The sequence below is a fragment of the Tenrec ecaudatus genome, chromosome X (genome assembly GCF_050624435.1).
Source record: "Tenrec ecaudatus isolate mTenEca1 chromosome X, mTenEca1.hap1, whole genome shotgun sequence".
Classification (NCBI taxonomy): domain Eukaryota; kingdom Metazoa; phylum Chordata; class Mammalia; order Afrosoricida; family Tenrecidae; genus Tenrec; species Tenrec ecaudatus.
In genome coordinates, this window is record NC_134548.1 from 54463115 (window position 1) to 54535203 (window position 72089).

The following is a 72089-nucleotide window of genomic DNA, read 5'->3' on the forward strand; positions in this document are numbered from 1 at the left end:
CAATATTTTCTAAATGCATTCATTTAAAGTCATAACCAATATGATGTAAAGGCCAGTTTAAATGAAAACTTAAAGATCACCGTATTCACAGGCAGTTTAATAAAGGAATATTTAGATCAGGATATCGATTAGGTAGACACCTAATTAATGGTCTTCAGCATCATAAACTGTAACCTTTGGGGTTATCTTTCCACTAAGATAAAATTATTTACATATCTCAAAAAGAACCTCACTGCCATCTGGTCTAGTCTAACTCACAGTGATCCAAGTGGACATTAACCGGCCTGTCAGCTGGTGGCTTCAAGCTGCTGACTTTGCAGGTCTCAGCATGACTGATAATCACTATGTCACAAGGGCCCCTCTAAAAATCAACATCTCCTCTGCCCCTACAGTGTTGAAAATAGCATGATCAATAGAAAAGCAATAAGAGATGCCAGTCTAGCAAAAGAATTCCCAGTAACAGCCTGCCTATTTCCAAGGGTTTTTTAAATCATTTTATTGGGGGACTTGTACAATTCCCATCACAATCTACACATCCATCCATTGTGTCAAGCACATATGTAAATTTGTTGCCATCATCATTCTCAAAACACTTGCCTTCCACCTGAGTCCTTAATACTGACTGTTCATTTTCCCCCTCCCTCCCCACTCCCCCCTTCCCTCATGAACCCTTTATGATTCACAAATTATTATTATTTTGTCATATGTTACACTGTCTGATGACTCCCCCACCCTTTCTCTGCTGTTCATTCCCCCCTTTCTACCCCATATTCCCTCCACCCTCCAGTCATCGCCACTCTTACCACTAGTCTTGAAGGAGTCGTCTGTCCTGGATTCCCTGTGTTTCCAGTTGCTCTCTGTACCAGTGTACACCCTCTGGTCTAGCCAGATTTGTAAGGTAGAATTGGGATCATGATAGTGGGGGGAAGGAAGCCTTTAAGAACTAGAGGAAAGTTATATGTTTCATCGTTGCTACCCTGTACCCTGACTGGCTCATCTCCTCCCTATTTCCAAGTTTTAAATACTTTTCCTAATACTAGGAACAGGCCAACTGTTTAACCTAACAGATAATAAAGGCTAGAAATATTTTCTTGAATACATGTATATTCATTATGATAAAATGACATTTTGAAACTGTAGGAAGATGCGATATTTAATAAGTAGACACTTGGCTATTTGTTTCAGGAAAGCAAAGTATATCTCACTCTCCAAGCCACTTATATTTAAGAGGTAAATGTAAGCCAAAAAAAATCTCTGGTGGAGGTGCTTTTGACTCATAGTACACCTGAAGAATAGCATAGAACTGCCCCTATAAGGCCTCCAAAGTGGTAAATTATGGAATTCCACTGCCATAGACTGGTGGGTTTAAACTGGTTGCTTAGAGGTTTAACTATTGCAGTTCCAGGGCTCCTTCTGAGTCTGTTTATATACAAACAAACACCTCATGGTATTGGATTCCTTGCTTGAGGGATTTAGGGCCATGGTTTCCTTGGACATGCCTCGGAATTGGCCTGGTAAGATGTTCAGAATTCTGTTCTACCTCCTAGTTTATTGTGTGGCATTTAAAAGCTTGCAAGCAGCAGTTAAGGGACTAGTAAATAAGTTCTGCTTTGAGCATTGTGCTGTTTTAAGAATTATCTATGTGGGGTAAAGAGAGAAAGAAGGGGCTCTCTACTTCCGCTAAGTGTTCTCATCTCAGAAATTCACAGGGTCAGTTCTACCCTGTCCTATAGGGTCGCTCTGAATTGGCATCTCTCTGTGGCAATGAGTTTGGTTTTTTGGTTTATGTGAATTTAAAGAAGCCAGTTGGAATAGTAGGTTACATGTTGGGCTACTAACTACAAGGTCACCAGTTCAAAGCCAGCAGCCCCTCCGTGAGGGAAAGCATGAGACTGTCATTTGGATAGAGATTTAACTTGACAACACCTGCTCAAACTAATACATTTAGGAACCTTTAGAGAGGCAGTGGCAGGGAGGACTGGCTCCCAGTTATGGGGCAGAATGACTGAAAATGCTTTCAGGGACACTAGGGGGGGCAGTGTCCCTGGTGGTATGTACCAAATGGGCCACATTGACCCAGGCTTCTGGGTGCATCCTGGGGACGCAAGCCGGATGTTGTGGAACTCTGGGACCCTGTATCCTGGATCTTCAAGGCACATGGCTTGCTCCAGAGGCTGCATCAGTGAGATCCCAGGTGGGAACTCCCCTGGGGAAACTGGACTCTCCCTCAGACACGCTTGCAACCTGAGGTCTGACGCTGGAAAATCCATGGTGTCTGAGGAAGCAGAAGACAGCTGTCCCAAGATGGTTGAACTGTTGGTCGGCAGACACGCATGCTCTTGCTACATCAATGCCCTGAATGCTGTATAAGATATGTAGTATTCCAGCAAACCTATGACGGACATTCTGTTATATTTTGCTTATTGTTTGTTTGTACTAGGGTATATCTCAGAAGTGTTATGCCATTGGGGGTCAACCTCTTAAAGTTGTGTTATCTGTTTTTCGGTTTTTTGATAAATGAAACCCAGGATTGATGAACAAATAGGGACAGCAAGTAGAATAAGAGTTGGGGGGGGCGGTGTACACTGGCAGTAGGGGGGTGGGCAGTAAAAGGGATCGATATCAAGGAGATATCAGATCAAATAACATCTGGGGTCTTAAAGGCTTGTCTCAAAAAAAAAGCAACCATTTAAGCGAGATGTCAACTAATCCACATGGAAGAAGCACACCACCATCAGTCACTGAAGGATTGTGAATCATATCATCCGAAGTTGAAGGAGGGAGTCGTATCAGAGCCTAAATTGTGAGAATCTGGTGTGCAGGGGACTATGAATGACAGTGGGAGCCCAAGAGACATTTGTGGGATCTACATAGCCAATAAGCCTCCCGAGAACTCCCTCTGTCCACAATGAGGGACAGGAAGAAAGTGGTTACTAAACAGAGTGCACTGGAGATCAAAGGTATACATCGGACTTGAGCAGTTAAAACTTTGGCCGTTGATGCCCCTCCGATGCATGCTGGACCTGATCTGGTTTCCAAATTCTGTTTTGTTTTCTTTTTGTTTGTTCATATTAGAGCTATTATGTCATTGGAAGTCACCCTCTTGAAGTTATGTTACATGTTTTTCTGTGTTTTTGTATAATAAACCCAAGATTGATGAACCTATAGGGACAGCAAGATTTCTGGAGGGGCGGGGGTCGAGTGGGGCGTGGGGTGAAAAAGGGAGACCATGTCAAGGAGTTCAGGAAGAAAAAGAATTTTTGAAAACTGATTTCAGTAGCAATTGTATAATTCTGCTGGATGTGATTGAACCATGGAATGATATGCTATATGTATTAACTCCCATTTAATAATAAAAACTTTAATTAATCATTTTATTGGGAGACTCTTAGTGGGTTTGTGTCAATGGGCAGGAACGACTCTAAAAAGGAGGGTGAGAATGGTTGCGTAATTCAAAAACTGTCATCACAATGTCAGTGAATTAGTGTGTGTTTTGTTGTGCATATTCTCAAAAACAAAAATTACATTTAAAAAAATGTTAGCCTCTTTGTAGCAGTTCCAGGAAGAATATAAAGTTTTACAGTCTCTGAAACCCACAGGGGTTGTTCGACCCTGTCCTGTGGGGTTGCTGTGATTGGAAAGGACAGGACAACAGGGAGTTATGGAGCAGTTCTATTTTGTAACACATGGGGGTGCCATCTACAGGAACTTGAATTGATTCCCTGCCATTTTCTGTTTATGTCTTCGTTCAAAATTAGGAAATATGCACCCAAGATTTATGCATTTCATTTTATATGAATTTTACAACAAACAACTGTAAAAAATATTGATCTTTAGTTAATGTGTTCGTGATGATGTATTTAAAAAGAAAGTGCCTACGCCTGCAATTGACTTTTTTATTCACTGAATGTACCTGTTTAATGGTGATTTTTATAGTTGAATCATAGCATTAGGTCTCATTAAAGAGAGAGAGATAATGTACAATGATGGCAAAAAGCAGAGGCACCTAAAGCCACACTGCCTGGGTTCAGTGAGCAGTCTTGTGTCTTAAGAGCCTATGTTAGGCTAGGCAAGTTGGTCAATCTCATCGTTTTTAAATCATTTTATTAGGGGCTCGTACAAACCTGATCACAATCCATCCATCCATGCATTGTGTCAAGCACATTTGTACATTTGTTGTCATCATTATTCTCAAAACATTTGCTTTCTACTTGAGCCCTTGGTATCAGCTCCTCATTTTTCCCCTTCCTCCCTGCCCCCCTCCCTCACAAACCCTTAATTTATAAATTATTGCTATTTCGTCATGTCTTACACTGTCCATCATCTTGCTTCACCCACTTTTCTGTTGTTGGTCACCCAGGAAGGAGGTTATATGTAGTCCCTGTAATCGGTTCCCCCTTTCTACCCCACCCTCCCTCTACCCTCTCGGTATCACCACTCTCACCATTGGTCCTGAAAGGATTCCCTATGTTTCTAGTTCCTATCTGTACCACTGTGCATCCTCTGGTCCAGCTGGATGTGTAAGGTAGAATTGGGATCATGATAGTAGGGGGAGCAAGCATTAGAGAACTGGGGGACAGTTGTATACTTCATCGGTGTGATAATTCACCCTGACTGACTCGTCTCCTTCCCGCAACCCTTCTGCAAGGGGATGTCCAGTTGCCTACAGAAGCCTTTGGGTCCCCACTCCACACTCTCCTTCATTCACAATTATATGATGTGTTGTTCTTTGATGCCTGAGAACTGATCCCATCGACACAAGCTGATGTGCTTCTTCTATGTGGGCTTTGCTGCTTCTGAGCTAGATGGTCGCTTGTTTATCTTCAAGCCTTTAAGACCCCATATGCTATATGTTTTGATAGCCGGGCACCATCAGCTTTCTTCACCACATTTGCTTATGCACCCGCTTTGTCTTCAGCAATTGTGTTGGGAAGGTGAGCATCATGGAATGCCAGTTTAATAAAACAAAGTGTTCTTGCATTGAGGCAGTACTTGAGTGGAGGCCCAATGTCCATCTGCTACCTTAATACTAAACCTATAAATATATGCACATAGACATATTTCCCCATCATCATATATAAATATATTTACATATTTACATACCTTTATTTAGATCTCTATAAATGCCCTTTGCCTCCTAGTTCTCAATTTACTTTTAAACATATAAAATAAAATTAACTAATGAGTCTCTCACTGCCATGGAGTCCTAGCCACCCTTTAGGGTGGGGTAGAATGGCCCCGTGGATTTCTGAGACTGCAATTGTTTACCAGAATAGAAAGCGCAGTCTTTCTCCCACGAAACAGCGGTGGTTTCTAACTGCTGACATTGCAGATCGCAGCCCAACAAGCAACCACTAAGCCACCAGGGTTCCAATTAATGAATAGAGGGATGGGTAAATGGACAGATATGAAATAAAACAAGTAAAATTAAAGGCTAATAGTAAAATGTGGCAGTTAATATACAGGGATACACTCAGTGGTAGACTTCAGCCAGTTTGCACCGGTTTGGCAGAACCAATACCTAATGTCTTTAAGTTTGGCGAATGAGTTGCTAAAATGGCATTTATAATCAGGGTTCTCTCTAAATCAGGCGGCTAGGTAGTCGCCCAATGTGGAAATGGCAAATTTATATTCCTTAATTTTTTGTAACATTCATCTTCGCCACAGTATACGCTAAGCTCCCGTGATAATGTTCATTCTGACCATAGGTATAAAAAATTAGAAGTATGCTTGTAATATCTGTTTATTCATTTCATGAAACTCATTATAGGTTTGATTAATTACTACCTTTTTATTCCCTTGAGTTTGTTACCCCAGTAAACAAACATATAATGTAAAGAAAAACTTTCAAGCAACCAGAGGGCGACACACTGTCGTTCATTTCTGCTTTGTGTTATGCCCCAAATTCCCACGAGATATGATGATTGAATTATCCAATTTCTGAAAAGTTTCAAAGAGCTAAAAATATAGTCACTCCAATTGCTGTCAGTTCAGCAGAAGCAGAAAGAGGAACATAAAAGTCACTGTACTGCTTCTAATAAATTAAACACAATGACTATTGTCTTACTGACCTGCCTCTAAAGCAGTGGTTCTCAACCTGTGGGTCTCAACCCCTTTGGGGCGGTCAAACGACCCTTTCACAGGGGTCACCCAATTCATAACAAAATTACAGTGATGAAGTAGCAACAAAAATAATTTTAAGGTTTGGGATCACCACAACATGAGGAACTGTATGAAAGGGTCTCGGCATTAGGAAGGTTGAGAACCACTGCTCTAAAGAAATGCGATCCTACTCCTACAGTGAAAAGATGGTCAAGGAGAAATCACAGTCAGTGATGGCTCAGAGAAAATGGAAGAATATTGTAAGTGAGGATGCCAATCGAGAAACAATATGGAAATATCTTAGATAACAGTTTTCTTGTTATCAAGTATTATTTAATTTTTTTCATTAATATTTAAAAATTCTTTTTCTTATACTAATCTAGTATTTTGTACCTCTATTTTGTTTTGGTTTTTTTTTTTCACTTGATAAATAAGTGTATTTTCTTTCTGCAGTAAATCCTCCTGGTAAATTATGGTTTGGTTTAGCTCTTTGCCCGTAGCCTGTTCCTGAGATCTGAGGAAGCTTGCCTTTCTTCTAGGCAAGAGACATTTTGGATGATTCCACCGCTTCTTTTTTTTTTTTTAAGGCACAACATTTATTCCTTTTACAAAGGTGACAGTGAGCCCAGGAGGAATTAGAATAGCAATTAGAATAGAAAAACAAAAGAAGATACAAATCTGGAGGTTGGCCATTAAAAGTTATTTACAACGAGAGGGAGGGGGCAGGGAACAACGAGGAAAGGAGTTGTTTTCACATTACAGCTCTCCCACCCCAAAGCCTCATACTTGCTCACCAAGTCAAAAAGAGACACAAGTGGATTCACAGCTGAGAGGTTTGAACTTGAGTAAGATGTTTATAAAAACCTAGACGGGACAGTGTCGTCCCCAGCCCTGGGGCCACTAGGCACAGTACCAGAGACTAAAAACTCAACTGGGGGGAAGGCTGGTTTTGGAGTGTTGGCACCCCACTTCTGGCTCAGGGACTCGGGGAGCAGGATAAACAAAACCTATTGGATAAGAATTAGGGAAGAAACCCAGCAATTGCTTGTGCAGGGGTAGGGCCAGGGAAGGAGGGAGGACAGTTCACATCACTAACCTAACTTGGGGAACAGTGAGGGACCATCTTTAACTGGCCCGGTGAGGAAGGCCAGATGGATGATGGGAGAATCCACAGGAGGGAGAGGGGACGTGGCTGGGAGGGGGCGACAGCCCCTCCCTTTCTGGGCACAGGAAAGCAGCCGGGGCGCCAGGTCCAGGCAGTGACCTCGCAAGGACAGCACAGTTCTTGGAGCTTCGGGATCACCCACCTGCCCCCACCCCGCTACTCATTCTGCTCGCTGTCGGGCCACTCTCTGGCTCTGAGGGCGTGGAGAGCTCAGCAGCCTGGGGCCCTGGCTCTTCTTTCTTGTGTCTCTTCCCTGAGAGGCAGCACCAGCCTCTGCCCCCTAGGCCTGGGGCTCCTGGCTCTCAGGGGTGGCAGCCTTCCCTTCCAGGGCACTGCCCTCGTCACTGCAGGCACCAGTCTTCCCCTGCTCTTGCTCTTCCTCTGTGGGGGAGGAGGCCGAGGAGGCCCCACCCTCCTTGCGATTTCTCTTGAAGGACAGGCCGCTCAATTTGAAAGGCTTCTTGAAAGAGAATTTCTTCTTCTTCTTGGGGTCTCCTTGTTGGGGGCCTCCCCCTTGGCCTCAGTCCCTGGGTGGGGGATGCTGGCTCGATGGCATCACCGGTCGCCCCCGCAGCCTCCTCTGTTCTGTTCACGGTGGGGGGGGGAGCGACTCCCCTTCACCCCGGGGAACAAGTCTCCATTGCTTTTCCCGTGGCCGTTCTCCTGTCCATTGACCTTGGCTGGTGGAACCGCCCGCGGCCTCCTCGGCGGAGCCTTATTGCTCTGGCTGCCCATGCTGGGTGGGGGTCTGCTGGGGGCGCCTAGAGCCGCCGCAGGGATAGTTCGGCGGGGCACGCCTGGCTGGCGGAGGGGGGGGGGGTTCGTTCCGGAGGGGGGGGTGTCTGGGAGGAAACAGAGCTGTGCGCGCGTGACTCGCTAGCCGCCCCCACCACCTCTCCGCTCCGTGCCGGAATGCCCCCACCTCTTCTTTTTAACATCTTTCTTAGGCTTCTTCTCATAAACTGGGTTCTCTTGTATAGTAACATGCACTTACTTATCCATCTCCTCCATCATGTCAGGAGTTGCGTTGTTCTTGATGTATGGAGCAAGTTGCTTCTTGTAAGCACCATCATCCTCTTCCATTAGGGAACGCATGTAGTGTGCAATGTTCTGGCCCCTGATGTGTTTCCGATGTACTTCGGCATTGGAGTCCTTGCTTTCTGAATCGTAACCAGGGAATCGCTTGGTACCATGAGGCATAGACAAGCCTCCATCCACAGCCCCTTCAGAGCCCCAAACACTTTATTCCCAGTGGTTGTCCTGGCAAGGCTGGCATCCAGATAGCAGCTGAAAGCACCAGGATGGCTTTCCACATTGTATTCCTCTCCAGTTACCGCCACCTGGCCTTCCTAGGTCTTGTCCAGGCCAAGCCTAGTAAGAAGCCTGCGGGCCGGCCGCATGCCAGTGCAATGTGCTGCTGCAGCATCGTTCAGGCAGCTGTCACGTCGAACTTGGGAAGTTGGTGAGCTAAGCCGCACACACCATCACATCCCTTCTGTGAGGCCATCGGCCGCCTGGCCGATGATAGCCTGCTGGTTTCGCGGGCTGTCGTCCTGTATTTGGGTGTGCTGTGCTTACGTTCATCTGGGTGACCAAGCGTTTTCCAGCAGAATAATCAGCTTTGCCCTCTTGCCGTCTTCTAAGTTGCACTTGATATCTAAGGAAGTGGCCTTGGTCTTGACAACTTTAACAAACAGCACGGTGTGCGGGGCTCACCTCAGATCTGCAGGGCTGGCAGATCTATGGGAGGTGGTGCGTAAGGTGGGGAGCTGTGTTCTTATTTAAGTATTAACTGTATGAAATATTTAATTACTTTGGGGGATACCTTTTTTAATACTTAAAATGGTCACTAGGGCAGTGAACCAGTTGATAAATTAGTTGAATCCCATCACTGGATACACTGTCAAAGTTGTTCACTTTTAAAGTTCTAAAAATAATTCTTTCACTTTTTCATATGTTTGAAATATTTCACAATAAAGTGTAGAAAACTTACTATAGTCTAGAAAACCCTGTGAAGCAGTCCTACTCTGTAACATGTAGGGTCACCATGAATCAGAATGGGTTGGACAGTAACTGACAACTCAACAACTCATTCATAGAAGGAGTCTCTCCATCTCTCCCCTCCCCCCAAAAAAGCCAAATGCATTGTCTTCAAGTCAATTCGGACTCACAGTGACCCTGTATACCAGGTTAGAACTGCTCCCGTGGCTTTCCCAGACTATAACTCTTTATGGGAGTAAGAACGCCTTGCCTTTCTCCCACAGAGAAGCTGATGGTTTCAAACTGATGACCTTGAGGTTAAGAGCCCAGTGCATAACCACTACAGCACCAAGATTCCCAAAGGAGTCTCTCGATCAGTGGTTCTCGACCTTCCTAATGCTGCAACCCTATAATACAGTTCCTCATGTTGTGCTGACCCCACAGCCTTAAATTATTTTCTTTGCTACTTCATTAATATAATGTTGCGACTGTTATGAATCAGGAAACCCCTGGGAAAGGGTTGTTTAACCCCCAAAGGGGTCGCGACCCACCGGTTGAGAATTGCTGCTCTAGATGGTGCAAAAAGTTAATCAATGGGCTATTAACAGAACGATTGGCTGTTTGCACCCACTCAGAGTTTCCTCAAAAGAAAGGCCTGACAATCGACTTCCAAAAAGCATCCACTGAAAGCTTTCGCAGACCAGCTCTGACACGCATGAATGAGGTGCCATGAGTTGGAATTCACTGGATGGCGTCTGGTTTGGTTTCCTTTGTTTGTTTATTGCCATAAAACGGGAGCTAAGAAGTGAGACGGGAATGGACTGATTAGGACGAAAGAAAGTGGAGGCTACAGATTGTTAGAAAACTACTTCTAGGCATCAGAGGAAAGTAAATCCTTTCATACATATGCTTAATTTTGTTGTTGCATTTATCTGATCATATTGTTGTTCACTACTTGTTACCTCCCCAGCAGACTTTCAGTCCTTTCAGAGCTACGAGCTTGCTCGGCAGAGGTTTGGCACACTATAGGTATGTTCATTTTTTCTGACTCCTAATCCAAAATCCCTTAATATCCTCCAGAGGTTTCCACCTGGATGCTCAAACTCTCACAAGTGACATCTGGTCTAGAGAGCGCAAGATGGCGGGAACAACCTGGCCGCAGGCAACAACTCGGCTGCAGTTGCCTTCCTGGCCCACAGAGCTAGTGACTGCAGTGCCGTTGCCAACCCAAGGTGCAAGAAAGCTAACACCTTCAGGCAGGTGTCCTGCAGACAGAAAGAGATGTCTCTGTGCACTTTCCCATGAAGCAAATGATTTGTAACTCTTGCCTAAGGGGGCAGAAGCCAAGAGAAGGCCTTCTGACCGGCGCAAGTTGTGAAAAATCTGAGAATTGCTTTTATTGGAGGCTGTCCTGGTTGAAGAATTCTATCTAGCCTCCCGAGTCATACCCTGTTATTTCCAAGTTGGTCTTTATCCTGCTTCATCCTGTGTCTTGGCCTGTTCCTTCTATAATAAACCACATAAACAGAAAAACGACCTGCGTCCTTTTTTCCCACTGTTGTTCCTGTCACAAAAATTGCCATCGCTTGAAAAGCGGTGACAACTTAAAAGCCTTGGTCTGTGTTCTGCTGAAAGACCCTAATGGGCTATATATTTCGAACTGCTGGAGCTTGAGGCTTGCTAGCCTCACCCATTCCCAATCTGCCACCTCGCTGATTCAGTAGAGAAACAAAGACGGGTGCCATCAAGTCAATTGGACTCACAGCAATATGTTGGGAGCCAGCTCTCCATGGATTTCTCACGTTCCTGCGTGAGATTGTTTACATTCAAAGATAATGAATAACCTCCCTTTATGGAAGAGAGGGCAGGCAGGTGTGTCAGCAGCTTTATGACAGCTTCAAAAACAAAAGCCAGTTGGTGACAAGGGACCCTGAATTATGGTGAGCTCATGTGTGTCACCTTAGAATTGTGTTCCCTAGGGTTTTCAATGGATGGTTTCCACCCCGCCCCCACCCCCAGAAATAGATCACCCCGTCTTTCATCTGAGGAACCTCTTGGTTCACTTGAAACGCTGACTTTTCAGTTAGCAGCCAAGATCTTAACCATTTCTACCACCCAACGACCTGATAAATAAAAAACAAAACTTCCAAACTCACTGCCATCTAATCGATGCCCTCTCATAGGGACCCTGTGGAACAGAGTAGGTCTGCTCCTGCCAGTTTCTGAGACTGGAGCTCTGCCCGGGGACAGAAAGCCTCGTCTTTTGCCAGTGGAGTGACTGGTGGCTGTGAACTGTTGACTTTGCAATTCGCAGCCCAACTTGTAACCACTACACCACCAGGGCTCTTTGATAAACAGCACCATCTCCTAAACATTCAACTCCTGGTAATTCCTACAGTCTGTTCCCATGACTCCGATGTGGATTTTTATTTCCTAGTTGACAGTCATGAGGTATGGCATTTCTTTTTGCTAATTCCCAAAGTTCTGTGGTACAGTTAAGCTATTTTATTAGCTCCTCCGTTTCATATTTTGTTGTTGTTTTTCTTTGCAATAAAATACACAGAACATTTTTCCCATTTTAACCACTTTTAAATGTACAATTTGATGGTTTTTAATACGTTCACAATCTGGTACAACATTCACACACACACACCTTCTCCCCCCCTCCCCCCCACCCAGTCTATTTATAAAATTTTACACTCTCTCAAACAGAAACTCTGGGTCTATTGAGCAATAACTTCCCATTTCCCTTCATCTCAGCCCTGGTAAACTCAAATCGACTTTCTGTCTTGACTCATTTGCCTATTCTGGATATTTCATAGAAGTAGAATCATACAATATTTGTCCTTTTTTGTCTGGCTTCTTTCATTTAGCATAATGTTTTCAAGGTTCATCCTGAGACAGAGTAGGGCAGAAACCGGATTTCCCTATCTCTACATCCTGGGTTAAAGTGACCCTGGTAGAAACTGTCTGAAGCCAGCATACATATCTCTCCCACACCTCCACATCTTGTTATTGACTATGCTTGCAATATTGAAAAGCTGTTACTTCTTTATATGATAACTACTATCCCAGCTCATTTGCTCAACCAGCTGCACTGGTGACGAACCAGCCCCAAAGCGCATGCAGTTGACTAGCCCCAGCCGGAGATCACAGAACCTCTCAGGAGGGTCTCAACAGGAAGGTGCTGCACCAGCACTTGTCCCTTCCTCAGAATTCCCTGACCTCCTTTTATGACATGAAACCCCGTTAAAAGCCTCCCCTGTACCTTGGTTCAGAGAAACAAGCTCTACGTAGCCTTACTGCCCCCCCCCCCCACACACACACATACAGCTTCCCTTTGCAAGGCACTTTCTCCCTTAATACATTTGATTTCTTGTGTGGCAACCCTGACCCTTTGCTTTGTTATTCTGACTGGACAGGGAAAAGAACCTTCAATTAAGAGACAGTCAGTGACCTTTTCCTGGCACCACAGATGAGTCTTGTTTGAAAGATCTTAGGAGACTCCCTGCTGGTGACAGCCCCAGACCACTTTGGGTGGTTGAGCAGCTGCCAAAACACATCTTCTCACATCCCTCCAAGACCAAATTGCTGGCTCTTGACATATTGGCTCTCTGGAAAAAATTACTTTCTCTTTAGACATTTGAGATGTGACTTGGTGAATATAAAATTCTTTCTTTATGTGTATATCACTGATTTTGCTTCTCGGGAGAGCCCAGTCTAACACACTAACTTTATTCTGTTTATTTTATTGTTTTTATTGGTTTTTCCCTTTTCTTTCTGGGATTACTCTTAGCCTTGCTTATAATTGCCCCCCTCTCAGACAATAGGAAATGCCTATGTTTCTGGCTCTTGATATATTGTCACCCAGGAAAACGTGACTTTCTTTTTAGACAATATCTTTTACTCTAGATTTTGTTACTCTTTCCTGAACCTTCGCTGTCTTTTCCTTGTAGGATCGCCACATCACGGTGCAGAAATTCCTGGTGCTGCTTTTGGCCTTCCCTCATTTTCTGTGAATCCCTAGGTCAATTATTAGACCGTTACTTAAACCTGGGAGATTTATTTTGAACCTAAACTTGTTTAGATTGGCATTTAACCAGCTGTCCCCCACACCCATAATCATCACCCAAGGAAAATTGATCCAAATCCACTCCAGAGACAAACCCTTGGACATTGGTCCTACTTTGGAATGGAGAACCCTTGGGAAAACCCCTTAGTGTTATGTAGTCCAGTTTGGCAGCAGAAGAACTAACTGACAGGACAAGGTAGGACCAATAAGTAGGCAGAAAACAATATATATAGAAGCTTTCATGGCTTTACATGCATTCATATATTTCATGACTCTAGATACATTCATTTCTACGAAACTGAGTTCCCTCGATGTTTATATCATTTAACGTTGTATTAGCTTTGGTTTTAAAGCTCCCCTTTGTTTTGAGAGACCTCTGTGGGCAAGCTCATGCTTTGCATCTAACTGAAGGCGACAGCTGATGGTTTTCATAGAGCAACTAAAAATTCCAGTGCTTTTCTCTTCCAAGAAGAGCTACTTCTTCTTTTTTATTTGAAAAGCTACTTCTTCCTTGTGGTTTAGAATAAAGATTTTAATAATTATAATAAGAAATGTTAATATAAAGAATTGTACGAGTTCCCAATAAAATGATTTTTAAAAAAGAAAGAAATGTTAATATAAAATTATATTGAGAAAAGATGAATTGTTTATTTTTTAATCATTTTTATTGGGGGCTCGTACAACTATTTTTTCATTAGCTAAGGTTCAGAACTTTATTTTTTTAATCATTTTATTAGGGGCTCATACAACTCTTTTCACAATCCATACATGCATCATTTGTGTCCAGCACATTTGTACATATGTTGCCATCATCATTCTCAAAACACCTGCTTTCTACTTGAGCCCTTGGTATCAGCTCCTCATTTTTCCCTTCCCTCCCCGCTCCCCCTCCCCCTGAACCCTTGATAATTTATAAATAGTTATTATTTTATCATATCATTGGACATCTCCCTCACCCAGTTCTCTGCTGGAGGAGGTTATATGTAGACATTGTCACCTATTCCCCCTTTCTCCCTCACCCTCTCTCCACCCTCCCTCAGACTTGCCACCCTCACCACTGATCCTGAGGGGTTCATCTGTCCTGGATTCCCTGTATTTATAGTTCCTATCTGTGCCAGTGTACATCTTCCAGTCCAGCCAGTTTTGTAATGTAAAATTGGGATCATGATAGTGGGGGGGGAGAATCATTCAAGAACTAGAGGAAAATTGTATGTTTCATGATTGCTATACTGCACTCTGACTGGCTCGTCACCTCCCCACAGCCCTTCTGCAAGGGGATGTCCAATTTCAACCAGAGTGGCCCTGGGTCCCCACTCTGCACTCCCCTTCATTCACAATACTATGATTTTTGGGGGGGGTGGGTCTTTGATGCCTGATACCTGATCCCTTCGATGCCTTGTCATCTCACAGGCTGGTGTTCATTTTCCATGTGGGCTTTGTTGTTTCTCAGTTAGATGGCCCCTTGTTTATCTTCAAGCCTATGGGACTCCAGATTCTAAACTGGGCACCATCAGCTTTCTTCACCGCACTTGCCTGTGCACCCGCTTTGTCTTCAGCATTAGTGTTGGGGTAGGCTGGTGTGCTTCTTCCATGTGAGCTTTGTTGTTTCTTAGCTAGATGGTTCCCTGATTGTCTTCAAGCCTTTAAGACCCCTGGTGCTATATCATTTGATAGCCGGGTACCATCAGCTTTGTTCACAACTTTTACTTATGCACCCACTTTGTCCTCAGTGCTCGAGTTGGGACAGGCCACTGTGCTTCTTCCATGTGGGTTTTGTTGTCTCTCAGCTAGATGGCTGCTTATTTATCTTCAGGTCTTTAAGACTTCAGATGCTATATCTTTTGATAGATGGGCACCATCAGCTTTCTTCACCACATTTGCTTGTGCACCCATTGTCATCAGTGATTGCGCCAGGCAGGTGAGCTTCTCAGACTGCCAAATTGTTAGAACAAAGTGTTCTTGTGTTGAGGGAGTACTTGAGCAGGGGTCCACTGTCCATCTGTTTCCTTAATACTAACCTTATAAATATATGTACATAGATCTATTCCCCCTCGTCGTATATAAATATATTTACATCTTTATATGCCTGTATTTAAATCACTGTGACAACCCTTTGCCTCCTAGTTCTTTCCTCTGTTTCTTTGTACTTTCCTCTTGTCCCACTATCATGTTCTGCCTTCATTTGGGTTTTAGGAATTCCTCTCAGTTACATTGCCCATGATCCAGCCCCGCCAGGTCTCCCACACCCTCCTTGATACAGATTTTGGATCACTTGTTATTCCCTTGTCCCTGGGCTTGTTAACACCCTCTTCCTTTCCCCTGCCTACCCTACCCCCATGTCCCTCCGGAACTGTCATCCCATTGTTCTCTCTTCTGACTTGTTTATTCCACCTATCGCTTCCAGGTAGACATGTTATGTACTATCACAAGACTGAGTACCATGAAGCAACAACAGAAAGTAAAAAAATAGCTACAACAACAATACACACATAAACGTATGAATAGTTCTGGGTCTGTTTGTTTTCCTTCATGGGTGCTTTCCAGTCAAGTCTGATGGGATGCCATGCCCTGGCACAGCCTCTATCCCTGGGGACTTGATTGTTCTGCTTCCCCCCGCTACTCTGCTGCATGCCCCCAGAGGCTGGCTTCGGTGTGGTGAGCTCATGCTGGGTACAATTCCCGCTGTGTGTCTCTAGTGTTGTCCCCAATGGTGCTATGGGTCAATAAGGAATGCTGTGTCCCATGGTGGGGCCGGCCCTGTGGTCATCTCTGTGCATTGCTGTTCTGAGCAGGAACATTGTCCTCAGGGCTTGGTGAGCCAGGATGTGCGTCACTCTTTTCTTTTTTCCCCCCTATGCCCCCTCGTTGGCTCCTGTGTGCTCTGACCAGACCAGTCCTCTTCCCCTCTTCTTGAGCTGTAGCGTACTCTCCTTGATGGGAGAGTGATGCTGTCCACTTAGTTGGTAATGGGGCCAGCCTCTCATGCCTCTCTGTCGGTTCCCTGCTTCATTTCAGTGTGTTGCGTTCTTGTCTTGGAGCTCCGGGTTGGAGTCTTGTCTCTCTTTCCCTGTGGAAACACAGTCAATACCCTCCCCCTGTGTGGATTAGTGTCCTGTTCCCCCAGCTACCCATACCTTTTTCCATCCTCCCTTTTAATGGGTTACCATATGTATCCCATATGTATCCCTGAGTTTAGTCTGGCCCCTGCCATATTACCTGGGCCTCACCCCAGGGACGTATATACAGCATCTTCTTCCCTTTGCCCCTTTTGAATTTTTTTTGAGCTTACCTCAGCAAACTCATGTAATACTTGTCCTTTTGTGCTTACTTCACTTAGCATAATTTCCTCCAATTCTTCCCATACGGCGATGTGCTTCATACATTTGTCATTGCTTTTTAGGGATGCGTAATACTCCATTGTATAAAATTCTTATCACAATCCATCCATACATCTATTGTGTCAAGCACATTTGTACATTTATTGCCATCATGATTCTCAAAATGTTTTCTTTCTACTCGACGCCTTGATATCGGCTCCTCATTTTCCCCCTCCCTCTCGGCTCCCCCTTCCTTCATAAACCCTTGATAAGTTATAAATTATTATTTTGTCATATCTTAACTATCCAAAGTCTTCCTTCACCCACTTTTCTGTTGTCCATCCCCCAGTGAGGAGGTTATATGTAGATCCTTGCAATTAGTTCTACCTTTCTACCCCACCTTCCCTCCACCCTCCTGGTATCGCCACTCACACCACTGGTCCTGAAGGGATCATCTGTCCTGGAGTCCCTGTGTTTCCAGTTCCTATCTGTACCAATGCACATCCTCTGGTCTAGCCAGATTTGTAAGTTAGAATTGGGATCATGATAGTGGTGGGGAGGGGTGGGGGGAAGCATTTAGGAACTAGAAGAAAGTTGTGTGGGGAGGGTGGGAGAGGGGGAAACAGAGCTGATTCCTGGAACCCAAATGGAAGGTGAATTTTGAGAATAACGAGTGCAACGAATGTATAAGGGTGCTTTGCTCAACTGATGTATGTAGTTACCAAAAAAAAAAAAAAGAAAGCTGCATGTTTCATCATTGCTACACTGCACCCTGACTGGCTTGTCTCCTCCCCGCGACGCTTCTGTATGGACGTTCTGTTGCCTACAGATGGGTCTTGGGTCCCCACTCTGCACTCCCCCTCATTCACAATGATTTGATTTTTTTGTTCTTTGATGCCTGATACCTGATCCCTTCGACACCTCATGGTCACACAGGGTGGTGTGCTTCTTCCATGTGAGCTTTGTTTCTTCTGAGCTAGATGGCTGCTTGTTTATCTTCAAGCCTTTAATACCCCAGACGCTATATCTTTGGATCTTTTGATAGCCAGGCACTATCAGCTTTCTTCACCACATGTCAGGAAGGTGTGCATCATGGAATGCCAATGTAATGGAACAAAGTGGTCTTGCTTTGAGGAAGTACTTCAGTGGAGGTCCAATATCCATCTGCCACCTTAATACCACACCTATAGCTATATGCACATAGATCTATTTCTCCCCATCCTATATAAATATATTTACATATATACATGCCTGTATTTAGACCTCTATAAATACCCTTGCCTCCTAGTTCTTTCCTCTATTTCTTTTTACTTTCCTCTTGTCCCACTATCATGCTCAGCCTTCATTTGGGTTTCAATAATTTATCTTGGTTACATTGCCCTTGCTGAATCCCTATCAGGCCTCTCACCCTGTCCTTGCCACTAATTTTGGATCACTTGTTGCTCCCTTGTCCCTGGATTGGTCAACACCACCTACTTACCCCTGCCTACCCCTCTACCATGTCCCCCCGGGATCATCGGTACTGTTGTTTTTTCCTCCAGACTGTTCATCCAGCCTATCTTATCTAGATAGATCTGTATAGATAATAATATGCACCCCAAAACAAGGCTTAGCAAGACAAAGTGACAAAAGAGAGCACAACAATGACAACAAAAAAGAAAACCAATGACCCAGAGAAGAATAAATTAATTTGTGTGTGTGTTAGTGTTTGAAGTGACCTTGTTTGTCACAAGACTCCAAGTCCACTTCAGTTTCACTTTCCTCCTTTTTTCTTTAAGCCCCTCGCACCACTGTTTAGGTTTGAGGGCTAAGGTAAATTAATTTTTTTAAGAAAATTTTTTTAATTTATAAAGAAAGAAAAACCTGTAAATAGATCAAGGTCTGATTTTTTACCTCTAGGCGTGTCCTCCAGTCAAGTCCGATGGGGTACCATGCTCTGACCCCAGATTCTATCCTTTGCACTCCCTTGGGAGCTCCCTGCTCTGCTCCTCCTGTTGCTCTGCTGCACACCTTCAGTGTTTTGCCTCAGTGTCGCAGGGTCAATTCGGGCCAGTCCCCGACACTGAGTCTCCAGTGTTGTCCCCTGTAGGGCCCTGGGCCATCAAGGGACATTGTGTCTCATAGTGGGATCAACCATATGGTCCACTCTGTGCACTGGATGTTCTAAGCGTCCTCCAGGCCTGGTGGGCCATAATGTGCTCCACTCTCTCTTACTCCCCATTCATTTGTTCATTTGTCTGCTCTGATCAGACATGTCCCTCTCCCCGAATTGCAGCTTCAGTGCCGTCCTCTAAAGTAAATTCTTTGGGTGGGGTGGGGGGGGGGTAGTTGTCCACGTAGCTGATAATGAGGCCAAGCCCTCAGACCCCTCCACTGGCTCCCCTTTCCATGCCGGCAGGGTGCATTCTCATCCCAGAACACTGGATTTATGTCTGGTTCCTCTTTCCTTATGGAGACACAAACAATACCCTCCCCTTGGGTGGGTCAGTGCCCTATTCCCCCGCCACACATCTCTTTTTCCCCCCCTTTACTTCCCCCACCCCCTCCATTTTAGTTGGCTACCATATGTACCACTGGATTTGGTCTGGCCCCGGCCATACTACCTAAAATAAAGCCTTCCAAAAAAGCTCACTCTGGTTTGGTTTAAAGACAAGAGAATGCTTGCGGGTTTAAATAGTCTTGATTAATTCAGTCTAGCAGAGGTTTTTATGTTTATGAAAACCTTAAAAAGCAAAGTCCTTCCAAGTAATTTAAGTTAGCTATTATAGTTCATCTAAGGACAAGGGTAATTTTTAAAGGGAAATAAGTAGCTTTGAAATAAAAGAGTTATAATTTCTTAAAAAGTCAAAGAAATGTCATAAAACTAAGATGAGAAAATGAAAAAATAGATGGATATAGAAAGTTATAGAAGACCAAAACAAGTTATAAAAGTTAAGTAGAAAGATTTTTTAAGTTACTCTTTTTAGATAAAAAAAGAAAGAAGTCTTGTCTTAAAGCCAAGTGTCTGGTCATACAAGAAAGTTGAATAGAAGGTTAAAATGATGCCCCAATGAATAGTAGAATGCGTATGTGTATTCAGGTCAAAGAATGAAGGTATTCATGAAAATAGGATTGAGGTTTGAGAAACATATAACAAAGGCAAGAAATGTCAAACACATTTGTTAAGGATTATTGCTTGATATAAACAAGGTTCTTGTTTATTTGCAGCTGGAGGTTTTAATAAGTGAATTCATAAAAATGTCTTTAAAATAATTGATGTCAAATGACATAAAACAAGAATTTGGTTTTTCCCTGTTAAGATAAAATTTTCTGTGGTTACTAAGTTTAAGGATCCATGTTTATTCTTTTGTAGTTTTCCTTGAAGACAAAGGTTTTTGTTTTGTTTTGAAGATCAGATTGTTTTTAATTTTTATTCACTTCATTGGCAGTTCTTTACAGATATCATAACATTCCATAGTTAAGTAACATAAAGCAGTATTGTACAATTGCTACCACAGTCAGTTTCAAAGCTTTTTTTTCTTTGTGAACTCCTTGATATCAGCTCACCTTTATCCCCTCCCTCCTGCACCCTACCCGCCCCCCAGGGAACCCTTATTTTATTTTATTTTATTCCCTACAATAGTTTTTTTTAAGACAAAGTAGTTGGGTTTTTAAAAATCATTTTATTGGGGCTCATACAGCTCTTATCACAATCCATACATATATCCATTGTGTCAAGCACATCTGTACATATGTTGCCATCATCATTTCCAAACTATTTTCTTTCTATTGAGCCCTTGGTATCATTTCCTCTTTTTTTCCCTCCATCCCCACCTTCCTCTCCCATGAACACTTGATAATTTATCATTTTTTTCATGTCTTATACCGAACCCTGTCTCTCTTCACCCACTTTCCTGTTGTCCGTTCCCCTAGGAGGGGGCCATATGTTGACCATTGTGATCAGTTCCCTCTTATTCTTCCCCACCCCTACCACTTTCCTTACCTTCCTAGTATTGCTACTCCCATTATTGGTCCTGAGGAGTTTATCTGTCCTGGATTTCCTGTGTTGCAAGCTCTTATCTGTATCACTGTGTACATGTTCTGGTCTAGCCGGATTTGTAAGATAGAACTGAGGTCTTCCCCCCACTTTCTTTGAAGGATTTCCCTCCTCCTCCTCCTCCTTGTGACTCTTCTCCTTTCATTTCCTCTAAAAGATTTCAGACTTTCAAGGACTTAAAAAAAAAAAAAAAAAGAATTGAGGTCATGATAGTCCGGGGGAGGAAGCATTAAAGGACTAGAGGAAAGTTGTGTGTTTTGTCAGTGCCATACTGCACCCTGACTGGCTCATCTCTACCTGTGGCCCTTCTGACAGGGGATATCCAATTGACTACTGATGGACTTTGGGTCTCCATTCAGCCCTCCCCCTCATTCACATTGATATGATTTTTGTTGTTGTTCAGGGCCTTTGATGCCTAATACCTGATTGCATCGACACCTCATGATCACACAGGCTGGTGTGCTTCTTCCATGTGGGCTTTGTTGCTTCTGAGCTAGATGGCCGCTTGTTTATCTTCAAGCCTTTAAGACCCCAGACGCTATATCTTTTGATAGCCGGGCACCATCTGCTTTCTTCACCACATTTGCTTATGCACCCATTTGTCTTCAGCGATGGTGTCAGGGAAGATGAGCATCACAGAGTGCTGGGATATTAGAACAAAGTGTTCTTGCATTGAGGGAGTACTTGTGTGGAGGCCCAATAAGACAAAGTTTTAACAGAACAAATTCCTGAGCATGATAAACTCCTTCTGAAGCTGATAATCTAGAGGATCACAAAAGATATTTCTGTTGATCAAAAAATTGTAAAGGGTTTTTTACTTAATGAAAGGGGTGTCTGATTTTCTCTTGAGTTGAAGATTTTTGTTGGTATTTTCCCCTATATTTTTTATTTGATATTGGCAGTAGACATATAATTTATGTCAAAATTTTATTAATTTTAATTGCAAGTTATTAAACTGGGCCACAACTTTGTTTCTGTTAAATCTGACAGTATGAAAGCCAGCAAGTTTAACTAAGAGAGTTAATACACTTATTCATAAAGTTTAACTCAGATGTTAAAAAAATTAATAATTGTATATCGAAAGCATTGTTTAAAGATTATTATGTAGTATATTTAAAGTTTACTTTTTCAATAGTTTGATTGAGATGAAATTTACATATCATACACTTCCATAGTTCTGTTGCATTTAAAAAGAGTTGTATACACATAACCACAATCAGTTCCCGGGCGTCCTAAAGTTTGCTTTAAAAATAAGGTTAAACCTAGGCAACCCTCGGTGGGCCTGGCACAGAGGGGATGCCCACGGTGGAGCCAGGCCTGCAGAGGTGACTTCTCAGGAACCTGGTCTCCTTCTCAAAACAGAAGGAGGTGGCTGGGGTGATCAGTCTGCCAGTGGGTGGGTCCTAGGACAGAGACAGTACGTACAGGCATGCTCTGCTTTCCTGCTCTGCAACTTCTCCCAGCAGTGTCTCCAGGCAGCAGTGAGGACACTGGGCAAACAAGAAGAAGAGCATATGGTGGTAGGTATAGTGAGGGCCACTGTCTAACACAAACCTGTCTTTTCTGACGCCTGTTGGTGTCCTCAAACAGCTCTTTTTAAGTCTGATCCTCTCTTACCCTGCACCTTTGGTTTAAATTCTCTGCTGTTATTTTTGTTTATTTGGTGGTGAGGAGGAGGGCAGCCAGAGGCCTGTTCACCACCAAAATGAAATGTCTAGATTCTGTGTTTGTTTTACAGCCATGTTAAGTGACTCCTGTTAGGTTGATTACTAGCAGAAGGGATTCTGTTCACTGTGCTCTGTATTTTTTTTAATATTTTGCCTAATCCTATGGGAAATCATCAGTAAAGCCTTTGTCAGAGGATGCTTTAAAAAAAATTAAGGTTCCCATCAAGCCCCAGGCATGACATCTCTGCTCAGAGCAGCCAGTGCATAGAAAGAACCATAGGGCCGTCCCCACTAGGAGACATGACATTTCCTCAATGACCCATAGCGCTATCAGGGACAGTACTAGAGACACTGTGTGGAAAGTGTGCCGGGTCTGTCGCACACATAGTGGGGTGAAACACGAAGGGAGTGCAACTGGGCATCAAGGGGAGAAAATTAACCAAGTCCCCGAGGAATCCTGAAAGTAGACTTCTGACTTGAGGGACAGGGAATAATACCTCACCAAACCCAAATGGAAAACACTCATAAGGGTCAGAAGACAGACTAGGAACTATTTATGCCTTTTGGTTTGGGTTTGATTTGTTGTTCTCGTGTTCTGCTTTGTTTTGTTTGTTTTATTATGTTTTGTTTTTCTTTTTCTTTCACTCTATGTCTATCTATATAAGATAGGCAGGACGAACAATCCCAAGGAGGAAAACTACAGACCGGCAATTCAGAGGGGACCAGGGAGAGAAGGGGGTGGAAAGGAGTGGGAAGCCAACAAACTCAGAAATAAGGGAACAACAAGCGATCTAAAATTGATAATGAGGAGGGTGTATAATGCTGGGGGGAGGGTTGCTTGATCAAGGCCAATGTATCCGAGAGGAAATACTGAGACTGGAGGGTGAGCATGATAGTGGGATATGAGGAAGGTGAAAGGAAACAGAGGAAAGAAATAGGAGACAAAAGTTATAGAGGGCACCTGACCTGATCCCACCACACCGAGGCAAATCACTGGGGGAGTGCAGCGGAACAGCAAGGGAATGGAGTGGCAAGGTCCCCAGGGAATGCTGAAAGTGGACTTTGGGGCCAGGGCGTGGTGCCCCAACAGACTGGACTGGAAAACGCTCCTAAGGGCCAGCAAACGATCCCTGAACTAACTACAAGCTTTTCTCTTGTGAAAAAAAAAAGTTATAGAGGTATGGCTATAGGCATATATATATGTAACTATATTAATTTATACTGAAGGGGATAGAGGCCAATGTACATATATTTTTATGAAAAGTATTAAGATAGCAGACAGACTTTGTGCCTCTACTCAAGGCCTCCCTTAGCACAAGAACACATTGTTAAGGGAGGGTGGGGTGGAAACAGGGAACCGATTACAAGGATCTACATATAACCTCCTCCCTGGTGGATAGACAACAGAAAAGTGGGTGAAGGGAGATGTCGGACAGTGTAAGATATGACAAAAATCATAATAATTTATAAATTATCAAGGATTCATGAGGGAGAGGGTAGCAGGGAGGGAGGGGGAAAATGAACTGATACCAAGGGCTCAAGTAGAAAGCAAATGTTTTGAGAATGATGATGGCAACAAATGTACAAATGTACTTGACACAATGGATGATGTATGGATTGTGATAAGAGTTGTACCAGCCCCCAATAAAATGATTTTAAATAAATAAGGAAGAAAGGAATAAAAAATTTTTAAAAGAACACATTTTTCTGATAACCTGGCACTCCTTGATACCTTCCTGACCCGATCATTAAAGACAAAATGTGTGCATAAGCAAATGCAGTAAAGAGAGCATATGGTGCCCAGTTATCAAATGATATAGTGTCTGGGGTCTTAAAGGCTTGAAGTCAAACAAGTGGCCATCTAGCTCAGAAGCAGCAGAGCCCACATGGAAGAAGCACACCAGCCTGTGTGATCATGAGGTGTCGATGGGATTAGGCATCAGTTATCAAAAAATCCAAAACAGTTATATCGATGCAAAAGAGGGGGGTTGGAGTGGAGACCCAAAGTCTTTAGAGAATTGGATATCCCCCCACAGAAGTGGTCTAAGGAAGGGATGATTCAACCATGGTGCTGCATAGCACCATGAATCACACAGCATTGCCCTAGTTCCTGAATACTTCCTCCCTGCCACTACCATGACCCGGTTCTAATTTACAAATCTGGCTAGACCAGAGAATGCACAATGGTACAGATAAGAGCTCTCCACATATGGAATTCAAGACAGATAAACCCCTCAGGAACAGTAATTGGAGTAGCCATATCATGAGGGTAGGGGGATGGCCAGGGAGGGGAAGGGGTGAAAAAGGGGGGACCCATCACAGGACTGGATATATAGCCCCTCCCCCTGTACCCAAAGGGGATGAATAACAGAAATGTGGGTGAAGTAAGACAATGGACAGTGTAAGATATGAAATAGTAATAACAATATATAATTGATCAAGGATACATGAGGGTGGGAGGGTGGGGAAGGTAGGGGTAAAAAGAGGAGCTTATACCAAGGGCTCAAGTAGAAAATGTTTAGGAAATGATTATGGCAACATATGTATAGATATGCTTGATAAAATTAATGTATGGAATGGTGCGAGCTGTAAGAGTTCCAATAAAATGATTTTTTCAATAAATAAGGTTAACATTGGTCCAATATCCCTCTCTCAACAGTGTTTTTAGAAATTAGTTCCAGGGGCTATCAATGACAACATTAATGGAAGATCTTTATGTCCCAGGGAGACGATAGATAAAACCCTCTACTCTACCATAAACTAACACGGAGGTCTCTAAAGGGAGCCAAAGGAAGATATAAAACATAGAACCAGGAATCCTAGCTCCAATTTAAGAACAATTAGTTCTTACCTCATGGCCTTGCTCGATATTCACCCTCAGGAAGGAAACACAGAAGATATGGGGTATAGCAAAGTGTGGTGAAGAAATTAGATGGTGCCCAGCTGCCAGGTAAAAGAGCATCTGCGGTCTTACGGGATTGTTTCCAAACAAGCAGCCATCTAAGTGAGATGTCAAATAAGTCAGCAGGAGAGAAGCACACACACATCAGTGATGGAAGGATTATGAGTCATATAATCCAAAACTGAGGGAGGAAATAGTATCAGAGCCTAAATTGTGAGATTCTGGTTTGCAGAAGGCTATGGATGAGAGTGAGAGGCCAAGATACATTTGTGAGATAGGAAAAGGTCTCCAGTGATTTTCCTATACCCATAATAGAGCGATGGGAAGAAACTGGTTCCAAACACATGGCTATAGATCAAAATGATAAACCTGACTTGAGCGGTTGGACCTGATATGGTTTTCAACATTTTCTGTGTTTTATTGTTTTGTTGTTGTTGTTTCATATTTGGGTTTATCTCAGATGTATTTTGTCACTAGAGGTAACCCTTTTGAATTTTTTGAAACAATTTATTAGGGGCTCATACAACTCTTATCACAGTCCATACATATACATACATCAATTGTATAAAGCACATCTGTACAGTCTTTGCCCTAATCATTTTCTTTTTTTTCCTCCTCTTTTCTTTTTTTACATTTTATTAGGGACTCATACAACTCTTATCACAATCCAAACATATACATACATTCCCTGCCCCAATCATTCTCAAAGCATTTGCTCTCCACTTAAGCCCTTTGCATCAGGTCCTCTTTTTTTTCCCTCCCTCCCCGATACCCCCTCCCTCATGTGCCCTTGGTAATTTATACATCGTTATTTTGTCATATCTTGCCCTATCCGGAATCTCCCTTCCCCCCCTTCTCTGCCATCCATCTCCCAGGGAGGAGGTCACATGTGGATCCTTGTAATCAGTTCCTCCTTTCCAACCCACTCACCCTCCACTCTCCCAGCATCACCCCTCACACCCTTGGTCCTGAAGGTATCATCCACCCTGGATTCCCTGTGCCTCCAGCCCCCATATGCACCAGTGTACAATCTCTGCCCTCTCCAGCCCTGCAAGGTAGAATTCGGATCATGGTAGTTGGGGGGAGGAAGCATCCAGGATCTGGGGGAAAGCTGTGTTGTTCATCGGTACTACCTCACACCCTAATTAACCCATCTCCTCTCTTACCCCTCTATGAGGGGATCTCCATTGGCCGACACTTGGGCCTTGGGTCTCCAGTCTGCACTTCCCTCTTCATGCAATATGGTATATATATATATATACACACATATATACACACATATATGTACATATATACATATACTCACATATACTCACATATACACACATATATACATATATATACATATACTCACATGTACACACATATACTCACATATATACATATACTCACATATATACATATACTCACATATATATACATATACTCACATATATATATACATATACTCACATATATCTTTTTTTTTTGCATGATGCCTTATACCTGGTCCCTTTGGCACCTCGTGATCACACTGGCTGGTGTGCTTCTTCCATGTGGGCTTTGTTGCTTCTGAGCTAGATGGCCGCTTGTTCACCTTCAAGCCTTTAAGACCCCAGACACTATCTCTTTTGATAGCCGGGCACCATCAGCTTTCTATAGGTTTTTCTGTTTTTCAGTATATGAAACCCAGGATTGGTGAACCTATATAGATAGCAAGTAGAATAAGGGTTCTGGTGGGTGGAGTCCTGTGGGGGAGGGAGGGGTAAAGGCAAGCTGATGACAAGGAGTTCGAGAAGTAAGAGATTGTTTGAAGCTGACTGTGGTAGCAATTGTACAGTGCTGCTTGATGTGATTGAACAATGGAAAGGTATGACATATGTATTAGCTTCCAATAAAATGTTTTGGGGAAAAATAAGGTTAATCATCATGGAACAAGATTGCATAATAGAAACAAAATAAATACAATTTGTATGTTGCTTTTTATTGCATTTGCATTTAAAATTTATGAACTTATAACTGTCTCTGGGTAGATGAGAGTTACTGCGGTTATTGTGTTGTGATGTATGTTTGATTATTGCTATATCTAACTGGTTTTAAAGTTATAGGCTAATGTTCCTAACCTAGAGGATTGCCTTTTTTAGTTTTAGATACTTTTATTGACATATAATTCCCATGTAATACAGTTGGCCAGACAGCTGTTTTTCAAATTTCCTGACATAGAGGAGTGAGTGTTTCCAGTACTTCAGTAGCTTGTTGAAACATTTCCATTGGTCTGCCATCAATTACTGTAGTATTGTTTGGGCTAATGCTTTCTGTGCAGCTTGATCTTTTCCCTTCAGTACCATTGGCTCTTGCTCATGTGCTACCTCTATAAATGGTTGAATATTGACTGGTTGTCCTTGGTCAGTGAGTCTGTCTATCCTTTCCATCTTTTTTGGATGCTTCCTGCATCATTCCGTATCTTCCCATAGAATCCTTCAATCTTCAAACTCAAAGCTTAATTTTTTTCTTTAGATTTTACAGTTTAAGATATGCTGAAAACAAACCTACAAGAGTCAAAATACAACCTTGAGTCTATCCCCAATGGATTTTGAGAGTACCTTAAGAAAAAAAAAATGCTGCATTGACTTTGGGTCTCTAGTTAAATCTTACCCGAGGTCAAGAGCAGTTTAATCTGATAATGTGGCATTGTATGATACTCACCTTCCTGGCAGAATCACCGAAGACAAAATGGGTGCATACGCAAATGTGGTGAAGAAAGCTGATAATCCCCAGCTATTAAAAGATATAGCGTCTGGGATCTTAAAGGCTTGTAGTTAAACAAGTTGCCATCTAGCAGGGAAGCAACAAAGCCCACATGGAGGAAGCACACCAGCCTGTGTGACCATGAATTGTAGACTGGGAGAGATATCAGAAATTCAAAATCAAGCAACCAAATCAATTTGAATGGGCATGGATATAGTGGAGACCCAAAATCCCCTGTAAGAGAATTGGACAGTCCCTCACAGAAGGACCACGTGGAAGAGATGATAAATCCATGGTGCAGTATAGTACTGAGGAACCACGTAACTATCCTCTGGGCCTCCATATTTCCGCCCCTTACTATTATGGTTTGTGTTTTACCACATGAATCATGCTAGATTTACAGATGTTCATTTATGTTTTTAAAGATCATTCAGTAAATGGAAGTCAAGATAAATAACCCTTCAGAAACAGTAACAGAAGTAATGGTTTCCTGAGGGGAGGGGAGAGGGGTGGTGGAAGGTGGGGAACAGGGAGCTGATAGCATTGATAGCTATGCAACCCCACTTGATTGCATCAAACAGCAGAAGTGTATGTGAATGGACATATTGGATTGTGTAAGATATGGTATATATATAATATATATATATTAGGGAAACAAGAATAAGGGTTTCTGGGGGTGGTGGAGGGGATGTAGGGAAGCTGATATCAAGGAGGTCAAGAAGAAAGAAAATGTTTTGAAACTGATTGTCGTAGCAATAGTACAAAATTTCTTGGTGTGATTGAACTGTGGAATCTATGATATCTGTAAGAGCTCCCAATAAAATGATTTTATTTTAATTGCTGCATTGAACTCTAATGACAGAAGACATGGTGAGCTGTGGGGAGATATCAAGAACATCATCCATGAAGTAAGGGTGCTCAGTAGTTTGGCAGTAATACTCCATGGTGTGATTTAACACATTGCCATCAACACTGTGAGTGCCACCAGGTCTGCTCCTTTTTAAGCTAACTTTGTGGGAAAGCGTGTCACTTCTAATCGATCTGGATCCTGTATCTGGTTCTTCAATCTCTTGCCATATGCCTGGCAATCCCAGGAGTCATCAGTGGACTGCCAGCCTTGGATTCATTCAATTTTGCATCCACTAGGCTGTGGTCTTCCCGCTTCCTGATTTTTTTTTTTTGGCCCTTGCAGCTACAAAAGTCAGGAGAAGACTCCACCTTGTCATTTGACCCACGCACTTGAAATGGACTGGACTGATCCACTTCTACACCTGTGTGTGCCATTTCTTTATATAAATCTCTTTTGCCTAACTCTGATTAAAAGGGGGGAAAATTAAACTCCTCAGGACCAATATTGAGAGTAGTCATACCAGGAAGGTAAGGGGAAGGTGGGGGATAAAGGGGGAACTGATCACAATGACCTACCTATAGCACCCTCACAGGGGGATGGACAACAGACAAGGGGTAAAGGTAGACATCAGACAGTGTAAGACATGAAAAAATATTATAAATTATCAGGAGTTAATGAGGGAGGGGGGGGAATGATGAGCTGATGCCAAGGGCTCAAGTAGAAAGAAAATGCTTTGAAAAGTATGATGGCAACATATGTATAAATGTGCTTGACACAATGGATGGATGTAAGGATTGTGATAAGAGTTGTACAGAACTTCCTCTTATTTCCTGGAAGCCTGCATGTGCTCAATCCACCACTGTTGCTGGAATCTGTGTGACCATGGGAAGCAAGTGGGCCACCAGCTTGTGCAGTGGGGTTCCAGCAGAAACAGGGCCCACCCTCGCTGCCTAAGGAAATACAGGTTCTGAGAGAAGGGCGTGAAGCTGTGGGTTACAGTCCCCAACATGAAGGTGAACAGAGGGTGTCAGTTCAGGTCTCACTCCAGCAGAATAACGAAGTTGAAAGTAACACAGCACGTAGACCTGACTGGGAGGCAGAGAAGCCCTCCGAATCAAGGAATGAGAGACATCTAAATGGGACGGACATGTCTTTTTGTTTGGAAGGCTTACTTCATTTGCTTTCATCGCAGCCTGAAAATTCACTGACAGATACTCCTCTCCCCAGTGGCAGCAATGATGGCATGAACTCAACACACAATGTAAATCTCAGCCACGCCATCAGCCAAGATGTGAGTCTCCCTGAGCCATGTTGCTATGTCCCACCTGTACATTTAGAAGAGATCCAGTAGCAAGGGCTGCACAGCCAGAAGAGCTATCTCTGCAGTTAAATTTTCCTACCAATCCCGAGCAAACTCTAAATGGAACCAATTTTACAGGTTTTCTCCCACCTGTTGACAATCAAATGAGGAATCTAAGCCAAGACCTTCTATATGACTTTGATGTAAACCAAATATTTGATGACATAAATTTAATGTCCTTGGCTATGGAAGGCTTTGAGCCAGTGGAAGTTTCACCGCTTTTTGAAGCACCGGATTCTGATTCTGGGCTTTCTTTAAATTCAAGTCACTATAGCACCTCTGTTGCCAAGCCTAATTCTTCTCATTTGGTGTATGATGAAGGGGCTATCGGTTATATTAATGACCTTGAATCTTTTTCCCATCATGATTTAGGAGCTGTAGGTGGCTACTCCCTAGAGCCTATTGGTCAGATGGATCACAGGAGTGATTCTGGTTTCCATGAAGAAATTGCACAACCACACTTACCATTTACAGTCAACAATACCAGAAACAACTTCTGAACCTTTTTCATGGATGTCCCAGAAAATAAGTTTCCTCAATGACACAGCTAGAAACTTAATCCATGAGGAGCAGCATGCTAAAGCTTTGCAGATTCCCTTTTCTTTTTTCTTTTTAATCATTTTATTGGGGGCTCATACAATTCTTATCACAATCCATACATACATCCATTGTGTCAAGCACATATGTACATTTGTTGCCATCATCATTCTCAAAACATTTGCCTTCTACTTGAGCCCTTAATATTGGCTGCTCATTTTCCCCTTCCCTCCCCCACTCCCCCCGACCTAATGAACCCTTAATAATTCATATGTTATTTTGTCATATGTTACACTGTCATATGTTACACTGTCTGACATCTCCCCCACCCTCTTCTCTTCTGTCCATCCCCCAGGGAGGAGGCTATACGGAGATTCTTGTAATCAGTTCCCCATTTCAATCCCACATTCCCTCCACCCTCCAGGCATAGCCACTCTTACCACTGGTCCTGAAGTAGTCATCTGTCCTGGATTCCCTGTGTTTCCAGTTGTTATCTGTACCAATGTACATCCTCTGGTCTAGCCAGATTTGTAAGGTAGAATTGGGATCATGAGAGTGGGTGGGGGGAAGCATTTGAGAAAACTAGAGGAAAGTTATATGTTTCATCATTGCTACCCTGCACCCTGACTGGTTCATCTCCTCCCCACAACCCTTCAGTAAGGGGATGTCCGGTTGGCTACCGATGGGCTTTGAGTCTCCACTCTGCACTCACCCACATTTACAATGATATGATTTTTTGTTCCTTGATGCTTGATACCTGATCCCTTCGACAGCTTGTGGTCACACAGGCTGGTGTGTTTCTTCCATGTGGGCTTTGTTGCTTCTCAACGAGATGGCCACTTGTTTATCTTCCAGCCTTTAAGACCCCAGATGCTATATCTTTTGATAGCTGGGCACCGTCAGCTTTCTTCACCACGTTTGCTTATGCACACATTTGTCTTCAGCAATCATGTTGGGAAGGTGTGCATCATGGAATGCCAATTTAATAGAACAATATGTTCTTGCATTGAGTAAGTGCTTAAGTGGAGGCCCAATGTTCATCTGCTGCCTTAATACTAAACCTATAAATATATGCACAAAGATCTGTTTCCCCACACTCTTATATAAATATATTTACATATGTACATTCCAGTCTTTCGACCTCTTTAAATACCCTTTGTCACCTAGTTCTTTCCTCTGTTTCCTTTTACTTTCCTCTTGTCCCACTCTCATGCTCAGCCTTCATTTGGGTTTCAGTAATTTCTCTCGGTTACCTTGCCCTTGCTGAATCCCTACCAGGCCTCTCACACCCTCCTTGGCACCGATTTTGGATCACTTGTTACTCCCCTGTCCCTGGGTTGGTCAGCACCACCTCCTTACCCCCTCCTCCCTCTCTACCGTGTCCCCCCCCAGAACCATTGGTTCTATTGTTTTCTCCTCCAGACTATTCATCCAGTCTATCTTATCTAGATAAATCTGTAGAGATAGTAATATGCACCAAAAATCAAGCCATAGCAAGATAGGTGATGATTGAGAACACAGTGAGGATAACAAAAAGGAAACCAATTACCCATAGAAGAATAAATTAATTAAAAGAAAAAAACTTTTTTTTCTTAAAAAAAATAATTTTATTGGGGGTTCATACAACTCTTATCACAATCCATATATACATCCATTGTGTAAAGCACATTTGTACATTCGTTGCCCTCATCATCGAAAAAAATTTTTAAAAAAAGAAAAACCTGTAAGTAGATCAAGGTCGGATTTTTTATCTCCATGCGTGTCCTTCAGTCAGGTCCAATGGGGTACCATGCTCTGGCCCCAGAGTCTGTCCTTTGTACTCCTTCGGGGGATCCCTGCTCTTCTCCCATAGCTGCTCTGCTGCACACTTTTAGTGGTTTGCCTCGGTGTCACAGGGTCAGTCTGGGCCAGTCCCGACACTGAGTCTCCAGTGTTGTCCCCCTTAGGGCCTTGGGCCATCAAGGGACGGCGTGTCTCATAGTGGAATCAGCCACATTGTCCATTCTGTCCATTGACTGTTCAGAGGGGGGATGTGGTCCTCCAGGCCTGATGTGCCAGGATGTGCTCCACTCTCTCTTCCTCCCCCTTCATTTGCTTCCATTTTCTCTGATCTGACTTGCCCCTCTCCCCTAGCTGCTGCTTCAGTGCCAACTCCTCAAGTAAATTCTTCTAGGGAGGGGAGCAGTTGCCCACGTAGCTGGTATGGGGGCTGAGCCCTCAGGCCCCTCCACTGGCTCCCCACTCCGTGCGGGCACACAGCATTCATCTGGCACTGGCTTTATATCTGGTCCCTCTTTCCCTGTGGAGACACAAACAATACCCTCCCCTTGGGTGGGTCAATGCCCTATTCCACCTTCACACATCTTTTTTTTTTCTTTCCCCTTTCCTCCCTCCACCTCTTTTTAGTTGGCTACCCCATGTACCCCTGAATTTGGTCTGGCCCCTGTCATAATACCTGGACCTCACCCCTGGAGTGTTTGTATACAGCAGCTTTTTCCCTGTGCCCCTTTTGCACTTACATTTCTGTTCTCTCCCCCCCCCCCCCGGACTCATGTTATACTTGTCTTTTTGTGCTTGGCTTACTTCACATAGCATAATTTCCTCCAGTTCTTCCCATGCGGCGACATGCTTCAGGCATTCATCATTACTTTTTAGCGATGCATAGTACTCCATTGTATGTATGTACCACCGTTTTTTAATCCATTCATCTGCTGATGGAAATTTGGGTTGTTTCCAACTCCTTGCGATTGTGAACTGTGCCACAATGAACAGTGGGGCACAGATGTCTGGCCTTGGTTTGTTTCTTGCCTCTTCTGGGTATATGCCCAGTAAGGGGATTGCTGAGTCGTGTGGTAACTCAATTTCCATCTGTTTGAGAAATTGCCCAATCAATTTCCATGGTGGCTGTACATACATACAGGTCCACCAACAGTGGATGAGAGTTCCTACCTCACCACAGCCCCTCCAACACTTGTTGCTTTCTGATTTTTTGAATTGGACTATCTTTGAGGGTGTTAGGTGGTATCTCATTGTTGTTTTGATTTGCATTTCTCTTATGGCTAAAGATCGGGAAAATTTTCTCATATGTTTACTGCCCATTCAGATTTCAGATTCTGTGAAACTTCTGTTCAGGTCCTTTGCCCACCTCCTCAATGGGCAGTTAGTTTTCCTCTTATTGTAAGCTTGCAAAGTAGTGTAGATTTTAGTAATAAGGCCTTTGTCTAATGTGTCATTGCTAAAGATGTTTTCCCAGTCATTGAACTCTCTTAATACTCTCTTGGTGAATTCTTTTTATGTACACAGGTGTCTTATCTTCAGTATATCACACTTGTCTATTTGTGACTCCTCTGTATTTGTATCCTTCCCTATTTCTGATAGCCTATGTCTGATTCCCTGTGCCAAGGTTCTCAGGTTTGTCCCAATTCCCTCACTAATGGCCCTAATTTTGGGGGGAGTTATCTCAAGGTCTGTGATCCACCTTGAGTTTATTCTTGTGCATGGAGTGAGGGAAGGCTCTTGCTTCATTTTTCTGCAGGTAGATATCCATTTTTTCCAGCACCATTTATTGGAGATGGCATCTGCTTCCCATTTCATATTTTTGGGGCCCTTATCAAATATCAGTTGCCTATGTGCGGATGTTTTTATTTCTGGGTCTTCAGCTCTTTTCCATTGGTCTGAATATCTGTCATTATGCCAATACCACATTGTTTTGATTAATGTGGCCGTATAGTGCGTGCTAAAATCAGGTAGAGCAAGCCCTCACACTTTGTCCTTCTTCTTGAGGAGTTCTCTGCTACTTCTTCCCCCTCCATTTGAAGTTGGTAATCTGTTTTTCCAATTCTTTGAAGAAGGATGGTGGTATTCATATCGGGATAGCATTGAACTTATAGAATGCCTTGGGCACTGTATTATGTACAGTCTGCCAATCCACGAGCATGGGATATTCTTCCATTTGTTGAGGTCACTCTTGATTTCTTGAAGTAGTGTTTTATAATTTCCCTCATACAAATCTTTCATTTTATGTGTAGAGCAGTCCAATAGACTTCTGTTTTTTTATTTTGTATCCTGCCACTCTGCCATATTCCTCTATTGCTTCCAACACTCTGCTTGTGGAGTTTAAGGGATCTTCAATGTATAGAATCATATCATCTGCGAATAATGATAATTTCGCCTCTTCCTTCCCCAGCTGAATACCGTTAATATCCTTCCTTTGTCTTATGTTGTTAGCTAGGACCTCTAGAACAATGTTAAATAGGAGTGGGGCCAAGGGGCATCCTTGTCTGGTCGCCTTTTTCAGTGGAATTATTTTCGTCCTTTCTACCACATTAGCTGTTGGCTTAACTACCACATTAGCTGTTGGTTTTTCATATATGACTTGTATAATATTGAGGAATTTTCCTTCTATTCCTATTTTAAGTGTCTTAAACAGGAATGCGTGTTGGATGTTGTTGAATGCTTTTTCTGTGTCTATAGATATTATCACGTGGTTCTTATCATTTTTCCTGCCAATGTGGTGAATAATGCTGATGGTCTTTCATATGTTTAACTATCCCTGCATCCCTGGTATGAATCCCACTTGGTCATGGTGAATTATTTTTTAATATGTTTTTGTATTCTATTGGCCAGTTATTTTGAATCACTTGTTGAGAAGAGGTAGGAGTCCAATACGCTATCCATTGTGCCACAGAGCCCAGCTGGCCAGTATTTTGTTAAGGATTTTTGCATCAATGTTCATGAGGGATATTGGTCTATAGTTCTTGAATTTTGTGGCATCTTTGCCTGCTTTGGGTATCAAAGTTATACTAGCTTCATAGAAAGAGTTTGGGAGTTTGGTTTTGTTTTTTTTTTTTTTGGTCTTTTTCTATGTTCTGGAAGAGTTTGTATAGAATTGGTGTCAGTTCTTTCCCGAATGTTCGGTAGAATTCTCCAGTGAAACCATCTGGCCCTGGGGATATTTTTTTTGTTGGTAGTCCCTTGATTACGTTGTCAATTTCTTTCATTGCTATGGGTCTGTTGAGGTTGTTGACATCCATCTGGGATAGTCTAGGGAGGGATTGTGTTTCCAAATATTTGTCCATGTCTTCCAAATTGTTGAATTCGTTAGAATATAGACCTTCATAGTACTGTGTAATTATCCTTTTGATTTCATTAGGGTCCGTTGTAATGTCCCCTGTTTCATCCCTCATCCTTGAAAATGTCGTTTGTTCCTTCCTTTCTTTGGTTAGGTTTTCCAGAGGTTTATCAATTCTGTTCATTCTTTGAAAGAGCCAACTTTTAGCGTCATTAATTTTTTCCATAGTTTTCTTGTTTTCCCTCTCCTGTATCTTGGCTCTGATTTTTATTGTATCTATCCTCTTGCTATTAGTAGAGTTGTTCTGTTGACTCTGCTCTAATTGGTGTAAATTCTGTGTCCGCATATCATCCACGAGTCTCTCTTCTTTTTTAAGGTGTGCATTTATTGCTATCAGCCTTCCTCTGATAAATGCCTTTGCTGTATTCCACAGGTTTTGGTAAGTCATATTTTCGTTCTCATTGGTTTCTAGAAGCTTCCTTATGTCATCTCTGATCTGGGTCAATACCACTCCTTTTGCAATAGGAAATTGTTCATCCTCTAATTGTTTGCCCTTGTTTTCTTCACTGTCCTAGTGTTAATTTCCAGCTTTATGGAGCAATGATCGGAGAGAAACGTCTGTATAACCTCTATGTGCTTGAATTTACTCAAGGTCGACTTGTGTCCCAGCATGTGGTCTATTTTAGAATATGTGCCATGTGGGCTTGAAAAGAATGTGAATTAATTGCATATGAGTGGAAAGCTCTGAAAATATCTATCACGTCAAGTCGTCTAATTGTGCTATTTGGATCTATAGCCTCCTTGTTGAGTTTCTTTCCCAATGATCTGTCTTTTTCAGAGAGTGGTGTATTAAAGTCACCAACTATAATTGTTGCGCCTGTGATCTCTTTTTTAATTTTTTTGAGTGTTTGATTTACGAATTTCGCAGGTCTCTCATTAGGTGCATATATGCTTATTATGCTCAAGGGTTCTTGGTCCATTGTTCCCTTGAGCATTATATAGTCCCCCTCCTTGTCTCTTGTTATGGTCTGTATCTTGAGGTCAATTTGGTCAAATATTAAGATCGCTGCCTCTGCTTTTTTTGCGTTACCATTTGCTTGGTATATTTTTCTCCAGCTTTTAATTCTCAACCTGTTTTTGTCTGTAAGCTTGAGATGAGTCTCCTGGAGGCAGCAGATCGATGGGTTATGTTTCCTGAGCCAGTTTGTTAGGCTCTGCCTTTAATGCCTGAGTCCAGGACATTGATATTCAGTGTTATTATATCCATCTGTGGACTCTGTGATGTCGTCTTGTACCTTTTGTGTTGGATATTTTCCTATCTACCTATATTATCCGCTTGTTTTTTTGTGTGTGATTTATACTTGCCTTCTTTCCCCTATTGAGATGATGCTATCCTGGGGGCTGTTTCTTCTTTGTCGCCCTGTAGGTGGAGTTGTTCTATGTGTTGGTCTCTTATTTGCCCTCCAAGAATCTTTTGTAGGGTGGGTTTCTTTTTATGTATTCTTTGAGGTTGTATGGGAAGACTCTTACTTCTCCATCTATCTATATAGATAATTTGGCTGGGTAAAATATTCTTGGGTTTGCATTGTTTTCCTTCAATTTTTTGAATATGTTACTCCATTCCTTCCTCCTCTTCATCATTTCTGCTGATAGATCTGAACATACTCTTATTGGGGTACCTTTGTACATGACTTTTTGCTTTTCCCTAGCTGCTTTTATGATCTTCTCCTTTTCCTGATAGTTGGATAATTTGACAATTATGTGTCTTGGTAAATTCTTCTTGGGATTTTGTCCGACTGGTGTTCCTTCAGCCTCTTGAATGGTTGCCTGATTTTCATTTATTAAGTTGGGGAAGTTTCCTCTAAGAATTCCCTTGCTATTTCCACTGTTGACTTCTTTGTTGTGTCTTCTTCCAGTAGTCCAATTATTCTAATAGTGTTTCTTTTCATAGTATCAGACATGGCTCTCAAGTTTTCTTCAGCTTCTTTGATTGTCTTATTTGACTGCTTTTCCCATTTCCTGAGGTCTGCTTGGTTATCCTCTAGGTCACTGGTGCGATTCTCTGCCTCCTCAAGCCTATTGGCAAGGTCTGTCAATTTGTCACTGGATTTCGTTATTTCATCCCTTAACCCTTAACCCTTTGGTGCATTGCCTTTATCTCCTCTATCATTTCATCGTTTTTCTGCATTGCTTCCCTCGTATACTTTATGACTTCAAGCAGCAATTTGAAATTGTCTTTTTGTGGCAGGTCAATATCTGCTTCTTCTATACCCATCATTAGGTTCATGACTTCTTCTGGCATTGTCTTCTGTTTCCCCTGTTTGTTTTTTTTTTTCGTTGAAGCTGTTAGAACTGGTTGCTGTTTACATGTGGTTTAAGAGGAGCCTGTAGCCACCTTCCTGAGTCAAAGAGCCCTGGGCTCTCTCTTTGGGGATTTGTATAAGTACTTCTAGGAACTACCTGCCAATAGCTGTACTGAGGGGTCAGGCTATCGCTATATCTTCCTGTGGTTTCACTGTTATCCTACTTGTCCAGTATTCTGTTACTTGGAATGTGTGTTGGATGTGACACTGGTCAGGTTGTTGTGGGCCCACGAGGGCGTTGCTTCCCTGGCCGATCTCTAAGTAGGTTTCAAATTTCTTGGAGCACCTTGGCTGGCTTGTGGTGCTTTCCTCTGAAACTGTAGTGCTGAGGAGGGCGTGTGGTTATACCCTCCTTGGTGTAGAGCTCTGTAGCTGGCAGGGGAATTACTGTAAACAGAGAGATTGCCTTGGAGGTTGGGTGGATGTTCCCGCAATAGCGTGGAGCCCCACAAGTGGTGGTCAGGCGTTTCCCCCAGTCATTTGTAGGTCCTCGGGATTTAGGCTGGGAATGCCCCCACTTTTTGTAGAGGAGAACCCTCTGCTACTTCGTTTGTGGAAGAGGACCGGCGTGAATTCCCCAGCTACTTGCCAAGCCAATAAATGCGGGTGGTAGCTCCCCAAGTTGGGCCTTCAGAGTTTCCGTAGGCAGAGGGGAGTGGCCTGAAAGCCGCTAGTGGCTTGTGACAAGAAAGAGAGTGAAAGGAGAGGAAAAAGAGAGGAAGAGGAAGACACAAACTGGAGCAATAATACCAAGCAAACTGACATCCACTCACCAACGCACAACTCAAATGCACAGAGTAAACAAAAGGGAAAACAGGAAAAAAGAAAACGACTAAAAGGAGAACTAAATCTGCTGAGGCTGTGGTAGGAAATAGAGAAGAGCTAGAAGAAGAGGGGAAAAGAAGAAAACGTGAAAGTACACAAAGTAAGGAAAAAAGAGACAAGAAAAGGAAGGAGAAAGAGAGAATTTTAAAAATAAAGAAATAGCTGACCCCATATTGTGCTGTGTGTAGCACTGAATCGTCCTGTGTACAGCACTTTCTCAGGGGTCAGGCTGCCCACTGGGAGGACAGGGTTGCCCTAAAGCAGAGTGTAGGGGTCTGGGAACTAACAGTGGCATGTGAAAAGAATGAGAGGGAGCAGAGAGAATCATACGAGCAGGGAGAGAAGCGAAGAGAACAAAGACAGAAATAGGAAAGAAAGAAAAAGAGAAAGAAGGGGGGAAACCAACTGTGTTCACTAATATTGGCTGTGATGGTAAAGAGGGAGGAGAGAGAGAAGAAGGAAATAAACAATAAAGAGATAGCTGATCGCTGATTGCTTGAATGTGGGGGCAGAGGGTTTTAGATCCTGCCCCACAATGGCAGGTTGGTGTGCCCTTTTAATGCAGGGACCCAGTGGTGCTGGGCAGAATTGCCCTAGTTGACGAGATCACCTTAGAGGTCTGACAGAGGTTTCCTCAGCAGTGCAGTGTGGTGTAGATGTTTGTCCCAGCTGCCTTGTGTGGTGTCCAGCACTCCCACGGAGGGCAGACTGCTATTTGGGTTGATTTGCCCTAAGCGGAGGGTAGTGAACTGGAAGCCAGTAGTGGCATAGGATAGGAGAGAATGGGAGAGAAGAGGAGGAAGAGGGGAAAAGAAGAAAGGAAGAAAAACCCAACACAAACCTGAGCTTGTTGAGACTGACTATGATGGGAAAGCTAGAAGGGCTAGTGAATAGAGAAAATTGAAATAGAGTGTTAGGTAAGAAGATAACTGAGACTTGATCACCTGTCCGTGAAGCTGGAGGAGTTCCAACTCTTCCTCAAGGTAGTGGGGTGGTGTACCCATTTGATGTAGAGTTCCACAGATGCTGTGTGGGATTACTTCAAAGGCAAGATCACACCCGTGACCAGGCGTCGGTTGAGTCGCAAATTCCCTTTTCTGTAGATGAAATCGTCCTGCTAACAGGGCATTATTTGACAGACTTACAAGTATATCTTATCCGTGATTTCCAACGAAGAGGGAAAAATAAAGTTGCTGCTCAGAACTGTCATAAACGCAAGTTGGACATAATCTTGAATCTAGAAGATGATGTATGTAACTTACAAGCAAAGAAGGAAACTGAAGAGAGAGCAAGCGCAGTGTAACAAAGCTATTAATATCATGAAACAAAAACTGCAGGATCTTTATTTGACGTTTTCAGCAAATTAAGAGATGACCAAGGTAGGCCAGTCAATCAAAACCAGTATGCTCTTCAGTGCAGCCATGATGGAAGTGTTTTGATTGTTCCTAAGGAACTGGTGACCTCAGTTCACAAAAAGGAAAACCAAAAGGGAAAGTGGAAAAGTGAGAGGAGCTGAGGATGCACTCCCAGCACTGGACAAAGCGCCGACACTGAGAAACGTGAGGGTCTGCCATCACAAACCATCGACTTTTTATGTACAGTGTTCAATCTTCAAGTACTGCTACTACTTTAGTCACCCATTTAAAAATGTGTATGGACAGAAAGTTTAAGACTTCAAGACCAGACTTCTGGGAAATTTGGGGGAGAAGCCACTTTTCACGCTGTACTGCAATGCCCCATATGCAACTCAAATAGGATGTGGTACTGTACACAGTTTGGTAGAAATTTTCAGTTAACATGGTCACTTGAAAAGAAGCAAACACTGCACTGTATCTAAATTATTTTAAATGTATTCATTTTTTCATGACTTGAAATGCAAGTGGCCTTAACATTTTCATGCAGTCTGTTACAGCTTTGTAGTACTGGCTTTTCAAAAAGCAGATTCATTTTTATGCTTAGAGTTTTCTGTGAAATAAATTTATCTTTGAACTCAAAAGAAAAAGAGTTGTACAAACCCCCACTAACATGATTTTAAAATAATAATAATAATTTTTAAGGAAAAAAATCTCTTTCTATATACATACACATATAAGCATCATTGACTTTGGTTTTCTAGAGAACCCAGACTAACACAGTGGCTGTGCTTTGTAACTGACTTGATTGCAAGATATTTTGGTTTTAGGTAAAATATGGAAACCTTGTCTTTCTCTGAAGGAGTGTGTGGCTGGTAGGTTCAAACAGATGACTTTTCAGTAAGCGGCTGATCATTTAACCAACATGCCACCAAGGATCCTTAGGGTAGATGTGTAAATTAATGAAATATAATTTAGTGTCCGGAAATAAACCAAATATCTATGGTCAACTGATTTTCTATAAGGGTGCCAAGATCATTCAATGGAGAATAAATGGTACTGGGACTACTGCGTCTCTACATTTGGACCCCTACTTCATGCTATGTGCAAATATTAACTCAAAACAAATCAAGGATCTAAATGTAAAGATAAAATCCTTATAAAATTATAGGTATAAATCCTTACAACCATGGATTAAAGAATAATCTGTTTCTACTACATGATACCAAAAATACAAGGAATCAAAGAAGAAATTAATATATTGAACTTCATCAAAATTAAAATAATTTGTTCATTAAAGGACACCATCAAATGAATGAAAGACAAAACTCATAGGAAGGGGAAAATATTTTCAAGTAATATCTCTAATAAGAATATTGTATCAAGATTATATAAAGAACTCATAACTCGATAACAAAAAATAAAAACAATCTAATGTAAAATGTGTAAAGAAAATTAATAAACATTTCCCCAAAGAACGTATACAAAAGAGCAAAGTGATGAAATCCCCAGAGAATACCAAAAATAGACTTTGGAGACAGAGTGTGGCACCCCATAGACACAACTGGAAAACACTCATAAAGGCCAACAAACAGACCTTGAACTATTTATAGGCTTTTCCATTTTGGACAGCGGCTTTCTTTTCGTTGTTATTGTTTTGTTGGTTTTGACTTCCTTTGTTGTTTTGTTTGGTTTTTCCTGGTTTTTGTGATTATTAATGTCTCTGTATGTCTAGCTAGATAAGATAGGCTGGAAAATAATGGGACAATGGTTCTAGGAGGGGATATGGGAGAAGTGGAGGTGGAAGAAAGGAAGGGGTGGGAACCAACCCAGAGACAAGGTAACTACAAGTGAAGCAAAATCAATGGAGAGCATGGAGTAGGAGGCCTAGTGGGCCTTAATCAAGGGCAATGTAACAGTGAAGAATTACTAACCCCGAATGAAGGCCGAACATGATGGTGGGACAAGAGGAAAGTAAAAGGAAATAGAGGAAAGGATGAAGAGGCAAAGGACACTTATAGAGGTCTAAATACAGGCATGTACATATGTAAATATATTTACATATAATGAGAAGGGAATATATCTATGTACTTATTTCTATATGCTAAGAATTAAGGTTGCAGGTAGATATTGGGCCTCCACTCAAGTACTCCCTCAACACAAGAACACTTTGTTCTAATAATCCGGTATTCTGTGATGCTCACCTTCCCGACATTATCACTGAAGACAAAATGAGTGCATAAACAAATGTGATGAAGAAACCTGATGGTGCCTGGCTATCAAAAGATATAGCATCTTGGGTCTGAAAGGCTTGAAAATAAACACGTGGCAATCTAGCTGAAAAGCAACAAAGCCTACATGGGAAAAGCACACCAGCCTGTGTGATCATGAGGTGTCGATTGGATCAGGTATCAAGCATCTAAGACCCACAACAAAATCATACTCAATGTGAATGGTTGGTGGGGGGAGGGGCGTGGAGTGGAGACCCAATGCCCATCTGTAGACAATTGGACATCCCCCTACAGAGGGGTCACAGGGAAGAAATGAGTCGGTCAGAGTGCAATATAGCACTGATGAAACAAACAACTTTCCTCTAGTCATTTAATGCTTCCTTTCCCCCACTATCATGAACTCAATTCTACCTTACAAATCAGATTATACCAGAGCATGCACACTGCTACAGGTAAGAGCCTGAAACACAGAGAATCCAGGATAGATAAACCCCTCAGGGTCAACAATGAGAATAGAAATACCAGGAAGATAAGGGGAAGGTCGGGGGAGAAAGGGGGAATCGATCATGAGGATCAATCTATAATCCCCTCCCAGGGAGATGAACAACAGAAAAGTGGGTGAAGCGTGACAGAGGACAATGTAAGATATAAAAATAATAATCTGTAACTTATCAAGGCTTCATGAGGGAGGGCAGGTGGGGAGGGAGGGGAGAAATGAAGAGTTGATATCAAGGCCTCAAGTAGGAAGAAAATGCTTTGAAAATGATGATGGCAGCATATGTACAAATGTGCTTGAAACAATAGATGAATGCATGGATTGTGATGGGCGCTGTAAGAGCCCCTAATAAAAGTATTTAATATTTTTTAAGAACATGTACAAAAAAGATGTTCCGCATCATTCAGCACCATTCATCGTTTTTTTTAAAACCACCAAACTCACTGCCATCAAGTCTATTCAACTCATAACCACACTACAGGACAGGGGGAGACTTCCCTGTGGGTGTCCAAGGCTGTAACTCTTTAGCAGAATAGAAAGCCCTACCTTTCTCCCCCTGAGCAGCTGGTGGTTTCCAACTAATAACCTTTGGGTTGGCAGCCCAATGCTTTACCACTGCGCTACAAGTGCTCCTTTTCACTAACCACTGTTATTAGGCGATGGTGTTGAGTCAGTTCCAACTCAGAGAGACCCTGTGAACAGCAGAACTAAACACTGACCAGTCTGGTGCCATCTTCACACTTATTATGTTTGAGCCCATTGTTGCAGCTACTGGGTCAATCTATAACGGTGTCCTTCTCCAGAGACTGGTCTCTCCTGACAACATGTCCAAAGTATCCTTGCCTCTAGTGAGCATCTAAGATCCATCTGTACTTCTCCTAAGACAGATATCTTTGCTTTTTTGGCAGTCCAAAGGACTTTCAATATTCTTCACCAGCACCATAGTTCAAGTGCATTGATTTTTCATCAATATCCCATATTCAATGTCCAAATTTCACATGCATTAAAATCAATTAAAAATACCATGGTTTGGGTCAGGTGTACCGTCATCCTCAAAGTAAAATCCTTGATTTTTTGTACTTTAAAGAGGTCTTGTACACTGACTTGTAACCCATACTTAAGGCTGCAATCCTTGATCTCCGTCAGTAAGTGCTACAAATCCTCCTCATTTTGAGCAAGCAGCTTGTGTCATCTTTATACCAGAGGTTGTTAATAAGCCTTTCTCCAATCCTGATGCCACAATCTTCTTCATATAAGTTAGTTTTTCTGAGGATTTCCTCAGCATGCAGATGGACTAAGTTCGGTGAGAGGATATAACCCTGATGCACTCCTTCCCAGATCCCTGGTGGTATAGCTGTTAGGGGTTGGGCTGTGATATGAACAGTCAGCAGTTTGAAACCACCCGCTGTCCCAAGAAAAATGGGAGTATCTATTCCCATTAACTGTCCCGTAGGATTGCTATGAGCCGGCATTAATTCAATGGTAGTGAGTGAAAGTGAACACACCTTTTCTGATCTTAAACCATGCAGTATACCCTTGTTCTGTTTGCAAAACTGCCTCTTGACCCATGTACAAGTTCCACATGAGCACAATGTAGTGTTCTGGAATTCCCATTCTTCTCAAGGTTATCTGTAGTTTGTTATGATCCACACAGTCCAATGCATAGGCATAGTCAATGAAACACAAGTAAACATCTGTCTGGTGTCCTCTGCTTTCATCCATGATTCATCAGACATCAGCAATGATATCCCTTGTTCCACATCCTCTCCTGAATTCTCCATGAAACTCTGGAAACTCCCTGTCAATGTACTACTGCATTGTCAAACTGTAATGATCTATGCGGTGTGTGGTGCTGGAGGCTATATCATTGGCATTTTAAATGCCAGCAGGATCACGCAAAGTTTTCAGCAGAGCTTCAAGCCTAACAATAGACTATGAAGAAGGAATAGGCTATCTACTTCAGAGGAATTATCCATTGAAAATCCTATGGACAGATAGCATCGAAACATTGTCAGTTACTAATGAATAGCAGCAGAGCATTGTCAGCGATCATGCTAAAAGATGAGTCCCTCACGTCCAAAGGCACTCAAATGATGACTGAGGAAGTGCTGCCTTCTCAAAGTAGTGTCAAACCATAATGACACAGAGTAGTCTGTGGAAGTAAAGACTTCAAGACCTTCGTTTGCTGATTGATAAAGCATGATTTAAAATGAGGAGAAACTGTTTCAAACATCAATTAATAATTGGAACTGGGAATGTGCAAAGTATGAACCTAGGAAAATTGGAAGTCATCAAAAGTGAAATGGAACATATAAAGATTGATAGCCTAGGGGTTAGTGAGCTAAAATGAACTGCTATTGGCCATTTTGAATCAGAAAATCATATGGTTTACTCTGCTGAGAATGACCCAATCAAGAAGAATGGCATTGCATTCATCATCATAAAGGATATTTCCATTTTTATTGATCATTTTATTGGTGGCTCTCACACATTTTAAAACAATCCATTATTCAATTGTATTAAGCACACTTGTACATATGTTGCCGTCAACATTTCCAAAACATTTTCTTTCTACTTGAGTCCTTGGTATCAGCTCCTCTTTTTTCTCCTCCCTTCCCACCCTTCCACCCTCATGAATCCTTGATCAATTTTATATTATTGTGGATATTTTGTGTCTTACACTGTCTGTTGTCTCCCTTCTCCCACATTTCTGTTATTCATCCCACTGGGGGGTGGGCTATCTATTTATCCAACCTTGTGATGGGTTCCTCCTTTCTCCCCACCCCACCCCCACCATCCCCCTACCATCACGATATCACTACTTCCACTACTGTTCCTGAAGGTTTTATCTGTCCTGATTTCCATGTGTTGAGAGCTCTTATCTGTACCAATGTGTGTACTCCAGTCTAGCTAGATTTTTAAGGTAGAACTGGATCATAAGTAGTGTATGTGTGGCAGGGGGGAGGAAGCATTTGGGAACTAGAGGAATGATGTGTGTTTCATTGGTGTTATACTGCACCCTGGTTGAATTGTCCCTTTCTTGTAACCCTTCTGTGGGGGTATATCCAATTGTCTATAGATGGGTCTCCACTCCAAACCCCCTCTTTTGCATTGATATAACTGATTGTGTTGGATCTTTTGATGCCTGATACCTGGTCTCTTCGACACCTCATGATCACATAGGCTGATGTGCTTCTTCCATGTGGGCTTATTTGCTTCCCTGCTAAATGGCTGCTTGTTTAACTTTAAGCCTTTAAGACCCCAGATGCTATATCTTTTGACATTTGGGCACCATCCACTCTTTTCACCACATTTGCTTATGCACCCATGTTTTTCTTCCATGATCATGTTGGGAAAATGGGTATCAAAGAGTGCCAGTTTATCCGAAGAAAGTGTTCTTTTTTTTTTCTTGTTTAAAATAATTTTATTGGGGCTCTTACAGCTTTTATAACATTCTTTTTTATAACATTCTATACATCAACTGTGTCAAGCATATTTATACATATGTTGCCATCATCATTTCCAAAACATTTTCTACTTGAGTCTTTGGTATAAGCTCCTCTTTTTCCCCCTTCCTCCCCCACTCTCCTTTCCTTGTGAATCCTTGATCAATTATATACTGTTATTATTATTTCTTTTTTTTTTCTTTTTTTACATTTTATTAGGGACTCATACAACTCTTATCACAATCCATACATATACATACATCAATTGTATAAAGCACATCCATACATTCCCTGCCCCAATCATTCTCAAAGCATTTGCTCATCACTTAAGCCCCTTGCATCAGGTCCTCTTTTTTTTCCCCTCCCTCCCCTTTCTCCCCTCCCTCATGTGCCCTTGGTAATTTATACATCGTTATTTTGTCATATCTTGCCCTATCCGGAGTCTCCCTTCCCCCCCTTCTCTGCTGTCCCTCTCCCAGGGAAGAGGTCACATGTGGATCCTTGTAATCAGTTCCCCCTTTCCAACCCACTCACCCTCTACTCTCCCAGCATCGTCCTTCACACCCTTGGTCCTGAAGGTATCATCCACCCTGGATTCCCTGTACCTCCAGCCCTCATATGTACCAGTGTACAGCCTCTGTCCTATCCAGCCCTGCAAGGTAGAATTCGGATCATGGTAGTTGGGGAGAGGAAGCATCCAGGATCTGGGGGAAAGCTGTGTTCTTCATCGGTACTACCTCGCACCCTAATTAACCCATCTCCTCTCCTAAACCCCTCTATGAGGGGATCTCCATTGGCCGCCACTTGGGCCTTGGGTCTCCACTCTGCACTTCCCCCTTCATTTAATATGGTATATATATACATATATACATATACACATACATACACACACTTATATCTTTTTTTTTGCATTATGCCTTATACCTGGTACCTTGGCACCTCGTGATCGCACTGGCCTGTGTGCTTCTTCCATGTGGGCTTTTTTGCTTCTGAGCTAGATGGCCGCTTGTTCACCTTCAAGCCTTTAAGACCCCAGACACTATCTCTTTTGATAGCCGGGCACCATCAGCTTTCCCGAAGAAAGTGTTCTTGTGTTAAAGGAGGCTTTAAGTAGAAGCCCAAAGTCTATATGCTATCTTAATACTTAACATATAAATATTTGTACATTGGCTTCATCTCTTTCATTATAAATTAATATATTTACATATATATGCCTATAGCTATACCTCTATAAATAGCTTTTGCTTCCTACTTATTTCCTCGATTTCCTTTTATCTTCATCCTGTCCCACGATCATGCTCACTCTACACTCTGCTCTCAGTAATTCCTCTTGGATACATTGCACTTGATCAAACCCCACCAGGCCTCCTTGCCATCATTTGTAGATCTCTTGATGTTCCCTCATCCCTGAGTTTGTTTGCTCCCCACTCCCTCTCCCTGCCCCGTCCTCTCCCATGTCCCCATGGGACTGCCGGTCCGGTTGTTTTTTCCTCGGGTTTGTTTGTCCTGCCTATCTTATATATACATAGACATATGGTGAAAAAAAATCAACAGATACTTCCAGGTCTGTCTGCTGAACCTTATGAATGTTTTCTAATGGGGTCTGATGAGGTGCCAACCCCTGCCCCCCAAGTCAAAAATCTATTTTCAGGATTCCTCAGGGACTTTGTTCTCCTTGCTGCCCTGGTACAATATCTTTCTTGAAGTACAATGCTGTCTGTGATAGGAAAGTGTCTATCAGTTTGGAAATTCAATCAATTAATCTATTGTGCAATTTTATGCACCAACCACTAAATCTAGTGAGGAAGAAATTGAAGAATTCTACCAGTGTCTTTAGTTGGAAAATAATCAAACATGCAATCAAGCATGCACTGATAATTATTGGTTATTGGAATTCAAAAGTTGGAAACAATGAGTAAGGAACAGTGATTTTTAAGAATTATGGTCTAAGTGATAGAAACAAAGCTGGAGATCACATGATAGAATTTTGCAAGACCAAAAACCTGTTCATAGCAAATACCTTTTTACAACAAAACAAAAGGCATGGACTTCTCCAGATGGAATACACAGAAATCAGATTGGTTACATTTGTTGGAAGAGTGATGGAAAAGCTCAATATCAGCCGCTAAAACCAGGCCAGGTGCTAACTGCAGAAAGGCTGTCAATTATTCATATGTAAGTTCAGGTTGAAGCTGAAGAAAATTAAAACAAGTCCACTAGAATCAAAATAAGACCTTGAGGAGAGGTCACCAAAATTTCAAGAACATCTCCAGAAAAGATCTGGTGCATTAAACACTAATGACAGAAAACCTGATGAGCTGTAGGAGGACATCAAGAACATCACTCAGGAAGAGAGCAAAAAGTCATTTAAAAGACAGGAAATTTAAAATAAATAAATGAAAATTTAAAAAATTTTAAAAGACAGGAAATAAAGAAAATTAGTCATTAGGGATATACAAATCAAAATCACAATGAAATACACCCACCAGGAATGGCCATAATTTTAAAAGGAAAGTATCAAGTATTAAAGAGGATGTGAAAAAATTGAAACCACTTATATATTGCTTGCCTGAGAGTAAAATGGTGCCTGCTCTAGAAAATAGTTTGTCAGTTCCTCAGTAAGTTAAAATAGAGTGACCATAAAGCCAAAAACCAAACTCACTGCCGTGAAGTTGAGTCAGATTCATAGTGACACTATAGGACAGGGTAGAACAGTCCTTGTGGGTTTTTGAGGCTGTAATTGTTTAGGAGAGTAGAAAGCCTCCTCTTCCTCCCCCAGAACAGCTAGTGGTTTTGAACTGCTGGCCTTGGAGTTAACAGCCCAATGCATAACCATTATGCCATATGACTCAGAAATTCCCTAGAGAACTGAAAATATATCTAAGTACAAACTTGTACGTTAATATTCATAGTATTTTTCTCAACAATACAAAAAGTGGCTATGGGCATGGACTTCTCCAGATGGAATAAACATAAATCAAATTGACTACATCTGTGGGAAGAGATGATGAAGAAGCTCATTACAAGCAGCTAAAACCAAGCCAAGGTCTGACTGTGAAACTGACCATCAATTGTTGATATGTAAGTTCAGATTGAAGCTGAAGAAAAGTAAAACAAGTCCACAAAAGCCAAAAGATGACCTTGAGTCCGTCCCAACAGAATGTCGGGAACATTTCAAAAACAGATTGAACACTACTGATAGGAGACCTGATGAGTTGTGGGATGACAACAAGAACATCATATATGAACAAAGCAAAAGGTCATTGACCACAAACAAGGAAGGCAAGAAAAGACAAGCGTAGATGTCAGAAGGGGCTCTGAAACGTGCTCTTAATAGTAGAGTAACTAAAGCACATAGAAGAAATAATGAAGTCCAATCGCTGAAAAGAAAATTTCAAAAGACAGCTCGAGAAGACAAAGTAAAATATTATAACACAATGTGCAAAGACTGCAAGTCAGAAAATCAAAAAGGAAGAATATGCTCAGCAGATCTTAAACTGAAAGGACTGATAATAAAATTCAAGCCTAGCATTGCAAGATGCAGGAAGCATCAAAAGAAGATGGAAGGAATACACAGAGTCACTGCACCAACAAGAACTGGTCGACATTCCAGCATTTCAAAAAGTAGCACATGAGCAAGAACCAATGGTGCTGAAGAAGTCCAAACTGCACTAAAAGCCAACAACAAGGCTCCAGAAATTGTTGGATTACCAATTGAAACATCCCAAAAAACTGAGGAAGCACTGGGAGCACGTATTCGTCTATGCCAGGAAGTTTGGAAGACAGCCACTTGGCCAACTGACTGGAAGAGATCCATATTTGTACCCATTCCCAAAAAAAAGGTCTTCCAACGGAATGCTCAACTTATAGAACAATATCATTGTTATCACATGCAAGTAAAATTTTTCTGAAGATCATCCAACAATGGTTGCAGCAGTACATTGACAGGGAGCTGCCAGAGATTTAGGCCAGATTCAGAAGGGCATTGCTGATGTCTGATGGATCTTGGCTGAAAGCAGGTAATACTAGAAAGATGTTTACTTGTGTTTCATGGACTGTGCAAAGGCATTCAACTGTGTGAATAAATTATGCGTATTCTTAAGAAGAGTACGCATTCCAGAACACTTCATTGTGCTCATGTGGAACCTGAACATGGACCAAGAGGCAATCATTCTAACAGAGTCAGGGACTCTTGCATGGTTTAAGATCAGGAAAGATGTGCGTCAGGGTTGTGTTCTCTCATCATAGTTATTCAATCAGTTTGCTGAGCAAATCATCAGAGGCTGAATCAGATGAAAAGGAGTGTGGCATCGGGATTGGAGAAAGACTTATTAACAATCTTCAATATCTTCGATATATTTGAGATGAGACAACCTTGCTTGCTAGAAGTGAGGAGGACTTGAAGCACTTGATGATGAAGATCAAGGAGTATAGCTTTCAGTATGAATTATAACTCAATGTAAAGAAAACAAAAACCCTTTCGATTGGACCAATAGGTGACATCATGATAAATGGAGAAAAAAATGAAAGTTGTCCAGGATTTCATCTTGTTTGGATCCCTTGGCAGCAGTAGTCAGGTGATCAGGTGGCACATTGCATTGAATAAATCTGCTGCATAAGTCCTCTTTAAAGGATGTTACTTTGAGAACTAAGGTGCACCTGACCCAAGCCGTGGTATTTTCAATTGCCTCATGTGCATGTGAAAGTTGGACATCGACCAAGGAAGAAGGAAGGAAAATTGATGGATTTGAACTATAGTGTTGGCAATGAACCTTGAAAGTATCATGGACTGTCAAAAGAATAAACAAATCTGTATTGGAAGAAGTAAAGCTCCTTAGAGGCAAGGATCGACAGACTTCGTCTCTTGTACTTTGGACATATCAGGAGAGACCAGTCATGGATGGTAAAATGGAGGGGCAAGGGAAAAAGTGTGGCCCCTGAAGTGATGAAGTAGTACAGTGGCTGCAACAATGGGCTCAAACATAAGAACGATTGTGAGGATGGTGTAGGACTGGGTGCTATTTTGTTCTGTTGTACATAGGTGGCTATGATTTGGAACTGACCCGATGGCACCTAACAACAACAACAATGCATCCAAAGTTAAAGTCCCAGAAAAATATTCTGAGGATAACCTTTTTTTTTTCACCATGGCGTCAATTCCTAAAACATTTATATTATCAGAGGAAATCATAGATCATGACAATTCACAAAGATCTGCATATTACATAGAAAAATAGAATAGAAATTCTTGTGGGGTGTTTATTTTAATGTCACTATCAAAATAGATTCTTTAATCATGTTTTATGAAATAGGAAGATTTTGCCTCATGACAGTCCGGGTCGCTGTGAATCAGTTTCCTTGAAGGCAGTGTGTTTGGGGATTGGATTTAAAATCTCACCCTCTGTTGGTGCAGGAGAGCAAGGGCATCTTTTTTTTTTTAAGTAAGGGAAAGCTTGCAAAATCAAGAAGTCTTGGTGGTGTCATGATTAAAGCACTAGATTGCTAATCAAAAGGATAGCCGTTCAAACCCACTAGCCACTCCGTGGAAGAAAGATGTGGTAGTTGGCTTCTATAAAGATATACAGCCTTGGAAATCCTAAGGAGCAATTCGGAATCAAACATTGGTTTGGGGCTATATACAGGCAATGATACATCATTTCAACAATTTGTACAAATGTAGTTTGGTGACATTGGTTACATTCTGCAAGTTATGCTACCATTCATATTATCATTTTATAAATTATTATTCCATGGTTATCTTAAATTCACTATCCCCTAAGGATCCTATTCAACTTTTCAAGCTACAGTTGTCAATTTGATTAGTCCCACATAGTTCATTTTTATCAGTGCAGCTCTAGTGGTATAGTGGGTCACAGGCTGACTTTGTGGTCGACAATTCGAACCCACTAGCCAGAAGAAAGATGAGACTTCCTACTCCATAAAGATTTACAGTCTCAGAAACTCACAGGGCAGTTCTACGGTATCTTACTGTATCTTCCAGACAGCTAAAAATCATGAGCATTTTTTTTGATGTTTGGTAGCCACTTGGATGTCATTTTGGTTGAATTGTCTCTTCATGTCCTGTGAGCACTTTTTAATTGGATTAGTCATGTTTTCAGATTGAGGTATTACAGTTTAGTCCCTCACAGATTTCAGTCTCAATTGTTGTGTTGTTGCTAAAGATCTTTTTCCCCAGCCCATGGGTTCTCCTCTTACTCCTTAAAGTCTTCTAATGCACATGAATGTCTTATTTTGGTAGGTCCCAGCGATCTATTCTGTGGGTGCTTCCTTCATTACGTTTGGCAGTATGTATATATGCCGCACAGAACCCTTGAGCCCGGTTTTCTCACTGGGGATTTTTATAGCTCTAGGATTCACATATATATCTTTGATCCATCTTAAATGCATTTTAGTTCATCTGCTGAAGTGTGTGTCCTGTTTCATTCTTCTGCAAATGGAGATCCCATTTTGCCAGTACCATTTGTTGAAGGGGAAAAAAATCTGGTGAAGTAGGAAAGCACACAACTCAGACCTCTACAACAAGAGACCACATGAAACAGATACTAATAATAGTGAAACCCTTAGGTAGAGAAGTGGATCAGATACCAACTGGGAAAAGAAGCCGAACAAAGGTGACAAATGAGAAGGCAGAGACAGTGGAGAAATCAACAGCTCACCTAACATAGCATGGACATTGTAAACTCTGGCAAACAGCATCTGAGCGTTGCAAACATATGTTCCATTTGCCTATAACTACACAAGCACGCAAACCAGTAGCTAGGGAACAGAAAGCGATAGTGCCCACACTGTCCAGCCACATAAATAAAATGGAACAGAGTCACATGAGCATATCAATTGGCACAGAAAAAACATTTGACAACAATCCAATACCCGATCCTGATAAAAAAATACTGAAGGAAATAGCAATAGAAGGGAAATTTATCAAAATAATGAAAAGCATATACACAAAACCAATAGCCACCATTATTCCCAATAGAGAAGAACTGAAAGCATTCTTCTCAGGAATAGGAATCAGACAAAGATGCCCTTTATTACAACTCCTATTGAATATTGTGTTGGAAATCTGAGCCAGAGCTATAAGGCAAGAAAGGGAAATTAAGGCATTTAAATTGGAAAAGAAGCCATATAACTCGATTTCAAGATGGCACTCTACATAGAAAATCCCAAAGACAGCAAGAAAAGCATAGGAACTAATGGAAAGAGTCAGCAAAGTGACGGGGTTCCTACCTGAAATATCAGTCCGATTTCTTTACACTACCAGAGAGAACTCTCAAAAGAATATCAAGAGAACAATACCATTTACAATAAACACAAAAACCAAACTCAAGTCAAGGCTGCCATCAAGTCAAGGCTGACTCATCGTGCTCCTATAGGACAGAGGAGAACTTCCCCTGTGAGTTTCTGACACTGTAACTCTTTACAGGAGTAGAAAGCCCCATCTTTCTTCTATGGAGCAGCTGGTGGTTCCAAACTACAGCCCAATGCGCAACTACTACACCACCCGAACTCCTACATCATTTACAATAGCTACCCAAAAGAGGAAAATCTGGGGCAAAAGATGAAAATCCAATCAGAGAAACCATTTCTCACTACCATCAAGTCAATGCAGACTCATAGTGACCCTCTGTGGGTTTCCAAAACTGTAACTGTTTGTGGGAGTAAAAAGCCCAGTGTTTCTTCCATGGAGCTGCTGATGGTTTCAAACTGCAGACCATGCGGGTAACAGCCTAATGCATAACCACTCTACCATCAGGGTTTCTAATCAGACAAATTCTAAAGACCTATAAAAGAAAACTACAGGAAAAAAAAGATGCTGGGGAAGGGGGGGGCGGGGGAGGGAGAAAAAAAAGAAAACTACAGAATACTTCTATAAGAAACCAAATTACACCATGTTTGTGGATAAGAAGGCTTAGCATTGTGAAACTGTTAATACTACCCCAAATCCAGTTTCAACAGCATTCTTTGAAAAGATGGAAAAATCAATCACCAAGTTTATATGAAATGAAAGAGATCTGGGGTAATCACAGAAGAATTAAAGAAGAACAAAGTAGAAAGTCTCTTACTTCTCTATCTCAAAACCTACTACACTGCAAGGTTCAAGTTAAATAACCTGGGACTGATACAATGATAGGCACCTAGAATAATAGAACAGAACTGAGGCTATTGAAGCAAATGCAATCATCTATAAGTAGATCTTTAACAAAAGGCCAAAAATCACTCCATGGGAAAAAGATAGACTCTAACAAATAGTGCTGGCAAAATCGGATATCCATTTGCAGAAAAAAATGAAACAGGACTCATATCTCACTCTATAGACACATAAAAAAATCTCAAGGTTGGGAGAAGGAGGACAAAAAGAGGAACTGGTACCAAAGGATCAAATAGAAACTAAATGTTTAGAAAATAATGATGGCAACATACGTACAAATATGCTTGATACATTTGATGTATAGATAAGAGCCCCCAATAAAATGGTCTTTTAAAAAATCCTCAAGGTAGATTAAATACCTATATGTAAAACCTAAAACTATGAAGTTCATAAAATAAAAATAAAATGGTGGCACACTTAGGGGCCCTAATATGGCATAAGCACACTCTCAGACATAACTCAAAACACACAAACAGAAGGTAAAATATAAATCACTGGGACTTCCTAAAACCTAGATACTTGTGTGCATCAAAATATTTCACCAAAAAAATAAAAAGAGAAACAAATTGAGGAGGAAACTTGGCAATGACATCGGATAAGGGACTAATCACTAAACTGTATAGAAATATTCAATCCTCAAAAACAACAAAAGAAGACATTATTAAATTTTTAATGGGCAAAAGACATGATGAGACACTATACCAAAGTAGTCATTCCGGTGGCCAACAAACATTTGAAAAAAATACTCTTTTAATAAAAATTTGTTTAAAAGTTGAAAACAGAATGGTCTTCTCCCTCTCCCCTTTACTTGAAAAACGACCCCAGCTGAGATGTGATCTCCTCTGTTGAAATGATTTTTAAAGATATGCATATAAAGGGGGTGATAGCTGATACTTGGCCACTGCCTTACAATTTTGTGTTAATGTAACCCCAAATCAACAGACACTCCTACAAGTGTGATAAGCAAACCTTACTGGAAATTCAAGTAAAGAGGGTCATGTATGTCACAGAGAAAGCAATTACATTACTGTGAATGGGTAAACCGGAAGGAGCAGCCTCTCATCAGGACCAATTGCTTAACAATACTTATGTAGAACCCAAAGGTATAATACACCTGGCACTGTGTTCCTAATAAGAAACTTTTGGCCTAGTTTCTATCTAGCCCTTGGTGACCTAAGCCATGTGCTATAGACATCTGGAACTTTAGACTCTGTCTTTTCGAAGCATACAGCATCCTTTGTAGGCCACACCAGAAGGATTCAATGTGGATATCCAACTAAGCAAACTAAGCTTTACATCAAACACACCTGTAACAGATTTAAGGAATCAACATACTCCCTTGGACTTACGGTTGAAATGCCATAAGAAGTGTGAGAAGCAGGTGAATGCTGTACCGAGGTTATAAAACTGGCAGTCATTGACTTTGGTTTGGACCCCTAGCTTTAAAAGCATGTAATGACTTGAGGCCTGGGACTACCACATATTTACTATTTTAATGCCCTCCTTGCTTTATTATCACATGTATAAATCTTGGAAGTATGGTTCTGCTTCTGTGAATGAGTATTTATGGAAAGTTTTGCCATATCACCAACCCGCATTGTTTGTGTAGGGTCCAGTCACTTTAAAGTTTAATCTGTACAAGTCAATAATTCATGTATTGCAGTCGGAAGCCAGCCTGTGTTTGTAGAATTTCCTTTTCTCAACAGTGTTTTAAATTCTATAAACTAGCAGTGTTTTAAATTCTATACACTATCTATAGAATTAACTTATGCCTCTGGGTGATGATTTAATGCTCTCCGTCCATAAGATGATAATATTTCTAAGGTAAACCAGAGACACATATAAACCATAGATATATGAATGGGTTTGGGGCTCCCACTGAACTCTAGTCCCAACCTAAGGACAATTAGTTCTTATGATGTGGCCCTGCTCAATGTTTGCCCTCATGAAGAGATCACTGAAGATATGGGTACTAGAGTTAAGTGTGGTGAAGAAACCAGATGGTGCTATCAGAAAGAATATCTTCTGGGCTCTTAATGTCTTATCTTAAAATAAGCAGCCATCTAAGTGAGGCGTTGTGGTAGTTACATAATCCGGTGTCGATTTGAGGATTGAGTGTAGGGGTGGAGTCTAGGTTGTCAATCAGGATATAGCCAATGAGGCCTCTGTGTGAGCATGTCCTTCCCCTAAGGATGCTGGGAATTCCTGTTTTCCTCCTTGGAGGTAGGAGACATTTCTCTCTCTCAGCTCACTTCCTTGGAGACTCTACTGACAAGGCTGACTCCCTGTGAGACCTCCCTGAGGAGAAGCTACATGAACCTACCCTGATGCAACCAGAACCCTGGACCTGGAGAAGACACATGGAGACCCCTGCCAGCACTGAGATGTTTACAATGCCACTGGATCCACAAAACTTCCCACCCACTGGCCTGTGATCTTCCTGCATTTGGCATCACTGCATGTGTTTTGTGAGTCTGAAGAGGACTTTATAGTTTAGTGTAGGACATATGGACTAATATCAGACTTATGGACTTGATCTGGACCAGGCTGTGATGTTTTCTCAATATTCAATTGCTATTGTATATAAACCTCTTTCTTATACACATATCAGTGTCCATGAATTTGATTCTCTAGTCTACCCAGACTAATGCAGGTATCAGCTAAATCCATAGAGAAGGACACCAGTCAATGTGATATAAGGATGGTAAATAATAAAATTTAAATCTAAAGAAGGAAGTGGTATCAGATCTTAAATTGTGAACACCTGATTTTCAGAAGGTTATGGATGATAGCGGGAAGCCCAGAATCCATTTGTTGGGTCCCCACATGGATTAAGTTCCCATGAATCTCTGCTCACCATAATCCAAGAGTGTGAATAATCTTGCTATAAGACAGAGAGCACTGTAAAGTTGATTTGGGCAGATAGATGTACGGTAGTTAGGTTAAAATAGAATGCCTTAGAATTTGCTCCCCCTTTTGACCCATCTTAAAGTCGTTTCGGTTTTTAATATTTTCTGCATTCTCTTTCATTGAGGTTTTCCTGTGTTTTGACTAGTCATTGTGGTTGGGGTTTTGCTTGTTTGTTTGCTTCCTGCTAGTGTTTTGTATGATTTTCTGTATGTGACATCCAAGGTAGGTAGATCTATAGAGACAGTAACTAAAAAAGGGCATGGGATAGAGGTCTAAGGGGAAGTGGGGAGCTAGCAACAGTAAGTATGAGAAGAAACTGTCCTGAAATTGAATATGGAACAATTAAATTGTATGATATGTGAAGTATATGCCAATAAAACTCTCTTTTTAAAAAGAGAGAGAATACCATTAAAATTTGGAAATAGAAATATGATATGATCCCGCAATCCCACTACTTTGTATATATTCTACAGACAGGAAAGCCATGGCACAAATAGGTCATTATGCATCCATGTTCATCTCAACCTTATTCATAGTCGCAAACAGATTGGGACAAGCTACATGTCTACTGATTGAATAATGGATGAACAAACTGTGGTGTGTACACACAATAGAATATGCATAACATTTAAGAATAACGATGAATCTGCAAAACACTCCATAACATAGATAAACCTGGAGGACCTTATGCTAAGTGAAATGAGTTGGTCACAAAAGGACAAATATTGCATGAGACCTCTATTATTAAAAGTCAAGAAAAAGTTTTCACACTGTCTTAGAGAGAAATAGTCACAATGTTATAATATTGAAGAAAACAAAATTTTATTCAGCATATGAAGTGAGGGAAAGAGAGATGAAAAATGAACTGACACATCATCAAAGCTATGTCTGACCAAGTCAATGGCAAGATCAGCAGTTTATGTAAGAAGTTGTTCCTGGTGTGATCCTCTCAGTAGACAAGCTAATCATTAACAGCAGCTTTTCCAAAAGTCTTTAGTAAAAGCTTTTGCTGCAAAGACATTCAGGAGGATTCTTTTTAAATCATTTTCTTGGGGGCTCGTACAACTCTTATCACAATCCATACATACTTCCATTGTGTCAAGCACATTTGAACATTTGCTGCCATCATCATTCTCAAATCATTTGCTTTCTGCTTGAACCCTTGGTATCAGCTCCTCATTTTCCCCCCTCCTTCCTCGCTCCCCCTCCCTCATGAACCCTTGATAATTTATAATTATTATTTTTTTCATGTCTTACATTGTCCGATGTCTCCCTTCACCCACTTTCCGTTGTCCACCCCCCAAGGAGGAGGTTCTATGCAGATCCTTGCAATCAGTTCCTCCTTCCACCCTCCCAGTATCGCCACTCTCACCACTGGTCCTGAGGGGATCATCTGCCCTGGATTCCCTGTGTTTCCAGTTCCTACCTGTACCAGTGTACATCCTCTGCTCTAGCCAGATTTATAAGGTAGAATTGGGGTCATGATAGTGGGGGGAGTGGGGAGAAAGCATTTAGGAACTAGAGGAAATTTGTACGTTTCACCGTTGCTACCCTGCACCCTGACTGGCTCGTCTCCTCCCCACGACCCTTGGTGTTTTGGGGTATTTTTTAGTTTTTTTTTTCCACAGGAGGGTTTTTTTGTTTCATGTCTTAGTCCCAGTGGTGTAGTGGTGGTTATTCATTGGGCTGCAATCCACAGGTCAGCAGTTCGAAACCACAAGCAGCTCCACAGGAGAAAGACGGAGCCTTCCACTCTGGCAAACAGTTACAAGGGGACAAGGAAAGATGCCTGACCAGTCTAACTGATGAGTCACCACATACCAGAAATGAGGAGTCCAAGGCCATGTGCCTGACTCCCCAGGACTTGTCCAAGTGAGGACATAGTTGGAGCCCAGCCACCCAGGGAACACTCCTTGAGTCCTAACCAATCAGAGACAGCTGCTGTTTTTAAAAACAAACGAAGAAACAAGCAAACCCAGCTTAGGGCTCCAGGGCCTCTACTAGACATATAGAAAGGGCCTGCCAGCTCTAGGCTGAGTCTTGCAATTTCCCCCTTTCCACAGGGTAGAGTTGCTGGGGGCCTTTCCCCAGTGTATATTGGCTTGACTGCTAAATAAACGTTTCTGTTGCTGCCATACCATGGCTCCCTACCTTTGGAGAAGCCGGGGGGGGGGGGGGGGGAGGGTTGGGAATCCACTCAGAAAAGAGGTCCTTGTACCCTAGCAGTTAGTCTCACTCACTCACAGTTCTGCTCTGTTCTGTACGGTCGCTAGGAGGCAGTATTGACTCGATGGCAGTGAGTGAGTGAGTTGTAAGGGGGGGACGCCCTTAAACCAAGCTTCCTTAGGCTTCGTGTTTGTCTCTGCTTCATCTATCTGTCTTGCCTGTGGTAAAACTGATCCTCTCTGCCTTACTGTATTTTCTGGGAGATTGCTCAAGCCTAGTGCTCTTCCCTCCCTATCTCGTTGGAACTTCACCTTAGCAGTTCAATGGTCAAGGGTGTGTATGGGGTACTCAAAATGCTTTAGGATTATTTCACAATTTAGGATGAAACCGGGGCGTCAGCTGCCTTTGGTTTTAGGCACTTCTCTTGACCGCAGATTGAGGGCACCACATTAAAAAAGAACCTGGAACTCTCTAAGAGGCCAGTCATGGCAGGCTGTTTAAACTCACCATGCTGATTTCCCATCAGATGCCATCTGGTTTTACACCAAGATTGAAACGTGCGTGTGGTCTCTATCAAGCATATCACAGTGTTGATGAAAGTCAAGGTACAACACCTTGGTCCAAACAATGATGCATACAAGTAAAATATAAGTTTAATTGTGCGTACCACGAGCAAAATGCAAACTTAAAATAGTACTGATGTTACCAGAGGGACTGGAGATTTCAGCCCCCATCTGTCTGGGTTCTTGTCATGCTTACAAAAAAGTATTCAGCCGAGAGGCAGGAAGAAGTTTCAAAAGGAGTGAGTTTATGTAAGGATTACATCAGCTCAGACCATGCAGATGATCTATACAAGTTTTTACATTGTTGATGTCGGCCCTTCGGTGATTGGCTGGTTTTCAGCAGAACTCCCACTACTGGGTGGCATTACAGATGGTGCACTGCACAGCTAAAGTTCACGCTGTGTCCTTGTTTGAGCAGAACCCAAGGGTCCATTCTGTCATTTGTAGGGATTGAGCACAGCCCATGCCCTTTCACCCTTCCACTGTCTCCTTCTCCCAGTGCTGAGAATTCCTTTCCTTTTGAAAGCTATTGATTAAAAAAAAATGTGTCTTTCATGCCCTCTACCTCCCTCTGTGCTGGAAATCTAAATTTTTTTGTTGTTATTTGGGGGGTGGGGGTGGGGGTTGCTGGCAATCTATTGATAAAGAACTGTGAGTTCGCCTCCCTCTGTGATAGGAATTCTTTCCATTATTCCTTCTTTCCCCTAGCTGGCCTAGCATTTTCCCTTGTAAAACTGACCTTGCTCTTGTGCCTATTCCTGACTGTAGCCACCTAACTAAGGCTGGTCTCCGTGAGAGTGTTATAGTGTGTAGTCATGTGGCTTGTTTTGGAATTCTGCATATCCCCTCTTGTGTTTCTCCTGTGCTATTTTTCTCTGTGCAGCAAAAGTGCTGACAACAGCACAACTCCCCCTTGCTGGCCTAGTGAATCATGCCTGGCCCCTCTAGTATTGCCAATGGCACCATGGCCAAAAAAGTTAAGGATCCCTGTTGTACTCCCACCTTCTCCGTAACTTCATCTGCTGTATGCCCCATAGTGATTGATAAATTTCTCACAGAGTTCTCCAATTCAGCTATACCACAACTAGGAATTAAAACTCTCAAAATGGCCCAATCTTAGTATTGGATCAAGGGTTTTTCTCCTGGCTCTCATTTCACAGTATGCAATGAGTTGATATCACTTTTCCAATATTTACTGGTAGTTTTACTACAGATATCCAAAGGTAATCCCAAAGTTCCCATAGTATACTGTGCACACATTCACCAAAAATCTAGACAAGAGATGACCCATGTAAATCTGCTGTTGATGGGAATGTATGTTAGTCTGGGTAGAGTAGAGAAACAAATCCATGGACACACATATGTGTATAAGAAAGAGATTTATATACAAGAGCAATTGAACATTGAGAAAACATCCCAACCCAGTCCATCCCAAGGCTATAAATCTGATATCAGTCCATATGTCTAATACCAATCTATAAAGTCCTCATGAAACACATGCAATGATGCTGAATGCAGGATGATCACAAGCTAGTGGGTAGAATGTCTTTGGGTCCAGTGGCATTGTAAGCATCTCAGCGCTGGCAGGGGTCTCTCTGTGGCTTCTCCGACTTCCAAGGTCTGGTTGCATCCATGTGGCTTGTCTTCTGCAATGTCTCCCAGGGAGTGGCAGAGAGAAGTATATCTCCTGCCTCCAAGAAGGAATTCCCAGATTTCCCAGAATCCTCCGGAGAAGGCCATGCCCACACAGAAGTCTCATTGGCTGTCTCCAGATTGACAGCCTAGACTCTAACCCTACATTCTTAATCCTTAAATTGACACCAGATTAGGTGACTCCCACAGAGTGGGATCATTTAGACTGGTGTCATTAGATCCACCACACAGAAGCGCATATCCATAAAAGGCACATTCAGTTTGTCTAGAGGAAACAGGGTATAGGGTTAGTAGAAATTTCATGTGACAATCAAGTTTCCTTTATGGAATTATCACAAACAGAGATCTTCTATTCTGCAATTCCACACTGCTTTTTTTACAACATTCATTCTTATCGACCTGAGGGGAGGGTGACCAGTTATGAACTCTGTAGTTTCAACTGTAGCTTGTTGTAACCGTCTTCATATCAATCACTTAAACATTAGGGGTAAGTTTGATGCACTATTATTAAATGCTCACTCTTTACAAGGCAAGTGAGGATGTATTTTAAGCAACAGGCCGTTACGTGGACCCAAGTAAGATTGACACCCAGTACTAAAGGTAGTTGGTTTACCAATATGGAGTGCACAATTTCACCTTATTTTCACAGGTAAAAGTTTACTTTAATGTAAAGGAGTAGGAGGAACCAAGTGATCATTTAAAATACACGTTGCTAAAGGGTCAGAATTCTTCCAAACAGAATGCGAATTCTTATGGAAAATCCAACATAGTGTTGGATTGCTAGCACTTCCTACAGATTGTTACAGGCTAACAAAAATAGTATTATTCCAAGCATCTGTTCTAACAGAACAAACAGTAAGAATCAACATTATTTTAGATTACAATCTATCAACAGAAATTAGCAGAAAGATATAACAGCGCATCTGAGGATAATCAAGTTGTTTTTAGAACTGAGTCGCTCGTCAGGAGGATTGTTGGTTGCAGTAGTTATTTTAGGAGGGCATCTGAATTTCACCTTCAGGCCCACCCCCCATCTGACTCAACCACCCAATCAGGGACTCTGGCTTCTTCAACTGAGAAAGATGGAGCCAGGATTGTACACCCTGTAATTTTGCAGCAAATTCATTGATTACTAAAACCAAATAAGGACCCTTCCATCTTGATTCTGAAGAATCCTTCATCTGGTGCTATTTCCAATATACATAATCATCAAGCTATGGAGCACAAAAACTTTCATAATTAGAAGAAGCATAAGCATGTTTATTTCATCTCTCTCCTTAGCACATTGCATGAAACTTTGGCAATACTTAACTAGGCTAAAAGAAATTCACATTGAATCAGGGACTATGCCATTGTATGGAAGAGGCATAATATGCCCAGTAATGCTCTCAAAAGGGTTAATTTATGAGGACCAAAATTAGCAGATGATAGATTAATTAGTAGATAACACCTGAGGTCACATTAGATTTAAAGAGGCTGTAAATTTAGCTAGCTGGATTTTTTTGTTTTGTATTTTTTAAATGGTTTTATTGGCATGTAATTCACAAATCATACAATTCAATAGTTTAATCACATAAGTATCTTGGTTTTTTTAAAAAAATCATTTTATTGGGGGTTCATACAACTCTTATCACAATCCCTACATATATCCATTGTGTCAAGCACATTTGTACATTGGTCGTCCTCATCATTCTGAAAGCATTTGCTTTCAACTAGAGCCCCCTAATATCAGCTCCTCATTTTCCCTTCCCTCCTCCTCCTCCCTCATGAACCCTTGATAATTTATAAAGTATTATTATTTTGTCATATCTTACACTATTCAATCTCTCCCTTTACCCCCTTATCTGTTGTTCAGCCCCCTGTGAAGGGGTTATAGGTAAGTCATTGTGATCAGTTCCCCCTTTCTACCCCGACCTTCCCCTTACCCTCCTGATATGGCTACTCTCAATATTGGTTCGGAGGAGTTTATCTGTCCTCTATTCCCTGTGTTTCCAGCTCTTATCTGTACCCACTTACATGCTCTGGTCTAGCCAGATTTGTAAGGTAGAATTAGAGTCATGATAATGGGGGTGAGGAAGCATGAAAGAAACAGAGGAAAGGTGTATGTTTCATCGGTGCTATACTGCATCCTGACTTGCCTGCCTTCTCCCCGTGACCCTTCAGTAAGGGGATGTCCAATTGCCTACAGATGGGCTTTGGGCCTCCACTCCACACTCCCCCGCCCCAATTCACATTGACATGATATTTTGTCCTGGGTCTTTGATGCCTGATACCTGATCTCGTTGACAGCTCATGATCACATTGGCTGGTGTGCTTCTTCCATGTGGGCTTTGTTGCTGCTCGGATGGATGGCCGCTTATTTATCTTCAAGTTTTTAAGACCCCAGACGCTTTTGATAGCTGGGCACCATCTTTTGATAGCTGGGCACCATCAGCTTTCTTCACCACATTTCCTTATGCACCCATTTGTCTTCAGCGATCATGTCAGGAAGGTGAGCAACTCAGAATGCCGGATTATTAGGACAAAGCATTCTTGTGTTGAGGGAGTACATGAGTAGAGGCCCAATGTCCATCTGCTTCCTTAATACTAAACCTATAAATATATGTACATAAATCTATGTCCTCATTATCATATAAAAATATATTTACATTTACATGCTTGTATTTAGCTCTCTATAAATGCCCTTGACCTCCAGTTCTTCCCTCTATTTACTTTAACTCTCCCCTTGTCCCACTATCATGTTCAGCCTTCATTTGGGTCTCAGTAATTCCTCTCAGTTACATTGTCCTTGATCAAACCCTACCAGACTTCCTACACCCTTCTCGACACCAATTTTGGGTCACTTGTTGTTCCCTTGTCCCTGGGTTTGTTAACACCCTCTTCCTGTCTCCCACCTCCCCATCTCCCATATCCCCCCCACCACCAACTGTCGCCCCGTTGCTTTCTCCTCTGGCTTGTTTATCCCACCTATCTTATCTAGATAGACATGCAGAGATAGGAATATGCACAAACACAAGACTGAGAAAACAAAATAACAATAGAAAATAAAACAATAACTCCAACAACAAAAAGCCAATGACAAACAAAAGCGTATAAATAGCTCAAGGTCTATTTGCTGTCCTTTACAAGTGTTTTCCAGTCAAGTTTGACAGGGTGCCATGCCCTGGCCCCCCAGTCTATTTTTGGTGTTCCCTGGGGACTTCATTGCTCTGCTCCCCTTGCTGTTTTGTTGCATGCCCTTAGTGTTTCACCTCAGTGTGGTGGGGTCAGATTGGGCACAATTCCTGCAGTGTGTCTCCAATTTTGTTCCCAGTAGTGCTATGGGTCAATGAGGGACATCATGTCTCGTGGTGGGGCCGGGCCTATGGTCCTCTCTGTGCATTGACTGCTCTGAGCAGAAATATCATCCTCAGGGCTTGGTGGACCAGGATGTGCTTCACTCTTTTTCCCTCCCCCATCATTTGCTCCTGTGTGCTCTGATCAGACAGGTCCCTCTCTCTGAGCTGTAGCTTCAGTGCTGTCCTCTGAAATGAATTCTTCTAGGGGGATGTAATGTCCACTTAGTTGGTAATGGGGCCAGCCCCTCGGGCCTCTCTATTGGTTCCCAGCTTCATGCCAGTGTGTTGCATTCTCATCTTGAAGCGCTGGGTTGAAGTCTGGTCCCTCTCTCCCTGTCCTGTGGAGATATAAACAACACCCTCCCCTTGGGTGGGTTAGTGCCCTGTTCCCCCGGCTACCTATGCCTTCCCCCACCCCTTTTTTAGTTGGATATCATGTATCCCTGGATTTGGTCTGGCCCCTGCCATATTACCTGGACCTCACCCCAGGAATGCATGTATACTAGCTTCTTCCCTATACCTCTTGGATTTTTTGAGCTTACCTCAGTGGACTCATGTTGTATGTGTCCTTCTGTGCTTGGCTTACTTCGCTTAGCAAAATTTCCTCCAGTTCTTCCCATGTGGTGATGTGCTTCATGTGTTCATCGCTGCATTTTAGGGATGTGGAATACTCCATTGTATGTATGTGCCACAGTTTGTTGGTGGCAATTTAGGTTGTTTCCAATTCTTTGCGATTGTGAACTGTGCTGCGATGAACATTGGAGCACAGATGTCTGGTCGTGGTTTGTTTCTTCATCTTCTGGGTATATTCCCAGGAGGGGGATTGCTGGGTCATATGGTAATTAAATTTCCATGTGTTTTAGATATCATCAAGTCGGTTTCCATAATGTCTGGACATACCTACCGGTCCACCAACAGTGGACGAGAGTTCCTATCTTTATCATTCCATGCATTCTTTCGGCCAGTCCAGGAGATTGCAGGTGATATGGACAGTGTCATATACACAAAATGAGGAAAACATCACAAGCTGCCTCTAGAACTTTGCCAATAAAATGAGATTCTCGATCAATTCAAAGCATGAGGTGCTCTATTTTCCCTAAAAGGGAAAATATTGTCTAGTACTTTGTTATCAGTAAAAGTTGCAGTGGTATTCTGACACAGAAATGTCTCCACCCAATGAGAATATCTGCATATCATCATCAAACATAGTTATAGTTTGGAGCTGGGATAAGAGCCAACTCAACTTGTTGTGTTGAAGTCACCTGGAGGAAAGGACCACTTTCCAATACCTCTGAGGAAGTAGCCAAGTCTCCAAACTCTGCCATAGAATCGGTCTCGACTCATAGGGACTCTGTAGGACAAGGTAGAACTGCCCCTGTGAGGTTTTCCTAAGACTGTAACTCTTTATGGGAGTAGAAAGCTCTGTTTTTTCTCCTGAGGAGTGGCTGGTGGTCTGGAATTGCTGACCTTTGGTTAGCAACCCAAAGGATAGTCACCACACCACTAGGACTAGTCACCCTGTAGTCTCCTCCTTCATATTTGCTGGAGGCTGGACTTGGTGTCAAGAACCATCTTAGAATAGAAGGAAAGAAGGATCCCCCACAAGAGTTTCCTGGAGAGTTCTTGGGACCAGGAGGCCATCTGTCAAATCAAAGCAATCATGCAGGACTCTTTCTTCCTCAGCGAAAGGGGGAGCAGGATTCAAAGCCTTCACAACGTATATATGACCATTTGAGGCAGCCAATAGCAAGTTCAATGTTGGCTTAGAGTAGATCTGAGACTAGCAGCCACTGCATGTGAGACAAACTTTACCCATTCTCTAACACCATGTCAGCGGCCAGTTCTCTCTACTAGCTGACCTGTTGCTGCTACTGTGATCAGGCGTGGAAAATAAACACAAGCCACTGGAACTAAATGATCCAGTATGCCTCGGGCCTCTGATGATCCCCATGCTTCTGAATTAAAACACCACCACATTCCAAGTTTGTTTATTTACATACAAAGAAAATCTGAAAGCATAACTTGGGACCCTCAAAGTGGGTGTAGTTAGAAAGAAAGCATCTAGTGCTGAGGTAGTTAATTGTGATAAACTGGCTGATAAACACATGTGGGGTTAATTGAAGGGCGGAGGGCTCAGTGAGCCACGCCTTTCGAGTTCTCTCTCCGGTCTCTTGCTTTGTGATGGTCACACCAGGATGCAGCTGTCTTAGCAGTTCCCTGCTTCAGCTGGCAAGGCTGACTTCCTGCAAGACATCCCTGAGGAGAAGCCACATGGACCTACCCCGATGCAGCCGTGGGTGCTGGAGCAGCCGTGTGGAGACCCCTGCCAGTAGTGAGATGCTCACATGCTCACTGACTCAGCTTTCCTCCTGCAGTCGGCATCATTGCCTCTGTTTTGTGAGATGGAGACCTTTGTGGATTAGTGTTGGACATATGGGTTAGTGTTGGACTTGTGGGCTTGGGCAGCTCTGGGTAGGGATGTTTTCTTGATGCGCACTTAACCTTTATATAAAACTCTCTCTTATACACACGTTTCTGTGGATTTGTGTCTCAAAAGTGCCCAGACTGACACAGTGCCTCAGTCCTTATTCAGAGAGGGATAAAGGAATCACTTACTTCCCTAATCAAGTAATTATATAAAGCCAGGGTTAAAAAAAATTTTTTTAGAAAGAAAAGAATTACATTTGCAAGAAATCCAGAGACCTAAAATTCCCTATTTTATTTATTTATTTATTATTTTGTGGTAGTCAGAGAAAACACTAATATATCTCCTTTCTTCTTTGGATCTATGAAAATACCTTCGCTTGACATAAGATATCCCAGGTATTTGACAGTGGGTAGGGCAAATTGCAGTGTTTCTTTCTTTTGACCCGTTATGTGTCCCCTGTTGGCCAGACATTATTTTCCATGGCATTGGAATACTCCATGAGGTCATCTATGTCCTGAAATAGCACTGATCCATATTGAAATGGAAATAGGGCTAAATCTGAATGCAACACCTGTGTGAAATAGGTAGACATTTCCGTGTACTTCTAGGGTAAAACTCTCCAACGCAATGGTTTGTTCTTCCAAGTAAAAGCAAACAAAAATTGGCTGTCTTCATGAACTGTGGATGCTGAAAATAGCATTGCAGAGATCTGTAACTGAAAAGTACACCACATCGCTTGGCACTTGGGCCAACAGTCAATGAGCATTAGTGACTACAAGGACTCTAGGAATAAGTATACTCTTAAGAGCCTACAAATCTCCATCCCTGTTATTTTATGTCTTGACAGGCAAAATGGGAGTATTAAAGGAACTGGCACCACCACTACCAGTTACTGAGAGAGGGATATTAAAAGGTCTTGGGCAAAGAAGGAGAAAAAAATGTAGAACAAAACTCAAAATCAGTAAAGAGACCAGACGTACTGGTCAGATAGATTAGTGGAACTCCTGGGACTAAAGATGGCTCTTAGTCACCCTTTAGGTCTGAAAATGAGCTCAACTCGATGGCCCAATTTTCAGGGAAACAATAGACAGGCCTAGAAGAGGAAAAACAACACCAGGGAAGTGCATGCTCCTTGGAATGATCAGCCATTTGCGAGCAAAGGGGGAACATTAACCCAAGGACAAAGTTCCGATTGGAAAGAGGGGGCAATGACAACAAGAACTACTGGGAGGAAGCAGCGGATACGTGATGCTATATTGTGAGGATTGCAATCAATGACATGGGGGAAACAGGCATGAGATGTTGAATGGAAAACTACTCTGCTCTGTAACCCTTAACCCACTGCACAAAAAGTTAAACTTAAAATAGATAAATTAAGGGACTGGCACATGGCACAATCAAACCCTTTTGAAGGAACTCTTGACTAACAGGTTCTGAACCTACGACAGTGACTGGTTTCAAAGGATATTGGACTATTTATAGCAAAGACTTCCAAAATCAAATTCACTGCCACGAAGTTGATTCTGACTCATAGAGGCTTTGTAAGACATAGCAGAACCACCTCCGTGGGTTTTTGAGACTATTTATGGGAGTAGAAAGCCTCATCTTTTTCCCACAGAGCACCTGGTGGGTTTTGAACCACTAGCCTTGTTGTTAGCAGCTCCATGCTTAGCCCACTACACCACCAGGACTTAGGCAAAGGTTTAGAAGTATCTATTTGAACCTGCTAATAAAACTCTTCCCACCTCTTCAGTTGTTTTTGCCCAAATGCAGTAGATACTTGGGCTAACTCTTCTCTCCCCCCCTGAGCCTGTCCTATAGTCTCTATTTCCATCAAAACTTGGACAGGGCATAGAGTATCTTCTAACCTTCCTTTCAATCGCCTCATGTGCATGTGAAAGTTGGTCATTGAATGAGGAAGACCAGAGAAGAATCAATGCATTTGAATTGTGCTGGTGAAGAATCTTAGGAGTAGCGTGGACTGCCAACAGGACAAACAAAACTGTCTTGGAAGAAGTAGGGCCAGACTGCTCCTTAGAAGCAAGAATAGCCAAACTTCATCTTATGTACTTGGACATGTCCAATAATTACTGGATATGACCAGTCCCTATGGAAGAACATCATGCTTGGTAAAGTAAAGGGGCAGCAAAAAAGTGGAAGGGCTTCAAGGGGTTGCATCAGCGGGCTCACGCATAAGAACGGTGGTGAGGAGGGCGCGGGAGCAGGCACTGTTTCCTTCTGCTGTGCATAAAGTCGTTGTGGGTCGGAACTGACGTGACGGCATCTAACAACAACAAAAACCCTTCCTTCAGCAAAAGAGTCATCTGGAGTACACGAGTCCCCTAGAACTCCCCTGCTGCCGGTAAGCCGCATGTGGCCGTGCCACTTATGATAATAAGTCTCTTCAACAGATTAACAGGCGTGCCATTGCGAAGAAGAATGGGTTGTAAATCATCAATAGGTCCTGAAGATATTGGCACTGGCTCTGCAGCAGGCAAAATGGGTTCCTCATCTGAAGCTCCAGTGCTTTTTAAGGTTTTGGTGCTCTGAGGAAGAGGTTTTTGTGAAGACATGAGATTTCACGTCAACATGGCGGCGCCTGCGTCAATCAAGGGGCGCTTTCTGTCCTTGGTGAAAACCCCTGAATCCTCTGAGCATGGGACTGAAAGGACATGCTTCTGTTTGTTCTGAAGTTCGAAACAGTCCCATTTGATACATCCAGACCCGTTATGGTAGTTATAAACTGTTGTAGCTGTAAACTGTCTTACAGGAACTCTGATGGTGTAGTGGTTATGCGTTGGGCTGCTAACCACAAAGTCAACAGTTTGAAACTACCTAGCCCCTTCAAGGGAGAAAGGCTTTCTACTCCCACGTAGAGGGACACTTGCAAACTCACAGGGCCAGTTCTAGCCAGTCCTATAGGGTTGCTATGTGTTGGCAGGGAGTTTGGTTTGGGTTTGGCAGTTTCTTAAGGCTTAACTTGCTTCTCCCTATTCCTTTCTTTCTCAGCCAGAGCTAATTTATAGACTACCATAACCAGTTGAACGATTTACATGTCTTTTCACTAATGCTGCTAGCTCAGGCGACAGGCCCTCCCAAAGCATAGAATTAAACCGAGGTCAATGCTCCTTTGCAACTGCTCTTAAAGCCCAAATGTTCATCAAATAGCATGGAGAGGCCCAGGCGCATTCTCCTTTTCCTGTCTACATGCCAAATTAACCGTTTTTTGTTTTGTTTTGTTTTGTTTTTGGAAACACCACAATCATTCTTTCACTAAAATTTGAACCTCGTTTCTTAAATCCTTTCCTGTAATTCTGGTCTTTGAGATTAGACTTGCCTCTAGGTCTCTCCACTTGACCTCAGCCATCCATCTAGCTGCTTCTCCTGAATTCAATAGCATGTGCAACAATTTATACAAATTGGAAGGAAATGACTCATGGGTGTGAGTAAGATGGCAACTTCATGCCCCCAAATTCTGTGGATTTTCATGAATAATAGGAATGTCTTTTACAAGAGCATTCAGCTCAGATTAAGACCAAGAATTTGCTGTTACTTGTACTCAGTCAATTTAAGCTGTCTACTAAGGGCATTAAAGGGGACTGAAGTTCAGTCTCACACAAACTACTGGAATGCAAAGGCAGTAGAGAATTTGAGCTAAATCAGATTATAAACAAAATCCACTTCAGAAATAGTACTGAGAGTAATGATTTCCTGAGGGTATGGGAAGAAAGGGGGAGGACGCAGATAAGGAGGAACCAATAGCAAGGATGACTGTATAACCCCACTCGAGAGGAACGAATAACAGAATTATAGGTGAACAGATAGATAGAATGGTGTAAGATACAGTAATATATATAAGGGTTCCTAGGGGATAGGGTATACATATAAAGGGGAGATGCTATCAAAGAGTTCAAGAAGAAAATGTTTTGAAAATGATGTTGACAAAAAAAGAAAGAAAATGATGTTGACAGCAATTGTACAATTATACTTGATCTAATTGAATTACGGATTGTTGTAATACCTGTAAGAGCTCCCAATAAAGCGATTTAAAAAAAAGAAGTTGGTTTTTCTTTTCTTTTTAATTTTCTTCCTCTAAACCCTTTTAATCCACTTTAATATGCATAAGAATATAACAATGCTGTCTGACCTTTTCATAACTTTAATATTTATTTAGACTGTTCTGTATATTTTCTTGAATGCTCATTTACTGTTTTCTTGAGAATTCAAAATGACAATTGAAAAACACACCCTCCCAAGGAGAAGATACTGTTAATATCTCCACAGGAGAAGGAGAGAGGGACCAGACTTCAAGCCAGTGTGCCCAGACATGAATGCAACATACCTGACAGGAAGCAGTGAACC

The 72089-nt window shown here is 42.1% G+C and overlaps 2 pseudogenes; one reads left to right on the plus strand and one right to left on the minus strand.

Annotated features, from left to right (window-relative positions):
* Nucleotides 1-7401: 7401 nt before the first annotated feature.
* Nucleotides 7402-8002, minus strand: LOC142433388 (MARCKS-related protein pseudogene; annotated as a pseudogene).
* Nucleotides 8003-8568: 566 nt separating this feature from the next.
* LOC142433389 (nuclear factor erythroid 2-related factor 3 pseudogene) lies at nt 8569-40490 on the plus strand (annotated as a pseudogene).
* The last annotated feature ends 31599 nt before the right edge of the window (nt 40491-72089 follow it).